The sequence below is a fragment of the Dermochelys coriacea genome, chromosome 2 (genome assembly GCF_009764565.3).
Source record: "Dermochelys coriacea isolate rDerCor1 chromosome 2, rDerCor1.pri.v4, whole genome shotgun sequence".
In the NCBI taxonomy this organism is placed as follows: Eukaryota; Metazoa; Chordata; order Testudines; family Dermochelyidae; genus Dermochelys; species Dermochelys coriacea.
The window spans coordinates 24,260,321-24,332,409 of NC_050069.1; the positions used below are offsets into that span (position 1 = coordinate 24,260,321).

Genomic DNA, 72,089 nt, shown 5'->3' on the forward strand with positions numbered 1-72,089 from the left:
ATTATAATGATTTGGGTATGGCTGGTTTCCCAAGTAGTGGGTGGAGAAGTTTTGTTGGTTTTTGATTTGCAGCATTTTAGCCCATTCAGGATCTCATTCAAGTCACCTGACATTTACCTGATCTATAGTTCTGCACTGTTTTTTTGCAATCACAAGACAAAGTTTTGCTAATTAGTGGCAAACAATGTACAAATAATGGAATTAGCACCAAGCTAGAGTAGAGAAGGGATCAAAAGCGATTTTGTCATTCGATTGTTTTTTAGGATACAAAGTAGGCTGTCAGACACCCAGCTCGTAGCACTTTCCTTTTAGGGCAGTCTATACAGTTTCAAATTAACATTCCATAACAAATGCTGGAGCCTCACCCCTGTCCTAGAAAGAAAAATTTCATGAATTAAAACATTACCTATTCATATTAATAAGTTATCAAGTGCCCTTGTCTGAGCATCTCAGTATGCTAAATATGAACAATGATAATTGATGAATGGTGGGATTTTAAAGGAGCAAAACCGCAGGCAAAGAATCACAACGTATCTATTAGGTAGGTAGTGTAAGCGTTACTGTTAGAACAGTTTTTCAAAGCTCTGTTCTAGGACTGGTTCCTGTAAATACAGGTGCCACAAGTCCTCCTTTTCTTTTTGTCAATACTTAGGCACATGAAGAACTGTGAATAGTCCTGTTGCCTTCAATGGAACTAATTCATGTGACTAAAGTTACTCACGTGTCTAAGTGTTCATAGGACTGGGCCCCTCCTTGCATTGCATTAGTTAGTTTTTCAAATGTAAGTGAACAATAAAAAATCCAGAAGGGCTCTATTTTAATGTCATATGTGCTCTGCACAGTTCTATTGTTGGGGTACTGTTTTTTCAAGAAATTGGGAGCCCAGACTTCTAGGTTCTAATCCTGCCATTGCTACTGGCTCAACACATGATTTTAGGCAACAAAATATTTAAAATAGGTATTATTAATTGTTAAATATTATTACTATCATCATCCTCTCAGAAGAATGTTCCATGGCTTAGTTAATTCATATTTATAAAGCACTGTAAGATCCTCATTTGAAAGGTATTAACTAAGTGCAAAATATCATTGAAACTTTGTGCCTCTCATTCAAATGACAAAAAAGAAAAGGAGTACTTGTGGCACCTAAGAGACTAACTAATTTATTTATGCTCAAATAAAGTTGTTAGTCTCTAAGGTGCCACAAGTACTCCTTTTCTTTTTGGCAAATACAGACTAACATGGCTGCTGCTCTGAAACCCATTCAAATGACAAAGAATCATTTTAAATAAATCCTATACTTAAAGTGCATTCTGCAGTAGCAACATCCATAAATATCCACTGGCAGGCCTGCACCTGAGAAGGCTTCTGCTTTGTAACCAAATTGTTCAAAGATCATAGATGCAAAACTTATTCTTTTCCATCCCAACATTAGTAAAAGCTGCCCCCAAATCAAACAGGCTAAAAACGGTTTCTCCTCATTGCACTTACATGAGCCTCCCCTCTGTGAAAGATGAAAAGGCAGACAGACATCTCCATTGTAGACTACAACATACATTGAAAAGCAGAGGCAATGCATGGTGAGGGGCATGTGGGGTCAAATGCCCTCCCCCCAGCAGCCAGCCTAGGGTGGGGGAGCAGAAGGGGCAAGACCAGAGCAAACATGCCAAACATGCAAAAAAAAAAAAAAAAAGGCAGAAATTGGGCTTGTTTTTGGCTTAATTGGTTTGTGAGTTGCTTTAGTTTTTGGCTTGTACCTTGTTGTAGCTTGTTGCTTCTCTTTTTTTGATTGGCTCCCGGCAAGCAGGGGCAAGGGGGGAGAGAGTCAGGGGTGCCCAGCGGGCCCACCCCTGTCCCAGACTGCATGCCAGGGGGATCTAGTCACATAGAGTGTTGAGGTTCTTAGGGATCGGTTTGTTTTGAAATGGGATTAGCTTGATGATTGGCTAATTGTGAAAGTTGGGGTACTTATTTACCACGTGAAAGTTGGCAGCTGTGGACCAGAGCCACTTGTCACGACAGCCGGCCACTGGGATGCTGCTCTGTGCAGCGCAGCAGCAGCTTGTGAGAGAGCCTGGCTGCGGAGGAGTGGTAGGCCCCCCCAGCCCCAGCTGCCAGGGCCTGGGACCGAGTGAGTTGGAACCCCCCCTCCTCCCCAGCATGCTTGGCCGCAGGGCCGGCTCTACCGTTTTTGCCGCCACGAGAGGCTGAAGAGATGAGAACTGCCGCCGAATTGCCACCGCCGCAAGCGGTTGAAGATGGGAGCTGCCGCCGATTTGCTGCTGCGGGCGGGTGAAGATAGAGGCTGCCGCAGAATTGCCACCACCACGGAAACGCTTGCCTGGCTGGGAGGCAGTGGTGCCCCTCTCCCTGTCCCGGCTGGGCTGCTGGGGACTGCCGCCTCTTGTAGATTGCCGCCCCAAGCACCTGCTTGAAAGGCTGGTACCCGGAGCCAGCCCTGCTTGGCCGCTGTCCCCAGCAGCCAAGCGGGACAAGAACCGGGCCGCCACTGCCTCCCAGCCAGGCTGTCTCACAGGCAGCTGCTGCACTGTGGCCAGTTTCAGCTGCATGAGAAGCGGCTCTGTCCCACTCCCCACCTGGGCCCAGCTGCCAGGGAGAGAGGTGTGGCCGAAGAAGGACAGAGCCTCCCGTCCCCCACCACACACACAGGTTACATGAGGCCCAGAGATCGTGGCAGCCCCAGGCTGGGACTAGGACTGGGGAGGAGACGTCGGGTGGTCACATGTCCTCCCCTTTACATAGTGCCCTCCCGTATGGGGAGGCATGAGCTGTCTATGTTGAAAAGATAAACATCTGCTTCAGTCCCCTCAGCAAAACTGACAACAGACAATGCCAGCTTTCTTCAATCCTAGGAAACTCCTGTCCTGTATGGCTACACTAGAAGCTAGGGGTGTGATTTCCAGCTCAAGGAGACACACTCATAGTACCTCAATGAGAGCTAGAGTGAGTATAAATAGTGTAGCCTCGGTAGCTTGGGCAGTGGTGGCACGGCTTAACTGTGTCGCGTACATACCCACGGGGTTCAGGCGGGTTCATGCTTGGCATGGCTAAGCCATGTCATTGCTGCCACTCCCTGTGCTACCCTGGCTACACTACTCTTTATACTTGTACTCCTCTCATCGAGTTAGCGTAACCACATATATGAAAGCTGAGAATCAAACCCCTAGTTTCTAGTATAGACATACCATAAGAATGAGAGAGCTTACAGAAAGCACCTGAATTGCTGATGCTAATTAATGATCTGCCATAGATAGCAAGACAAAAATCAAGGCATATTGAAAAATGAATCCAAGGAAAGGTGAAAATCTAAATTCTTGACTTCATGAAATATTCTGTTTATACACATTGCACACCAGGAAGCCTATGTTGGATAATGTGTATATTTGTTTAGGGACTGATAGATGGTTCATAGCTTGTTTCTCACATTTCTTATGTGATCAATTTCACTGACTCCTTTCCTTCTGATGAGCATGGCCATCTCCCATTGACTTCAACAAGAGATTCCACATGCATTTGGAGGCAAATGTTTGCATTTCTTTTTGTATATTTCCAGAGAGATACAAATAAGGAGCAAAGTGCTGATTTTAAAAACAAATCTTGGCTGCAATGAATAGATGGTGGTCCTGATCCAGTCCTTACTGGAGTTGGACAAAATATACCTAACAAGCTCTTTATCTGATTAGCTTAACCCTTTTTTTCTGTTTGCAAATTAGCCTTAATATATGTCCGTACATTTGGCTGTATCAATCACATTTTGTTTGAATGGGCCCTGCTTACCAAATGATCCAGATCACTCTATATGACTGCCTGTCCTCATCACTACTTACCACTCTACCTATCTGTTGTCAGCCAAAAATGTTATTAGCAATGATTCTTTATTTAATTCCAGAGCATTTATACAAATGTTGAATGCCTTACAAGAGTCTGCATATATTACATCTATACAGCTATCTATACTAGGAAAGTTTTGAATCTGTTAGAAGATAGAAAGTGGGAAAATCCATCAAGGGAAGTTGTGAAATCACCTTTGCTGCAGATACTCAAGACTAGACTTGATAGACATCATCTAGAGGTGACCTGAAAAACTTTGTGTAAGGTTGAAAGCTTGTATCTTTCACCAACAGAAGATGGTCCATTAAAAGTTATTACATCACCCACCTTGTCTATCATCTATCAAAAATGGTTTAAGAATAATGAAATCAATCCTGTTGCAAACTGTCTCCAACCAGACTACTTTAATGTGAACTATGTACTTTTTAGTGGCTACATGGGACACGTATAGTGAAGCATATTAGAGCACTTTACAAATTATACACAGCTCTAATGTGCTTTGCCAGGCACTGTGTAGACAAACCCCAAGGAGTGACATGGATGTCCCAGCCCAAAGGATATCATCATGATTAATCTGAGGATCTGACACTAGCCACATTTTTCTACTGTACAGTGTTTCAGTTTATTGGGAGATGTATTTTTCTATCCACTTTCCTTGTCTTGGGTTTGTTTTCTTTTTCATTGTTAATTTGTGATAATAATTCTAAAAGTTACTGCCATTTAATTTAGGTTGATATCAGTAATCCATCTTGAAAAAAAATGCTGTCATCTTTTTTTCCCTTAAAGAAAAAGAAATTGTCCAGTCTCATCAGTGAACCCACAGAAATAATAGGGAGTTTCCTTGTCATTCATACAGGTTCTGGTCACTGGGAATGACAGATTTGATTATTTGTGATCAGATTCTCCACATTTGCACTGCAATCTCAGAGGCCATGATTGTGCATGCCTCTTAGTGAGTCTGCTTACTGTAAATTGAAACTTTCAGTGAGAACAAAAGACTGCAGTGCAGTAAACTAAATATTTAGAAATTGTTATTGATGATTAAGCATACATGCAATTAAACTTTTTTGTCCAAACGTGTCAACGGCTTTACAAAGAATTAATGTCTAGCTGAGAAACAATAGTGTATGGTAAGTTCGCCCATTAAGGGCTACATCAGCTACCATTCAAGTCAATGGAAAAACTCCTATTGACTTAAATAGTGCAGAATCAAACCTTAAGAGCACTTCCAATTTACTAGGGCTGGGAAAGCAGTAACACCAAGGCCCATATCATCAAAGGAAAATTAATGGGAGTTAGACACCTAAATTCTGTTGAGGATCTTGGACCGAACCTCTATTAGTGTTCAGATGAGGGACTCCCCCATCCACTCACTAACTCCCATCATCCCCAGGCACATTGTCAGGTTGCAAACAAAACCCTGCTTTTCCCTTTTCATCTTCCAACTGCCTTCTGGGCCAAGTCCTCAGATGTGATTTACACTAGGTGAGGAATTGAGCCCTTTTTTCTGTGATTCTCCTAAACTCCAACAGCCCTCTCCAAGACTCCACAACAAATTCACCTGTTCCTGCTAAATGCACCTCGATAAAGTCATCCAACCACTCACTCTCTCCATGATCTCCAGTCAAGTTATTTGGCCCTTGCCTTCTCCATTACCCCAGAGTACTATGTTCCTGTGAGCTTCCTCAGTTTCATCCCATTCTTACCCGCTCTATTTCAGGCCCTACTTCCATTTCCAAAACCCTCTTATGGGTCTGACAGACCTGGAGGTATGTTTTGCTGGAACCATGGTCTACTGTTCTGTTTAAATGGTTTGACCCCCAATAAAGTCAAAACTGAATTTTCTCAGAAAAATCCCAAGGAAACATTCGGGGGGGGGGGGGAATCATATGATAGACTCCCATTGACAACAATGGGCTTTGGATCATCAGGGCTTTGATTTGGTTCACAACTTCATAAGTCAATCACAATTAGGGTCCCTTCCATCATTTTAGGTATAATAATAATAATTAATCATTAATCATTAATATTGATAATGATTAATGATAATTAATTATAATTAATACTTGGCTCTTAGAACTAATACCTAGGACTTTTCATCAATAGATCTGAAAGTGCTTTACAAAGGAGGTCAGTATCATAATCCCTATTTCACAGCTGGGGACACTGAGGTAGCAAGAAGATGCAACTTGCCCAAGGTCACCAACCTGGCCAGTGGCAGGACTAGAATTCAGCTCTCCTAAATTCCACTCTGGGATTCAGAGTGCTAGCCTCTAGATCTATATTGCCTTTTAGTCAAAATCTGAAAAGCTGGAATATCTTAAACAATATCTCATTGCTACTATAACTAATAATTTCTCATCAGCAAGAAGTAGGTTGAGATTTACTGTCTTTAGTGGGAAATCATGATTAATTTGAACACAAGAAACATCTTTGGGGAGCAATTTAAAAAATTTCACACCAGTACTATTGATTTATAGACTCATCAGATGGGATCATCATGATCATCTAGTCTGACCTCCTGCACATTGGAGGCCACAGAAACTCAACCACCAACTCCTGTAATAGACCCCTAACCTCTGGCAGAGTTACTGAAGTCCTTAAATCATGATTTAAAGACTTCATGTTACAGAGAATCCCCCATTTATACTAGTTTAAACCTGTAAGAGACCCATGCCTCATGCTGCAGAGGAAGGTGAAAACCCCCCAAGAGCTTTACCAATCTCACTTGAGGGAAAATTCCTTCCTGACCCCAAATATGGTGATCAGTTAGACCCTGAGTGTATGGGCGAGAATTCTCTGTAGTAATTCAGAGCCCTCCCCAGCTAGTGTCCCATCACTGGCCATTGGAGATATTTGCTGCTAGCAGTCACAGATCAGCTACATACCATTGTAGGCAGTCACATCATACCATTGCCTCCATAAACTTATCAAGCTCAGTCTTGAAGTCAGTTAGGTATTTTGCCCCCACTACTCCCCTTTAGAAGGCTGTTCCAGAACTTCACTCCTCTGATGGTTAGAAACATTCATCTAATTTCAAGCCTAAACTTGTTGATGGCCAGTTTATAACACCTGGCTTTCTCTACTGCAAATACCTCACCTGATGCATCCTAGGACTGCATTAGCCTTTTTCATAGCTTTATCATATTGGTGGGTCGTAGTCATCTTGTGATCATTACACCCAAGTCTTTCTCCTCCTCTATTACTTCCAACTGATACATCCCCAGCTCAGAGCAAAAATTCTTGTTGTTAGTCCCTAAATGCATGACCTTGCACTTTGCACTATTAAATGTCATCCCATTTCTATTACTCCTGTTTACAAAGTCGTCCAGATCATCTTGTATGTTTTTCCAGCCCTCCTCTATATTGTCAATATTTCCAAACTTTGTGTCATCTACAATTTTTTTTAGCACACTCCCACTTTTTGTACCAAGGTCACTAACAAAAATGTTAAATAAGGTTGGTCCCAAGACTGATCCCTGAGGAACTCAAGGAGTAACCTCCCTCCAGCCTGATAGTTCACCTTTCAGTATGACCCTTTGTAGGCTCCCCTTAACCAATTTCTTATCCATTTTTCAAGTCTCATATTAATCCCCATCTTCTCCACTTTAACTAATAATTTACCATGTGTAACTATATCAAATGCCTTATTGAAATCCAGGTAGATTAGATCTACCGCATTTCCTTCTGTAAAAAAATCAGTTATCTTCTCCAAAAAGGAGATCAGATTGGTCTGGCACAATTTACCTTTTGTAAAACCATGTTGCATTTAATCCCAATTACCATTCATCTCTCTGGCCTTGACTACTTTCTCTTTCAAAATTTGTTCCAAGACCTTGCATACAATTGAGGTTAAACTAACAGGCCTGTAGTTTCCTGGATCATGTTTTTCCCGTTTCTTAAAAATAGGAACTATATTATCAATTTTTCCAGTCATAAGATGAATTAATCTTTTCTCATTTACAGTCAAATGTTAACCAGATTAGAAAGATGAAGTATCTTTCTGTTTATTCATCCAGACTTGGTCTTTATTTTATAAATTAGCATCTACAGTAGCTCTTGTCTGTGAATTTTCTTTCCTGCAATGAGATTTTAACCACATTAGTAGAACACAAGTTAACCAATTAATCACTATAGTTGTTTACCCAAGACCATTTACTGATCTTCCAAAATAATCCATTTTTCATAAATGGACATAGAGTCCAATTGTGTAACCCTTACTAACATTCATGAGCACTTATTCATGTGAATAAATCCTTTGAAGCCAATGGGACTATTCCTGTGAGTTAATGCTCGCCAACACAAGTAAGGGTTGCACAATCTAGCCCATGGAAAGGAAGCATCTGCCATGGGAGAGGAATGAGGTTGGCTCTGGAAATAACCAGCTTCTAATTCCCAGACAGAGAAGTGATGTGTCTATTATCAGCATGGGAGATTTTAAGCTATAGGGATTTTTAAAAATGTAATGTACTGAATGAGGAAACCCAAAAGCCTCCAGGAGCGTGTATGGCATCTAGCATTCCAGAGTAAAGATATCTATTTATAAAGTGTAAGGATGGCAGGGGAAAATAGTGTAGCATGTTAACATTTAGTTTGCATTGGATTGATAGAATAAGATGGGAATCTTGTTAAGGCATGAGACGCTGCTGAAGCATTTTGGTAAGGACAGCCTCACTCCCAAAAAACTTAGCAATGTTTGTGAAATCTAGTTATGTGGTGAGATTGGGTATTTAATGATATCATGGCCTGGACTATAGGGCTCATGAGTACATGGCATTTATAATGAGATGGAGGGGTAGGGGGAGTCCAAATGACTTTTACTGAATGGGTTTGATTTGCTTACATTCTGGAAAAAAGAAATTTGGAAATTATTTAACAAAAGCATGTAACTCTCTGAAACCACTATTATTACTGTTTATTTGTAGTACAGTAGCATCTAAAAGGTCCATCCCAGGATGCAGGTGGGGTGACGAAGATAACAGCTTTGGATTAGTACTGTACAAAAAGCATAGTGAAAGACAAGCCCTAAAGAGTTTACAGACCTAACAGAAATGATGGACAAAAGTGGGAGAGAAAACAGCCAGGCTCCAGGCCAGAGACTTGCCAAGGGTCATGCAGCAGCATACCTGGGAACAAAACCCAGGTCTCCTGACTTCCAGGCCACTGCCCTATATAGTGCAAAATCAAATGTACTCACTTACTCTCACTTACTTACACTAGTTGGCCAGATTACAGTGTACAGGCACCTTCACAGGAAGAAAAATATCAGGTTCCAAAGGGCTCTTCAGTGCAGCAGAGAAAGGCACTACAAGAAGCAATGGCTGGAAGTTAAAACCAAACAAATTCACATTAGAAACAAGGCACAAATTTGTACTGTGAGGGTATTGGCCACTGTCGGAAGACAGGACACTGGACTAGGTGGACCTTTGGTCTGACCCAGTATGGCTGTTCTTATTGGCACAAATGACTAATGGAAAGGGTAAAGTCTCCATTTCTTGAAGTCTACAGTTCAAGACTGGATGCCTTTCTGGAAGAGATGAATAAGTCAAATGAAAGTGATTGGGCTCACTAATGGGTAACTGGATGAAATTCTGTGGCCTATTACATACAAGATGTCAAACTAGATGATTTAATGGTCCCTTCTGACCTTAAAATCTAGGGCTGATTGAATCATTGCAGCTACTACAGAAGTGTTTGCTGTCTACCCTGGCACTGCAATGGTGCAGAGGGATATGGTGATAGCTGACATAATGCTTAGGCTTGCCCATAGAAACTGTAGCCTCAGCAGTGGTGTGAATGTCTCTGCACCATTGAAAGCACTTCTCTATGTGGCAGCATGTGTTCCAGGTATTCTACTGTCATTCTGCCAACATGCCCTCATGCAGACAAGGCTACTCAGATTGAAACCGTTTAATTTGTAGACAAGGCACTAGATCAAATAAATCCAGATCGCACTGAAATCAGTGGCAATGGCATCCTGAACTCCTCACTCAGGCAAAACTCCCATTGGTTGTGTCTACACAAGACCCCTTTCTCCCCATTGCTACCTTTGATGCAGCTCCCTCCATGGCAGCAATAGGGAGAATTAAAAATTTTATTAAGATGATGTTTAAAAAAAGTGAACAGGACAGAGTTTAAGCATAGAAGTTTCTGGTTATCAGGGAATAACGTACAGATTCTCAAGGGGGTGCGAAGTTCGGTTTAAGACCGGGTGGCATAAGGAATACATTATCTGCTATATCCCCGATTGGGGGTAAAAGGTTGAAGGGTCAAAGTACAGACATTGAGTTATGAGGGTATGTTGTTCATATAATGGCTATGTTCAGGTGTGGAGTACAATGAGTGGATACGATGATGAGGATGGATTGACCCTCATTGGTGAGATTTAATGTTCAGTGAGTTTATGGTTCCAGTTCATATAGTCCAATGGACAAAGTCTCTCAGTCCCATTCTTGTAGTCGAAGCATGATGTTGTTCCAGCTCACGCCTCCTTGTACTGTCGGTGTCTGGTGATGTGTTTGATGTAGATGTCCCTGGACCATCGGACGGTGTCTGAGACCATGAGGCGCCGCAGGAGCCATGTGTAGCGTTGACTGATCCCGCAGCACACTCTTGTTGCAGGGGTCCCAGGCGCCCAGGGCTGCGACAATCAGGGTGTCCATCTGCACCCCATAGCCCGTTGCCCTCAGGGTGTCAGCGGGGGGCATATTTTTCCAGCTTACGAGCTCAGGCTTCACAAAAGGCCGGGGTCCTGTTCTCAAAGTCGACCGTGACGTCGATGAGGATGATCTTTTTCTGGGCCTTGTCAGTGACAACGACGTCAGGTCTCAGCTGGCTGTCAGTGCCGGGGATGGCACAGTTCACAGCAACCTCCCTCAGGCACAGTGCGATGGCTTTCACCAGGCAGTTCTGGATGGCATTGTGGTGCAGCTGCCAGGCTCTGGAGTGGGGTTTGCAGCTGCACAGGATGTGCAGAAGGGTCTCGGTACTAACGTAAATGAGCCACAAGTATTTTGAGCCACTGTGTTATCTAACCCTGCTCGGATCAGATCTAGAGAACATGATACTTACATCATTGGTAGCTGCTGATGCTTATCTGTGCTAGTGCTTCCCCTAATCCTACCACTGGGGGAGCTGCACTGGTGGTAGCAAGAGCATGAAATTTCAGGAAAATTTCACACTCCTCAGGGGCCTGTTCCAAAGCAATGTTGCACAGGAGATGGAGCACTGGACTGGAACTCCGGAGAGCTGGGTTCTGTTCCTAGCACTGCCATTGGCCTGCTAACTGGCCTTGGACCTGTCCCGTCACCTCTCTGTGTCTCAGTGACTCCAGCCTTAAAGAAAACATTACTCACCTCCTTTATAAAGTGCTTTGAGATCTACTGATGACAAGGGCTATGTAAGAGCTTGGTATTTTAGTATTAATTAATCTGTGAATTTAACGATATCCCTGGCAACCCATCAAGAAGCCAAAAAAAAACCCAAAAAACCCAGAAGAAGAGAAGTGTAAGCTACTTGGGGAAAATATGGCTTTCATGCTAGGCAGCTGAGCACTCTGATGAATTGCTTTGGTGAGAATAAAAAAAGGAGTACTTGTGGCACCTTAGAGACTAACAAATTTATTTGAGCATAAGCTTTCGTGAGCTACAGCTCACTTCATCGGATGCTCACGAAAGCTTATGCTCAAATAAATTTGTTAGTCTCTAAGGTACCACAAGTACTCCTTTTTTTTTTTTTTGCTAATACAGACTAACAGGGCTGCTACTCTGAAACCTTTGGTGAGAATGTGCAAATTTCTCATCCACAGCAGCTCTGATTGCTCTTCTAATGTTATCCAAACCTGAAATCTACATTGAAAGTTTATAATTAACAAGCCATCATTACCCATTGTTTTAAGTGCAGCCCTGCAAGTTAAAGCTGATGCTTTGCATCCAGTCCTGTGCCCACTGAAGCAAAGGACAAAATTATCATGGACCCTCACTGAGGGAAGGGGAGCGGGTCAGTTATTCTTAATGCCAACACTCCTGCCTTCTCCCTTAGTATCCCACACTTAACATAAATTCAACACAATTACTTTTCACACACACCCCATCCCCCAAACATATGTTCTGTTGAGTTTTTTCTACCACAGTTGTGATAGGCAGCGGTGCTCAAACTGGACCTCCCTCATTATACACAAGGTTCTCTGGGAGGGTTCCTGGGCATTAGGGTATGTCTACTGTACAAGAAAGAAAAGAAAGAAAGAAGTCTATTTTCAACTGACATTAACTTACTTGGGTTAAAATAGCAGTGAAGACATGACTTGGGTTAAAATAGCAGTGAAGACAATAGTTAGCTCAGGTTAGCTGTTTGAGTTCAAGCCTGTAGGGCAGCCATCACTTCACTGCTATTTTACCCAGCATTCACTAACCTGACTTAAGAACACACCTTTTTTTTTTTTTTTTTGCACTGTAGACATAGGACTCACTCAACACCTTTGTGCACCAGAACCTGGATGTGTTAAATTTCTGGGCAGGCTGCAAATGGCACCTTTATTCCCAGTCTTTTGGGAAGAGGCTTGGGTTTATTTTATTATCTTCATATTAGCTGACGGATACATGTGTCTAGGCAGATGACCAGACCTTTTGTGTAGGTTCTATTGTGTATTTTAATGTATGGGATGGCCCCTAGTGCAGGGGTTCTCAACCTTTTTTCTTTCTGAACCCCCCCCCCAACATACTATACAAATTCCACAGTCCACCTCTGCCATAACTGTTTTTCTCATATCTAGTAGATTAAAAGCCAGGGCTGGCACTAGGGGGTAGTAAGCAAGGCTACTGCCTGGGGCTCTACCCCACAGGGGGCCCTGGGAAGTTAAGTTGCTCAGGCTTCAGCTTTCTGACCTGGGCCCCAGGGAGCCCTGCTCTCTGATTTATTTTGGCAGAGCCCCTGAAACCTGCTCCTGGCCTCAAATCTCTGGTTGAGAACCGCTACCCTAGTGCACATAATGGGCACCTATGGGGTGTGTGGCTGTTTGTTTTATATTTATAGAAGGCTACATAAATAAATGCCCAGGAAAGAGCAAACCATGTGTAATCAAAGAATTGCCTTGTAGCTGGGTTTCCCAGCAGAGGAATTGTCATAGTCCTCAGATAATGAAACTAACTAGGAAGGATGATGATTGGTATCAGGAATCTTGGAGAAACAGGGACAATAAAAGTCTACTGGGGCAGAAAACTGCCAAATTTCAATAATTTAGGATCTGCCTATAGATTTTGTTGTTTTGGCCAGAACGCAAGACAGAAATGTTTGCCCCTTGTGGTTGTGAAGACAAACCTGCAGGTTGCGAACTGATGCCCCCTGTTACCCTACTGAGTCTGCAGCCAGACAGCCTGAAACACTAGCACCTTGAAGACATGTGAAACACTAGCACCTCGAAGACATGACACCTTCCCATCTGACTGAGAGTTAGCTCTGAAGTCCAGTTATCACCGCATATGCTAACATTGCTAATTTCACTGACCCTGCTAATTCAAACATTTATGTAATGCACTTAGGCACTATTGCTGAGTTACAGCTGTATGTGGCATGACCTTGGTGATGTTCTAATTATTTAAAAAGGACACTGCAGAGAGCAAAGTAGCATGGTTTGAATATGCAGATAGTCAAAACTTCTATAAAATATTCCTTTGACCATATAAAATATTGAGATGTTGCAACAAAGAGTTTGAAGACCTGTAGAAACAGCTGAAAACAAGGAGGAAAAGATAGAACAAAGTGACCTTCCAGCTGTCTATGGATCTCTAACAAGAGTTCCATGGACCACCAGTGTTCCATGGACCACACTTTTGGAACCATGCTGCTGGTCTATGATGGCCGTGCATTCACTTGGTAAATTTACAGTAGGATGATCAGGGAGGCTTCTATGCACCCTCTGCTCTGTGTTTAGCTGGCTTTTCATTTGAAGTTAGAACTCAAAGTAATACCCCCAAGGTGTGACCCAGGAGAATAAGGTCATAGTAAAGATTACCAACCCTGAGTGAACAGAATGGCTGACATTTGCACATCCCTGCTATGAATCTGTGAACACCTAGAGCTCAGTGAGGTCTGAGGAACCCTATTCTCCCTGAAGTATTGTTTAAAGGCAAAAAATGGCAGCAGAACCACCAGAGTTTCCAGGTGCTATTGCTAGAGAATAGGGTATTGGGAAAGTTTCCACATGTAGATAAAAGTTCTAGGTGTAGCAGCACATGTGCGCATGAATGTAGAAAGTCTAGAAGTGCCTCTCAGCCCTCTATTATGGCTACCACGTTGGTTTCTGAAATATAGGTGTCTTGTTGAAGTCCAGACGGACAGAAAGAAAAGGCCGGAGTGTAAAGTGTTCTGCAGGAAGAGGCAGCAGGATTTGGTCAGTGGCAGTCACTGGGTATTCTCCTCTTCCCAACTCTTTAGGGCCAAATTCTAACCTCATGTACGTCAATGTAAATCCAGAGCAACTCCAGTGGAACTGATACATTGGAGTTCTTCCAGATACATATCAGTTTATATGAGAGCAGGATTTAGCTTTTAGGTAAGTATACTCTTGGAAACTGTATAAAATACTGAAGAGAGTATGACATATTTTCCAGCATGAGTCTGTAAAACTACATTTTCTCTTAAAAATATTTTAACTTTTAACAGAAAAACTGTGTTGATAAAAATCCTAGAGTTAGTTTTCCTTGATCACCAGCCACAGACACAAACTACATTAAGCATCAAAGAATTGCCTAATCTTCGGCGGTAATTGCAGATCATAGTTTTGCTGGTCATTTTAGGGAATAGGGCCCACAACTTGGACATGGAGTCACAGAGACCAGCCAAATTTAAATCTGGCCAAATTCGCATCTGTTCCTTGGGCTTTATATATTTGAAATGTAACTCAGAAACTGCTTTGATATCCTGACCCTGTTCATTCATTTGGCTTTTGTGAACGGAAACCAAAAAGTATGGAGACTCAATCATATAACCTTTTATTCTGTGATTAATACCAATTTCCTCTGTTGCGGGTATTGGTGTGATACCATGTAGTCTGAGGTTATTTAGTAGACCATAGCATCTAAAGTGTCTGTAAACTGACCAATACAAAAAATGCTGAGGGATTCAAGACACCACTACAAAGTCACATGTTCCTTCTCATGTGGTTTTAGAAGGTTAAAAATTATGCAAAAACACAAAAAGAAAACAAACAGAACAAGCCCCATGCCTCTTCAAAATGACAGCATCCTATGCTTTACCAGAAGTAGAAGCTGTGATTGTAACAACGTGGGTAAATTAAAACTGATGACATTTCATGTGACTCTCTGGTTGGCTATTTCCTGGCTGTCAACATTTTAGCTTTGTTGATAACCTCTAGAACTGAACAAACATCTGATTTGGAAAAGCCAACTACATTCATTCAGATTGTCAAAATACAAGAAAAGAATGCTCATCCCACTTTTCTAGATGGGGCATGTTACATGGAATGATGAAATATCCTCTGTGCAGGACTAGTGTGGATAAAAGCCAGGTTGCTGTTCTCATAGTCATTTGTCAGCTTCCACCGGATTCTGTATAAAGCAGCTTATACAAAAACCCCTCCTGAGATACATACTAATGTTATATTTTTCCAATTTGTTACAAAGGGGCAAATTCCCTTGCGCATCATCTCCCAGTAGTTGCCCTATTTCTTTGAGGGCTTTATGCATGATCACATGTTCTTCTTGGCAACAGGAATTCATCTCACCTACGTTTTTCTGTAGTCCTTGTTCAAAATCAGCCAATATTTGATGCTTTGCATCTTTGCTGAGGGAAAAGTATTTATAACCACCTCAATCTCACTTAATAGGCATGTCAGATCCTGGTCTGTTCTATTATAATTGAAAATCTAAAAGTGTTTGAAATGAAAAGTTGTTTTGAAACGAAACATTGAATTCTTCATTTCAATTTTCACTTAAATTGGCATGTTCTTGCAGAATGCTTTGATTTCATTGAATTGGCATTTTCAAATGAAAAATGTTCTGGCAGAAAAGTTTGGACCAGCTCTAGCTAGAATCCAGCTTGTTTTGTTTTTAGTGTAGATGGGACCGTAGCCATGTTCTGATTATATTCTTGAATCAAACTTTCATCTGGAGAGAACCTCTTTCCAAAGCCTCAACAGCAGTGGTGAATGCTTCCCTCCAAATCCGTAGTGTAGACTGAGCTTCAGCGTGGACAAAGCCAGAACAGGTTACAAATATTTTTTAAAAGAGAGATTTAAATAAAAAATAGGTTTCGTCCATGCTCTTTCAGGAACTTGAATTGTTTTAAAGATGTTTCTGGGTTCAATCGCTTTATGAAGCAATGTTCCTGATGTGCCTAAAATTCTGCATTAAAACATGGAAAATGTAGAAATAAATAAAATCGTCTTTCTGTGGCTGAAAAAGGGGCCTGTTAGCTATTTGCTACCTCCCAAGTGGATTTTTTAAATCAAAGGGGGACACTGTGATTAGATTAAGGCACCAGAATGACACCAGCTCTGAATTTGCTTTGAACTTTGAAAGTCTCCCAGGCTGAAGTGCTGTTCAAAGACAATTGCCTTGCAGGAATAAATATGGGGGAGGGTTTAATTACCACCTCCTCTTCTCATCCCTCATCTTCTTTAGCCAGACACACACAGAGCTCAGATTTCAGCAATTTCTTTTCTCACTGACACTATGGGCTGGGGGGGGGGTGAGGGGGGTTGAACACTACAGAGCTGGAAAAAAGTCAGTAATGAGCTGAAGCAAAGGGGTAGGAAGAAATGTTTGCCAGTACCTTTTCACCTGTATAAACCCAGTTTGAAAAGTCTGCACTCATTCCTGAGTCTGAGGCAACTTGAGCTTCTGTTAGAAAATGGAGCAGACCATTTTAATCTTTACACAAACTAACATGTACTCATAGGTGGCGAGTTATATGGCCCTGGGGTATCCATGCTCCACCAATATTTAGGAACGTGGGCCCGGCTCCACCAATGTTTGGGCTTACCACACTTTGTGGGGGCCCCGCGCTTCAGGGGGTTCCAAGGTGGCCTGGGGGATTAGCGGGGGAGCCTGGTGCCAGCAGAAGCAGGCGACCCATCCCAAGACCACCCCGCTCCACCCCGCCGGCTCCCGGGGGAAGGGGCAAAAGCCGGAAAGAGGCAGGACGAGTGTGAGGGCTTTGGGCAAGAGGCAGAATGGGGGTGGGGAGGGGGCAGAGCAGGGGCGGGCTGGGGCCCCCCAAAGCATGGGACCCCCCAAAGTGCAGGACCTGTGGCAGTTGCCCCAGTCAGTCCTATGGATGGGATGGATCTGCCTGGACCCTGCATCCTCCTGAAGCTCGGGGCCCCCGGGTTTATTGGTCAATGGGGTTGTAACCACTGTTTCATCTAACTGCACTCAGAGCAGGTCTAGCTAGCACAAGGATGCAAATGCAAGTGCCTCTTCTGCACAAGTGCTCCTGACATTTTTAGTGTTGATAGAGTTGCACCAATGCTAGACCAGCACTGGGAGAATCCACTAATGGATTAATTGTCTTTGTATGGACAAGGCCTAAATGAATGCTGCCTCCAGACTGATGTCACATCTGATCACTCCATTTTGTTCCCTTTGATTTATAAGGTATTACTTGTTATCATTAATTTTATCAGCAATATTGAATAATTGGGAAAGCGTGAGCCTGTTTTGCCCGATTTTGAATCCATTCAAACATGGTGGGTTCAAAATTTTGCCTTTAGTTCTAAAATGATCTGGTTGGCATTCTGAAACTTTTCAAATAGGAGCAGAGATGGGAAAGAGGGTGGCGGGAGGAAAGGAAAAAAATAAGATGAAAAATAAAGCAGAGGGGAAAAAACAAATACAGAAGGAGAGCCTGAGGAAAAGCAGAGAGTGAGAGAGAAAGAGAAATCTTAATAAAAAGCAAATATTGTATGTACTCTGTATTTAGGGTGACCAGTTCCCAATTTTATAGGGACAGTCCCGATATTTGGGGCTTTGTCTTATACTATTACCTCCCACCCCCATCCTGATTTTTCCACTTGCTGTCTGGTCACCCTACCTGTGTTGGAAGCCCCCACTAGTGCTAGTCTACAATAGTTTTGATAGAGAGAGGTAGTGGGTAGAGAGCTTCTTCTATGCTCAAGCATATGGCATAGGCTTCCCTAGCTAAAAAAGGATATTTTTGTGGGGGAGGGTTAATTAGAATTACCCTTGGAAAAAATACTTAGGTTTAAATGAGAGTATAAGTTTCACAAATTCTAACTAGAGCTATTGGTGAACCTCAATTACAGTATTAAATCTGCCAGACCTCACATTGCATTAGCTTTGCAGATCCTTTAATTTCTACATGGAGGCAGTTCCTTCCCTCACCAAGAAACCCAGAATTCTCTGCATACTGTGGATCCCCGACCCGGAGAAGTGGCAGCTGCTTCCCACTACCTTTGCACTGTGTGAGAGATGCAAAGGGAGCAATGCTGGGAGCCAAGAGCTGGCTTGATTGCTTCCACCCCTCCAAAAGTCCATATACACCCCATATTGGGCACAACCATGGTCCTTGTCTTTCCCTGAGCTCAAGGATTATAACAGTCTATTAGTGATGTTGCTAAACTCACAGAGGAGGCAGGGAGCACCTGATTCTTGCCCTTCTGCACAGAGTTGACCCACCAAAAGATGGCACAGGGGCTGCATTCCCTCTGTATCCGATGCATCCGATGAAGTGAGCTGTAGCTCACGAAAGCTTATGCTCTAATAAATTTGTTAGTCTCTAAGGTGCCACAAGTACTCCTTTTCTTATTCCCTCTGTACTATGCATAGTGCTCCAGGAGCACCCATGGGTGTGATGCAGCTGTGCAAAGTCCCATACAGCTGGCTGTTCCGTAAAGGCAATGTTAAACTCTCCATAGATGAGAAACCACTGTCACCAATCACCGAAAAGCAATAGTCTCTGGCATAGAAATGCAGCAGCCAGGCAGACAAATGGCAGACAGCCCACTTTATGCCAATGGGCGTGGGGTAGGGGGTTGACAGTGGAAACTGAGGCAAATAGTTCTTCTGATGAAAGGCCATGGTCTGGAGCAGACAAGCCCACAGATTTGAAGATCTCGTTTGAACAATCACTCCAACAGTAAACTGCATGAAACTGATTTTGTTTTGTTTTGTTATTACTGGTATTTGAATGTTTTTAGTAGACTCCTTAAGTCCCTCCAAAAGACAATGTTTATTTTAGTAGGTCACATACGTTCTAGCAGTGTAGCTGTTCATGTATTGAAACATAAAGCAATTTTGATGGTTAATGTTGCTTCAATTACACCTTCCCTGACCTTGACCTCTCACCAGTCCCTTGGCTCTACCTGCTTCTTTCATAACCCCCTTGGATGTCCTGCCAACAGCTTACATGTGATGGGCCAAGTTCGGTGCTGACTTATAATCTGTGCTTCCCACGTGAAGTCAGTGGAGTTCCACCAGGTGTAAGTCAGCACAAAAAAAGTGGGCCCAAGCTGTCTAAAGAGGTTACATCTGGTCACATGGTTATAACATGGCTTGGTCATGTCAACACAGGCAAGACTAAATTGTGCTGTAACATGGATGGGGGGTTATTGTGTATCACTCTGTCCTCTGACATGATAATATTTGTAGTATGGACCAAGCCTAAGTTAGCACTGGCCTAGGTCATATCTGGGAGGTTTTCTTCACAATCTGATGTCTTAAATCATAGGGTGGGGTTTTTCAAAAGCACTCAGTTTTGGACTAACTCTGCTCTCCCTGACGTCAATGGGGACTACTGACTTTGACCAGAGCAGAGTTAGGGCAAAGCTGAGTGCTTTTGAACATCCCAACTTTTATTTTTGCTTTAATGAAAAGTTAAAATCTCTTTCAGACAGAGCCACCAGAAAAATGCTAGTATGACACATCACTGAGCACTGGCCCAGACCAGTCGCTGACTGTAATAGATTAACTTTTACCAAATAATTTACCCACAGCTGTATAGTTTGATCTTCCACCCAGCAAATGAAGGAACAAATGAGATTAGAGGAAATGAAGATCCCCAGTGGCAGACAGAAGATAAGGACACAGGACACCTCAAATAGCTTCCTTCCCTGCTGTGGCTAGTTCAAATGGCCCACACACCAACCAAGCTGCTTCAGGAAAGAAGATTGATTGACTCCTGAAAAAGAGGAGAAAATTAAGGAAGAGACATGGAGGTCAACATTTGAGCAGATCAGGTTTCAAAACTGCATCAGATGCAGCCCATATAAGATTAGTGAAAAGTAAAAGGAGAACTTGTAAAGGGAAATGTTTACTGTATCAGGAGCATTATTAATCCATTGTAAATCACTAGTACCATTAGTGGTCAGACTGTATAATCAGAGTAAGTGCATATACATGTTTCATTGCTCAATTCACATGTGGATGAGGAACTGGGAAATAACATGGATATATATTTTTTAATAATAATAATAATAATACCACCTAACCCTTATCTAGTGCTTTTCAACAGTAGATTGCAAAGTGTTTTACAAAGGAGATCAATAGCATTATCCACAGGTGGGGAAAAGAGTTCCATGATATTTCTTTCACGTATTTAAAAAAACAAAACCTCTGAAAAGTTCATTGATTTACTTATCTCTTTACATCCTGCTGGGGTTTTTTATTTAATCTCCCCGATATTATATTGGTTAAGAGAAGCTACCACTGTAACTTTGACCTTCTTGTTTAACTTTTGCTATTCAGGGCCCCTGTACACTGATAGATCTACCATTGGGCCTGGTTCTCCATTGCCATGCACCTTGTGTTATCATTCAGACCTATGCAAAATGAGTCTAAAATACTGCCATTCTGAGTCACAATCTCTTCAAGCGTAAATGAGGACACAGGGTGAAAGGTAGTGATGGATAGGGCCCATTGTCTTTACAGACCTATTTGCACTAGATACATTTGGCATGCAACCCCCCTGTTGCTGCCCCCACCAAGCCTGTAACACTCTACATATGCACACACACCAATGCTCCCAACAGTGCACAGGTAAGCCCCCACCATTTGAATTAATTGGTGAGCTGTCCTGGCTGTTTCCTGGCAGAGGTGATGGAGGCCCCAACGCTTGGCAAATTCACAGGAATATGGGGTCAGTGGGGCAAGATGGGCATAAAAGGAATTAGGATCTTGATGCTGCCCTTCACCAACAAGGGTGGAGAGGAGTAAAAGCAGGTGGTGAATTCTGACCTGGCGGAGCAGCTCTTCCATTGCAAGTTCCCTCCTCTCTTGGGTCCTGGTTCAAAGCCCCTTGAAGTCAGTTCTAAGTAACACCACACCCTCACTCCATGCAGCATCAACCCTCAGCATGCTCCTCTCAGACATCCATGTCGTAGCTATTGCCACTCCAAGCACCACCACAAACTCCTGTTCCACCTCTGCAGGCCTCTTTTTGTACAGGTGTGGGCAAAGGAGCCAAGGGAAGTGCGGTGTGTAAAGTGTTGCATTATAGGGCTGGACTCCTAAATGGGCTGTTCAGTGAGGGATGGGGAGAGAAAGAGGGTGAACTGCACCTGAGAGGAAACTCCTCCCTGAGTTCAGTGCTTCTTTTACCCTTGGATCAATGCGATTTGCGGACGGTATTGCTGCCGCCTCAAGGGAACATCAGTTAGTGCTTCCTGGGCCCTTTGGCGTCTCCCAGGGATTTTACACGACGTGGTCCCAAAAAGAGTTGGGAGGTGTTTTAAAGAGATCTTACTTCCCTTTGTCATAATGCTATTTAAACCCTTTGCAGTAGCAAGCCTGAAAAGGGGATTCAGAAAGCGTTGGGCTCTCCGGATAGGCGCATGTGCAAGATGGATTACCCGGTGACCATGCAGCCAGAGGACCCAAGAGATTTACTAGCAAGGCATGGTTCATTCCTGTGTGGCTCCAGGGGACATATTACAGCCATCGAACATACGCGACACCCACACACTGTAACTTCACACCCAGCCCTGGACTGAAAGTGTCGATGGAAACCTGGCTGCATTACAGCAGCCTGCCTCTGTCCGAGTGGGCTTGGGTTTTATCTGCGGGAAATGCAATGAGCACAGCAGAACATTCAGAAGGTGCTCACACTATTTTTGGAAAGAAAATAAATTACACATGTGAATGCTGGCTTGGGGGAGAGGAAATGGGGCACTGAGGATTGTAGAGCAGGGAACTAGGGTAGAGGGGTTGGGGGCTCCAGTGAGAGGATGGGGGATAAATGGGGATGGTCAGAGTTGGGGGGAATTAGGGGCATGGGATAGCTGAGCCACTGGGTGTGACATGGAAATGGGGGGGCAAGGTGAGTCGGGGTGACTGTCAGCTTCATCACATTCTCCTCTCCCATGTGTGTCCTGCAATATGGGGGTCCTGCCCATCTGGGGGTGTCTCAGATCTGGGGTCTCCTATCTGTGGGGTCTGAGCCCTGCCCCCTGTGCATATACCAGGATCTGGGGGGCTGTCCTTTTGGGGGTGTCTGAACCCCCTCTCCCTGGTCCCCCCATATGAACTGGCACTTGGGGAAGTCCTGCTTCTCAGGAGGGGGCTCTGAGCCCCTCTCCCTTCCCTCACCACATGTGAGCCAGCATCCAGAGAAGCCCTGCCCCTCTGAGTGAAGAGCTGAGCGCAGACATTCTGGGGGAATGCACCAAGAACACCCTGACACTGCGGGGGGAGGAGCTGAGAATGGGCATGCTTGATGCCTGTCACGGACTCTCAAGCCTGTCAATGGAGAGGCAGGAAGAGAACACCCACTGAGATGAGTGGAAGAGTTCACATGTCTCAGAGCTATTGCTTCAGGCTGCAGTCACCTCCTGGGGTGTTCTCATCCAGCTGAAAACATCACCTGAGAGGAATGGGATGCATCACACCTCGGAGTCTCCTGTGCTGCAGATGGGTGCGTAGAGCCCCTTCTGAGTCACTTCATGGCTCTATCCCTAGTGTCTGTATTTGTAGAATTAGGATAAGGATAGGAGGACTTGTGGCACCTTAGAGACTAACAAATTTATTTGAGCATAAGCTTTCATGAGCTACAGCTCACTTATGCTCAATTAAATTTGTTAGTCTCTAAGGTGCCACAAGTCCTCCTTTTCTTTTTTGCGAATACTGACTAACATGGCTGCTACTCTGAAACCGGGGATAAGGATGTTTCCATTCTTGGTAAAGTGCTTCGAGATCTGATGAAAAGCTCCATGTAAGAGCTACTCAGTATTGTCATTATCTGGCCACAGCAGCATCTCGACTGCAAACCTACACAGTAACTACAACTGCCCAAATGACCACCAACTCCCTCCAGCATTTCCTTCTATTTAAAAAAGCAGGCTGTTTACTGACACAAGGATTCTTTAACATGGAGTCAGCATCCCCGGCGTGGTATCTCGTGCCCTTTCTGAAGCAAAACTCAAACTTCTGAAGACCAGGAAATACAGAGGGAAGGCAGACGCCCAGGCAGCCCTAGCTCTGCCCTCTTTGAGCGATGCCCCCTACGCCCATACCACACTGCACAGACTGTGCCTTTGCACTGTACTGAACAGGGCTGCCTACATCTGCTGTACACTCAAACACTTAGGCCAGGTCTACACTCGGAAATCAGGTCAGTGTAACTACTTCACTCAAGGGTGTGAAAAATCCACACCGCTGAGGGACGCAGTTAAACCGACCTAACCCCCAGTGTAGACAGCACTAGGTCTCCCATTGACATAGCTACTGCCTCTCGGGGCGGTGGATTAACTGGAATCTATAAAACAAATAAATCACTTACTTTTCTCCCCAGTTTCCATCAGGAAAGCATCCTTGCAAACTGGGTCCCAAGGTGAGAGAGGACCCCATTATAGCCGTGAGCCAGGGAGTAGCAGACAGCATGTCAGAGTTTAGGGCCAGCTGCTATTGGCATAGGACACTAAGAGAAGATGGATTCTGGGTCTAAGATACCCCGCCCAGATTGTGTCATGATGTGCCTGGAAGAAAAGCAAAGAAGAAAACGGCTGTGAGCTCTGACTTCTACTTGAGCAACACTCCAGATGATGGGCAATATTTTCTGATGAAGGTTTTTATGGGTATAGTATAAACTTAGTCCACTCTAGTATAATCTTAATCCACTCCTGCTTGTACCATAGTGTAAAAAGTCTGCATTATCTTGAATGCATCCCCACCTGCAGATGTGTTCAATTTATATGGGTGAATAAAGCCTCTGATCATCAAAGGACTGTAACAATTCCATAACACAGTTATAACATGGTTTAGTCCCATCTATATAAACAAGATCAAACTGTACATTACTGCATTATAACATGATTCTCCCTTACAGTAGATAAGGGGAAAATACAGCTACAATGGTTCTGCCTGGGGTGGCTAGAGCTTTAAATGATATGGAGAAGTTTCAGATTTATATTCCTTCAGTGTTTTCCATTTCAAATGCACTCACATTAAAAATCAAAACAACATCCATGGATTTCCCAGCACTGCAGGCTCAACCAAATATCTGAAAATCCAGGTATGTATTTACTGTGTATATGTCATCATTAGAACCACAGTATTGAGCAAACCTCTCATAAAGTGTTGACACACAATCTTATTAAGGATTAACAGAGATAATACTAATCTGTGGGGAACTTTGGCAAAATCCAGAGGGGTTTTCCCTACATGTGCAAGTTTTCTATAGAGAAGATAATGAGTGTTTTCATTGTCTACATTAATTGTCCCATCAGTTCTCATATTATGAATGATAATCACACGATGAATTTTTATACAGGTTTTTTTTTTGCCAAAGTGCTTTTATAAATGGAGAAACAGGTACAGAGTGGTTAACTGACATGACCGATGTCAAAAAGTATGTGGCAGAGGGAGAGAACCTAGCTTTCCTTATTTGCAGATCTATACCCTAGCCTTTGGACCGTATTTATTTATTTTGTTACCTCTTATAGTAACTATAATAAACGTATTTAAATGAATAAACCTCACCACTCACAAATATGCTACCTTCCGTAAAGCATCCCTGACCTAAAACATTTAAGAAAACCAACAATAAAGTTATAGACAATGGGACTTTGAATTCCATCTGGAACTGGATAGGTAGTGAAAGGAGAGTGTGTTGCAAAGCTATAACATGGCCAAAATGACTCAAAGTACCAGGCAATGGTAATGGGCCCGGGAGGACATCCTGGATCACTGTTCTGGCCTGGCCTTCCTGCATCTCCATTGTCAAATTACACAAGCTGACCACTGTGCTATACAATCAATATATTCTGCCCTATTCCCACGAGTGCAGCTCAATACGTGTTTGCTTGCTGAGAGGTGTTGCAACTTTCCTTGGATTATGGTTCTGAAAAAGCATTTTTTTTAAACTAGAAAATAAATAGAGCAAGAGATTCCCCAGTCCCTCACAGAGGGATAGTCTATCACCGGTTACAGGGTGGGAATGTTTATGGAACCTTTTGTTCAAATATCACTAGTGCAGCATTGCACTGAATGGTATATTCACCTGGACAAATCATTGTGTATGACACAAAGAGTCATCCCAATATGTTGTTAAGATTATTAAAGTGAAAGCCCTGTTGAATGTCTAGGTATAGAAAAAAAAAATCAACAAACAAGCATGCACTAGACCCAATATCTGTAGCTGACACTTTTAAAAAAAGCTATCAAAACAGTAGGAAACATCTACAATATTTTAATAATCAAAGTATAACCTTTTAAATCAAATGACTATCTGATACAATAACTAGAGCATGTAACTATCTCCATATTCACAGCAAGGACCCTTGTCCTCTGCAGTGTCCTTAAATGAATAAAGTATGAGGCAAGGACAGTGGTTTTCAAACTTTTTAGGCTGCGTACCCCTTTCCAAATAATATAGTCTGCCGCCTACCCGCATCTGAGATAAGGTCATGATATACCCATGATTAGCTTGCCAAGTCTTACTAAATAAAATGCCATTACAGGCTCTCTCATGTACCCCCTGATGAGAGCTTGAGTACCCCAGTTTGAAAACCACTGGGCTAGGACAAACTCATCCAGCCATATTGGGAAAGGAACTGATCCAATCCCCATTGAAGCCAGTGGGGAAAACCCTTAAATGCCTTATCTTACTATTCCCAGATAGGGGATTCAGAAGTGAAATGATTACACGTCAGCCTTCAAATTGCAATGGAGATAGCTGGGCTTCATGTCTGACAGGTCTTACAGCTGAATTGGGGGAAGTTCTCACTTCTCTTTGTTGCATTGTTTCCAAATCTTTTTCTCCGCCGTGGATATCAGCCATCAGTGGTCAGTCAAGGGTAAAGTTCCACCAGGTCAAACCCTTGGGGCTTGTTTACAGGCAGGAAAGTCAAGACATCTTAACTAAAAGTGTGAAGTTAATGTGCATAAGTTAAAGCTCATTCAAGTTCTGTTGGACCCCCTCTCATTGAGAAGTAAAGCAGCCGTTTGGTTTAGCTTAATTTATTTCACACATTTACTAATTTGTCTTAACTCCCTGTGTAGACAAGCCCCAAGGTAGACTAGCAAAACCACTACAGATTGCAGTGAGCACCAACCACCAGTGCAGTTTAGCTCAGCTGGAAACCAGGGTAATCTGCATATTGTCTGATTGTTTATTGTCTATATATGTCTGGTGTCCCCTCTTTCATACTGATAGCATGTCTACACTGCTGTGTGTGTGTGTGTGTGTGTGTGTGTGTCGGGGGGTGAATAGCAGTACACACCAAAGTTCTGTGCTGTAACTCTCCATGTGTAAGTGGTTGGCACAAACTAAAAAGTTCCTAGTTCACACTGATGTGTATTCGTGCCCTTGGCATCCACACGGGGGGGGGGGGGGGTCAGAGTGCAGCACTTTGGTGGACACTGCCATTCACATGCCTGTAGTCTGAACTGCAATGTAGTCATGCCCTTAGATTATAAAAAGGCTCTTAGCGCACAGACTATCCTTTTATTGTGTGTTTGTACAGCACCTGGCACAATGGGGTCATGGGCTATGATTAGAGCCCCCTAGCCTGCAGGCTGAATCAATGCAAATTGTGGTCAATAGCAGCTTTGCCTGTCTACATTGGCCCACTTTTATTTTGCTCTGGCTCAGTTACTCCAATGGCTGCACTCAAGCAAATCCTCATGGTAAGCAAGGCCTCAGTCTGGCTAGAATGTGTCTGAAGTCCATCTTCACAAGCAAAATGGCAAGAAACATTTTTTCCCAAAGAAAAGATTAGACTGCGGGGAAGGGGAGTAAAACCCTGAGGATCTGTGGACTATCCTTCCCCATTAATTTGTTGTCACTGGCCTGTACATTTAATTATGTTTGCAAAAAGTGTCTGTAACAAAACCGTACAAGCCACTTTCCTAATCAAATGCTGATAATAAGAAAATCTTTCGGACTTCCTCAGGAAGGGGCTATCTTATTTGTGTGAATGCTGGGGAGGGGAGAATTAAGTTACATTCTAAATAATCATTAATAACCGTGACAATTTCTTATTTATAAAGCAGTGCCTATTCTGTTCAGGTTTGTGTACTGCACCCAACAGTCGGACTGGGGCTCTCATAAAATTTTACATGTAAATACATTAAAACAGATGATAGTTTTTAGCAAAATAGTGACCAAAGAGACCAAACAATTCAACCCACATAACACAATATAACCAGCTCGGCCAGCTAATTCAGCCACCTACCCTGTCCAGGACCCAGCCACTCAACCCTCCCCAGATGGTTGCAGTATGCCCTAGGACAAAAGATACAAGCTAGGCCAGGCCAGTGAATTAATACCAGTTGAAAGATCTCCACCAATCACAGTATTGTCCAGGAAGACGGGAAGTCACTTAGGTATGTTCTACGTACATTGTGGTCTGGAGTATATTGTACAGTGGGGTCCACAGCACACCTCTCCAGCTATGCAGTGAAATAAGAATTAGGTTTGCTCCACATTCTCAAGAATCTTTAGGGGCAAGCATAGAACTGCTTAACTCAGTGTGGGTGGGATTGGAGGAGCCATTTGCTATAGCATGCCTCATTCTATGTCCCCTGGCTTCTGTCACAGGCAAAAGATCTGTTGCTAAAATACGTAAATTCTGCTAAAAGAAAAGGAGTACTTGTGGCACCTTAGAGACTAACAAATTTATTAGAGCATAAGCTTTCGTGAGCTACAGCTCACTTCATCCGATGAAGTGAGCTGTAGCTCACGAAAGCTTATGCTCTAATAAATTTGTTAGTCTCTAAGGTGCCACAAGTACTCCTTTTCTTTTTGCGAATACAGACTAACACGGCTGCTACTCTGAAACCTGTAAATTCTGCTGTAAACATTAACCTCTGTGGCAATCAGTTGGAAGCTATATCTGGATGTTTCCAAGTGAGGTAGATTCTATCCCACTGTATTTGCCTCTACTGCAACCTTCTACCAGGCTAATTAGCAGTATGAAGGGCCAGATTCAGATTATATATATATGTTCAAAGCATACACATACAGAGAAGTCAGATAAAAACATAAATACTCCTGCTTGAAGATTGCAGCATAACAGAATTCAGAGTGGTAACACACAAGAACCCTAAAACAGAGGAAAAGAAAACAGGCTGCTCATAAGGCAGTGAGGTACAACTCACTTCACCTTGCTTTAAAATGGCTTTTACCAGACTAACTGAATCTGATTGCACATTTCCCTGCAGAGCCCCCTGGCCTCCAAGCCGGACCAGGAAACCAAGTGGGTGGAAGGGGGAGTCAGTCTTAAAGTTATAGCTTGCAATTCCAACACAGTCCTCATTACATCACAGTCTTGGACTCTGTTTTAAATAACTAAAAGATTGGCTCAAGCCCCTGCCTAAAACTTTGCCCAGGCCTTGGTTAAGGAACTTACAATTTTAACTGCCTGGCTACATTCACTGGTGTCTCTTCCCAACTCGCAAGCATTCAGGAGCCTTTGAATATGAAACCACAAATGCTTTTTATTGTGGAAAAACAGATAAACCATCTCTTTACATAATAAAATGAAATGAGCAAGACCCAAAGAGTATATAAGGGGCATGACCAAGCCCACAGACCCAGCTATTAATTGCATGGCTTGTTGGGGCCCAAAGTGCTATTCACAAAACAATTCCCCACCCACCTAAATCTTACTCACAAATCCAAATAGTCTCAGGGGTGGTCAAGTAGATGCCTTTTTCCCAGACTGCCTGCTCCTCCTGTCCTGTGAAAACCACACCATCATGCCCTGCTCTGATCTGCAGCTGTCATGTTTGGTTTCACAAAGGTAGGGCCACAACTCCTGCTAGGTCTAATTCTACAAAATCAGCTCCACATGGTGGAAAACCCAGAGCAAAGCAAGAATCCTAAAAATAGACTCTGCTCCTAGGCAGAATTCCATCCTTTTAATTTGGGCTCACTCCCCAGTCTAAGTCCCTGACCTGTACACTCAGGGTGACCTACTTTCCCCAAGGTATAGCTTTCGTGATTTCTTCCCCCTTTCATCTCTTTACATTTGCATGCACCATTGAAAGTCATTGCCAAAAACAGGACACAAAGCAACCTCGAACAAAACAACAGCAGAACACTGTGCCAAACTGCACAGAGGCAAAATGGCAATTGATATGAATTGAACTTGCGTTCTCCCTTTTTCCTTTTGGAGGAGCAGAGAGCTTCTTTTTCCCTTTAAGCCTTCTAGCCCCGGGGCTTGCATTTATTGCAAGGATCTCACACATACAATTGTAACATAGATTTCAGAGTAGCAGCCGTATTAGTCTGTATTCGCAAAAAGAAAAGGAGGACTTGTGGCACCTTAGAGACTAACAAATTTATTTGAGCATAAGCTTTCGTGAGCTACAGCTCACTTCATGGGATGCATTCAGTGGAAAATACAGTGGGGAGATTTTTATACATAGAGAACATGAAACAATGGGTGTGACCATACAGACTGTAAGGAGAGTGATCATGTAAGATGAGCTAACATAGTAACATAGTATTTGACTCCACCTCCCTCCTATCAGGATCTTTCCTGGCCATTCCTGCAGTGCATGGTGTGACCAGAAACACTGGTCTGTAACAAGTCTCTGCTGCTGCTTGGAGAGGAATTGGGTTCAGAGCAGAACCAATGGCCTGTTAAATTGCCTACAGTTCCCAGCCTCAGAGGAAGTGCGGTCTAGCAGTTAGACCCCCATACCTAGCCTTAAGGGGCCATTCAAGTACCCAAGACAGATAGTGCCAACAGGGTTGCTGTAGTGTACTCCCCGTGCAGTGCCTGTAAGCTAGGTCAGTGCCTGTGAGCAGTTTTTAATGTCTACATTACCCATGACTTTGAACTTCTGACAGGCAGAATATGGGGCGTAAAGGAACCCAGCCCTGCCCAGTTCATCCTTCTCTCCAACCCCATTCGGATGAAGCTCAGAAAGCTCATTATTATTAACATGAGCTCCCCATCCTCTGAGCAGCTCCTGGGATTCCTCTGCAGCATGGCCAAGGTTAACCTCCATGTCCCCTGGTATCCTGTCTCCCTTAAGGACTGGTCAACCCCATTACATGCAGGAGCCCCTTCCCCCTGCAGGACCCACGGCATGACAGTGAGTTTTTTCAGGCAGTCCATGGCTTCTGGGTGAAAGCAAATAACCTTGTTTTCATTTTGTACTGACGGTTATTATTACCACCACCTGGAAGAAGTAACCAAAAGTACCAAGGTTAGATGCTTAAATGCATGGAACCAAGACTTCAGTTCAAGCAGCATGGAATGATTTTATTTTAAAAAGAAGGGTGAAACCATCATTTATGGAATAAAACCATTGTAAATTAGGCTGCCGGCTACCCTCCAACAGGGCTTTATGCTGATAACACAGGCAGTGCCAGCCAAGGGACTTGGGTATATTCACATCCATAAATTGTTGGAAAGTTTCAACTTTTCAATAGTGGTTTAGTTTTAAAGATAGGTGGTTTTCTGCAAATCCTATAAAGCTTCTTCAATAAATCAATGGACATTTAAATGTCCAGAGCACTGGTAACCTCGGCAGACTCTGTATACAAGGAAAACAATCTCAGAAGATTGATATGTCTTGGCCCAAGCCTTTGTTCGTTGTGAACCCCAAACTCACAGTGATGTTTACACTAAAATCTGTCTATGGATTTCTAGTTGTCAAAAGTCATAACTCAGAGGCCTGATTCTCCTCTCATTTACACCCCTTTTACTTTCTGTAATGCTGCTGTTTTCAGTGGAGGATGTGACACACCACAATATATGCAGACATACCTGTGATGTTGATAGTTATTGACTTTAAGGCCAGAGGGGACTATTAGATACTCCAGATTGACCTCCTGTATAATTTCATAGAATAGGCCACAGAATTTGCATCTATTTAACCCCTGTCTTGAGCCCAATACAGTATATTTAAGTAAAGCATATCTCCAGAAAGGCCCTCAGTCTTGAACTGGAAACTTGAGAGAGATGGAGAACCCACTATTTCTCTTGACGTTTACTCTAATGGTTAATCATGCTCACTGCTAAAAATGCGTACCTTATTCCTCACATGAATTTGTTTGGTTTTAAGCTGCAGACATTGGTTTTTGTTATGTCTTTCTCTGAATATTAAGGAGCCCTTTAGTGCCTGGTATTTTCTCCCTCTGAAAGTATTTATGTAACATAATCAAGTCACCACTCAATCTTCTTTTAGATAAGTTAACAGATAGAGCTCTTTAAGTCTCTAACTGTAGGGCATTTTTTCAATCCCTCAAATCATTTTTGTGTCTCTTCTCTGAACCATCTCCAATTTTTCAACATTCTTTTTAAAATGTGGACACCAGAACAGAACACAGTATTCACGTATTGGTCTCAGAGTGCTGTATACAGAGGTAAAATAATCTCCCTACTCCTTCTCATTGCTCCCCTCTTCATATATCCAAGGGGCACATTCACTCCTTTTGCCACAGCATCACACTGGCAGCTTATGTTCAGTTGTCTGTCTACTAATTTCTTTTCACAGTCACTGCTTTCCAGGATACAGTCCCCCATTCTGTAGGTACGGCCTGCATTCTTTGTTCCTAGATATGACCTTACATTTGGCTATACTAAAATACAATTTGTTAGAATTGGCCCAGTTTAATTAAGTGATCCACATCACTCAGTATGTATGCCCTATTCTCTTCATTATTCACCACTCTGTCATCCACAAATTTTATCAGCAGTGATTTTATATTTTACTTCCTGATCATTGATAAAAATATTGAATAGCATCCAACCTAGAACCAATCCCTGTGGAACCCTTCTAGAAACATCCCTATTTGCTGATGATTCTCCCTTGACTACTACTTTTGGAGATCTATCAGTTAGCTAGTTCTTAATGCATTTAATATGTGCTTTATTGATATTGTAGTGCTAATTTTTTAATCAGAATGTTATTCAGCCAAGCCTTACAAAAGTATAAGGCTCAGATCCTCAAGGGCATTTAGATACCTAACTTCCACTGAAATAAAGTATATTGAACCTACATTCCGCTCTAGAATTATATTATCGGACAAACTCATTATCTCATCACCGAATGAAAACAGGCTGTGTTGATTGGCATTCATTATATTCCCATCCTTCAATTCTCTAGTAATTGAATCCCATATCAGTTCTTCCATTATTTTGCCTGGCACAACATTAGCACTGGCTGACACCAGAGTAAATGAGAGGAGAATCAGGCCCAATTAGAAAGCTTCAGTTTATTTTAAGAACCACTTATTACTGCTGGTAAGGTACACAGGACACAAGGATTTTTCCATGATTGGGCCACCTCTCTTGATGCTATAATACGTTTAGGATGCACAGAGAATACAGGTCTGGGCCCAATTTTTAGTTTAGAATTACTTATACCAATGGAGAATGTACATGTAATGCTTGCAAATGCATTAGAAGGCATTCAGTCAAGAAACATTTGATCAAATGTTTCAAATGATCAAAAATAGATTTCAACCATTTAAAATTTAAACAAGGAGAAATAGTTCAAAAGAGGACGTGTGGTAATGAAAAAAACATCACTCTCAAAACATTTAAGAATGTTACATTGTGTCTTTAAAGTCATCTGCACAGGACATGCTTGAGGGCTCAGGCAAAGGAAGGTGAAGCAAGCTAGCAGTTTTCCCTCAAAGGATATCTCAAGGCTGCAAATGCAGACATATTCAAACATGATTGTGGCCAAGCAGTGTTATAAGCTGGTCCCTTCTTGCCGCTGTATATAGAAAAGCTGATGTTAGGAAATTGTGTTTTAGGACTTACTTGCACTGATTACACACAGTTACAACACAATTAACATCTGTAGTTTTGGCAGAACCTAACTGAGCATCCTTAGCCTGTCCACACTACCAGTGTTAACCATGTTATAACCAGCTTTTCTGACTCATTCTTCTACATTAAAGTTTTTTGGGATTTAGCAATATGGGAGTGATAGGCCTGGTCTACCCGGTTATGGCAACACAAGGCAACCAACCGCTAATATAAGTGACACCCTCTCCCCTTTAAAGCCCCACACATCTTTGAAATTCCTTTTCATGGTTGCCCAGCTTGGTGAGCACATCTAGCAACTCTCCATTGTTGAGTTTAACTGGCAAGCTGCCCAGATGGCTACACGCTGCAAACACACTCCTGCCTGGAGTAGACAAGAGATGTTCGATCTCCTGGGCCTGTGGGAAGAAGAGATTGTGCAGGCTCAGCCACAGAAATGAGCAGATTGCTCAGGGCATGGGGGAGAAGGGCCACAACAGGGACCAGCAGTGTTGCCGCATGAAAAGCAAGGAGCTGCGGCAGGTGTGCCAGAAGGCCAGGGAGGCCAACAATTGATCTGGTGAGGAGCCGCAGACCTGTTGCTTTTACAAAGAACTGTGTGCCCCCCTCAGTGGAGACCCCTTCTCCCCCAAGATTCTTGTGAATACTTTGGAGTCACAGGCCCCACATGAACAGTGAAGAGGAGGAGGTGGACGAGGAAGAGGAGGAGTATGGGGGACAGATGACCGGGGAATCCAGCTGTGCAGCAAGCCAGGACATGACTCCACTGTCCAGCGTGTCCTGAAAGTCAAGCATGGGCAAGTCTGATGCAGGGGAAAGAACCTCCAGTAAGTATGTTGTTTGCTTTGAAGTTACAGGGCTGTCACCCCCATAGTATCAGGATGCATCTTTTGATTTGCTCATTTTTACTTGTTCCGTTGCCACTCCTAGCACAACCAAGAGAGGTGGAGTTACTATCAGCTTTTCATTCTCCTCTAGAGTTAGACGGCGGGAACCACATGGAGCAGTTTGTTTATGTGCACCGGGATGTCCTATAGAGATCTCGATTAAACTTTGGTACTCTGCAATCCTCTGACAAAGGTTTCTGGGAAGGGCTGCCTTATTTCTTCTTCTGCTGTAGGACACTTTCCCACACCATTCTGCAATTACTTCAAGAGGCAGCAGTGCAGTGCCAGCAGCAGCTGTGCTCTCTCTGCACCTGTTACCCTCAGGAGTGAGATATTAGCTAAAATCACCACCTCCTGTGGAAACGGTGCCAATATTCAGTTCCCTTGCCCTATACAACTAGAATCATGCAAGTGAGCTATTCCCTCCTCATGTCCCAGACCCCTGGAGGACCATATTCACTACAGCTGGTGCTGTGACTGGCACCATGCTTTATCAATCCCAAGCAGAAGTGAGAATGTAGTGCTTAAAACTTGTGTGGAACAAGGGGAGTGAGTTCAGCATCTTAAGTTTCAATTTCCATCATGAGTACATTGACAATGGCATCTCCGTGTGTTGTATCTGCAGCTGCATCTTTCAGGGTCTTCCCCTCCACACCTGTGAAACGCCTAAGCCAGATAAGGAGGAGAAAGAAGAGGACGCGGCTGACATGTCCCAGGAGATCCTGCAAGCCAGTGCTGAATCAGCGAACGAAACCAGGGCCTGAAGGGTCGCCCTTGCAGACAGCATGAACAAGGATAGAGTGGAGAGGAGAAAGACACAAGAAAAGGAGCGGGATGTGCAGCAGAAGATGCTTGTGCTTCTCAGACAGCAAACAGAGATTCTGGTGGTTCAATAATCCTGTGCTCTCTTCCCTCAGCAGCCCATAGAAAACTCTACATCAGGACCTCCCTATACCCCCTCAACATTCCATGTGGCATGAGGGTTCAGTGCATTACCCTTACCACTCCACCTGGGGGCACATTAAAGAAAATAACAGCTTTTGCATACACTGACCTGTGAAAACCACGGTTGGTGTATGTGTACCTGAAATGGAAGTGACTGTCCTTTCCCCTTCAAAAAGTACTTTCCCCTTAATTTATTAAGTTTTATTAAATTCTAAATGTTTTTAATTGCCTGGCTAATGTTACAGAATAAAATTATATTTTTGGAACATAATTCATCTTTATTAATTCACAATGTATGCTGGCTGGTGATGAGCAGGTCTGACAGCAATCAATTCCATGTCACTGTGCTGTGTCTCAGAACCCATAACATTCACAAAACAATATTAATAGGTGTATTGACAATGTTATAGTCCTACACACACAGCAATCACTACAAGATTCATTCTGGGCCACAAAAGAGAAAGATCAGGTAAAGAACACTACAGCAATACATGCTACTCTGGCTCACTATTAAAATGGTCTTTCAAAGCCTCCCTGAAGCCAGATGGCTCTGTGTTGAGCTCTTCTTATAGCTCTGGTATCTGGCTGTTCAAATTCAGCAGACAGCTGCGCCACCTCTGCCCTCCACCCTAGGGGAAACTTTTCCCCCTTGGCTTCACAGATATTATGCAGGACAGAGCAGACATCTATAACCATTGGGGTATTTTTGTCATTGAGTTCCAATCTTGAAAGTAAACAACACTAGCAACCCTTCAAATGGCCAAGGACGCATTCAACTGTCATTCTGCACCTGCTACGCCTGTAGCTGAAATTCTCCTTGGTGCTGCTGAGCCATGGGAGCAAGGAGTAAACTGGGTCGTCCAGAATTACTATTGGCATTTCAACATTCCCACCAGACTTAAAATAGTTTCCTAGCATGATTAGAGCATGCCTGGTTGTTTCTCCCCCATACTAGCAAATATGAACAGTGATAACACCTCAGTGAAGAGTCACAATCATGTTTCACAACTATGATTAAACATGACCAGGTCTGTAGACTTAAAAGAACGTCTAGCCCAGTAACTACCTTATTAAGATGAAAGAAAACAGCCTGGCATAAGATAAAAATTAAAATGATCCCTGCCCTCAAAAGTTACAGCTGTTAAATGTACACCAGTATCTGTTAGACTGTGTGTATATACACACATGTTCACCCACGTTTACCCTGTCTATTTTAACAACCTAGTGAGGGCTGGCTGCTGTGATTCTCCACTCATCATGTGCATCTTACTTCTTATTATTTCCTAAACAGTGCCACCTAGTGGTCCTTTTTAATAACTTCCAGGCTTCCCCAGGAAAAAAACGCTCTCCGGATCTGAGAAAATTTACAATGAAGTAGCAAAGGGACATAAAGATAACGATCTCCTATATCAAAGCTAATAATATTTACAGGTCACTGTGACTCTGGAAGCTGATGGAAGGGTTGCAGTTAGCCACGTGAATAGATTATTAGAGTTAACTGCAAGCTTATAATACATGTATAGACAGAGGGAGAGAGATCCGTATGAAGATTCTTGGGCAAACCTCCTATGACAATTTGAGGCTTGTCTATTTAAACAATATGGTTTATTTCCGAGTTTCTGAAAACTACATCTGCAGAAGTCAGCCATGCTAGTGGGGAGGTGCAATGTTATTTCTTAGTGCAAGTAGTTGGAGAGATAGTGAGCGTGTGAGGGAATCCTGGAAGCTTGGATAGATCAAGAAACTGAAGTTAATTCAGATCAAGAGGAGAGCAGTAATTCATACATCCACAGAAGCAGTTCACTTATAAGAAGCGTACTGTGTGAAGCATGGTCGCAGGCGGAACTTCTGCAGCCCAAGCACGCAAATGCAGCTCGAGAGATTTTAAAAGCAAGGCTCTCCTTTCCCGCCCCGCTGTACGCGACGAGGAAATCAGGTGGTGACCACGTATGTGTATTGCATTTTTCTGCAAATGTTTGCCGTCGGGCTAATTGAATTCACTCCGTTGAACTGGTTCTAGACCCAACTTAGTCCGAATGGGCAGTTCTTCCTCCTCCTTCCCTCCCCCCCCGCCCCCCCGCACAGGACCTCCCTTCCTCCTCCCTGTCCCCATCCTCCGCCCTATTAAAACAACCTCCAAGTCTCACTTGTTAAAAGACCCCATAACGTGGAGGAGGCAGAAAAGCAACGGCAGGAAAGGAAAAGGCAAGACGTCTGGAAAATATTACCCGCCCGCTGCGCCTCGCTGACCCAGGCGCTCGAGCTGCGAGGGCATCACCACCACAGAGGCTTTCGACGATTGATGCTGCCCATCTCGCAACCTTCAGAGCCCGCCGCTTCCCCGGGCCCCTGGCGCCCCGCGGGTCAAGCAGGACCGTGCGCTCGAGCGCCAGAACCAAGCCTCACGCCTGTTATTTCGAAGCCGTGTTTTTTGTTTTTTTGAAGAGAGAAACGTTTGAGCTAGAAACTGAAGCAGAGAAAGGGGAAAAAAAAAAAGGGGGGGGGAGGGGGGGGAAGGGAAAACACGTGGGAGAGAAATGAGGGCGAGTGAATAGTTTCCAATGATTATTTGTATTTCTCCTTGATGCTCAATCCTTGAGACCCGCGATTTGATCTGTTACCTCAATACTGGAAACCGTTCCGCAGGAGCTACAAAAATACAAGACCACCCAGCAAGCCGAGGAGCCTTTATGAGCAAAGGACAAGCAAGGTGGGTGATTTTATATTTATTTCCTCTCAAGAGGAACAAGCCCCTTTAAAACTTCGAATTAAAGTTGTTGCAAAAAGGAGACTCGAGATAGATTTACATGCATCTGAATGCGACGTGGGGAGTATTTACCCTCCCCTCATGCACACCCATTCTGGCAATCAACGAGAATGCAGAGTTGCCTTCATGCATTTTGTAGACTAACGTCTCGCCTAAAAACATGCTTTAGATCCTGCCGAGCTCAAGCTCTTTATCCGCTGGAAATGCGGGGCCCGGTTAGAAAGTTCTTCTTTCACCTAAGCTGCAAAGGTGCGTCGGGGCTGGAGCCTCCCCGGCCATCCTCACGCACCCTACCCAGCCTGCTGCTGGGGTTTCGGATTGCACACAGTGTAGTCATTTATACACTTGTGCAAACATGACCGTGATCCCTTTCCCTCGCCGCTGTGCGTTCAGGGGATGGGGGACGTGACAGGAGCAGAGGCAGGGATGGGGCTGCAGGGAGGCCCAGTGGTGGTGGTGGGGAGTTGTATCCTCCAACCCCACCTCAGAGGGCGCAACCGCGATCAAGAGGTCTCGCTGAAATACAAAGTGGGGAGAGGGAGACGTTTCCCGGGGGAGGGAGTCTAGAGGCGGGGGGGGGGGGGGAGAGAACCTACCACTACCAGGAAAACTTTTAGCACCTCCCCTAAGGCGCCCGGTGGCTGCACAGGCTGAGGAGGAGCGTGCAACTTGGAGCAGCCCTGCTGGGCTCCGATGCCAGCGGTCACAAGTCCCAGCCACGCCAGTGTGAATGGGTTCGCGCGTGTGTGGGGTTGGGGAGGGGGACAGACACGTGGCATGCCAGCCGGCGAGCTAGGCACGTGTTTTAAGAGCGAATCGGGGACAGGCCGATTGGCAGGCGGGCTTCCGAGCCCCACCACTGGAGCGACGCCCCTTCGTTGTGCCCGCGCCCCCAGGAGGAACCCCCCCCCGGGGGGGGGGCAGGCGGGCGGATCTGGCCCAAGCCGTGGTGCAGCCCGGGGGTGAGCGGCGGGGGTGTCGGGGCGAGCCTCTCCCACCCCCCCAGTGTCGCGTTACGCGGGGTCCAGCGGTCACGGTGCTGCGGGAGCCCATCCCACGCCCGGCAATGGCTCAGCGCCAGCGGGAGGCGTGTCTCTCCGGCGCAGGAGGCGCCCCAGCCTGGGGTACGTACCTGTGCATGGAGCACAGGCCGCCGGGCAGGGAGAGCCGCGGCCGCCGCACGGGGGTCGAGAAACGCCGGCGCCGGCTCCGCTGCTCCGGCCGGCCGCCGCCGGGGGAAGACATTTACAAGCTGCAACCCACGTGGCAGAGCGGGGAATACCTTTGAGGTCACTGCATTAGGGGCCCGCCCTCCTGTGATGCAAGAGCCCGCCTCTCCCTGATTGGCTAATGCCTGCGGCAAGGGGGTTCCCCCGGAAGTGGCGGTCTGAGCCTAGGGCTCCCCAGCTCAGTTGGGGGGGGGGGGGGAGTTGGGAGACTGATGCTTTCTAGCCCCTTGGCATATGCCACTTTAGGAAGTGGCGCTGCTCTCTGACAAAGAGCCCTGGAGCATTGTGCAACGAGCACTCAGCTTCCCTTGCTTAAAAGGTTTGCAGCCTGGGAGATACATAAGTGCCTGGGGGAGACCAGCCCAGGAGCCAGATTGTGATCTCCCTTATCCTGATTAGCCTCTATTGACTTCAACGGAGCTTCTGCATATTTGCCCCAGTGTAAGAGAGATCACAATCTACCCCATGCACACTTCAGAGCCACGCAGACAACAAAAAACAACATACTGAAGTGGATGTCATTATGGATTAATGTTCCTACATCGCGCCTGCCATGAAAGTGTTATGTTAATTTTATTTTGAATTTAATTTTATGTATTATGCAGATGCTCCATCTAAAATAGCAGCGAACCGAGTTCCAAATTTCAGTTGGTCTTCCAGTGACAAGATAGAAGAGATCAAAAGGTTTCCTTATCACACAGTAGTAGAAGCTGTACAGACTCTTAATGTTTGCTTACTTTAAAATATTAATACATATCACAGTTTTCAAAATGAAAACAAACGTTTTCACATTGAGGCATACAGCATGAGTGCCTCGGTACTTGTTCCAGGGGAACTGGTAAGTTATTGCAGTTGTGTGTGACTGCACATGCATTCTCGCATGAACATAAGAACATAAGAATGGCCATACTGGGTCAGACCAAAGGTCCATCAAGCCCAGTATCCAGTCCTCTGACAGTGGCCAATGGCAGGTGCCCCAAAGGGAATGAACAGAACAATCCTAGTTTCTGGCAAACAGAGGCTAGGGATACCATTTCATTACGTTGAATGGCACTCCTCATGCAACTCAACACGCAAAAGAGTTTGCAGGATCCCAGGATCCCGTTCTTAGTCTTTTGGGGCTTTGGGCACTTTAAAATGACCATATTAATATTAAAGTATTAGTTTCAAGCTAGCATCTCTCCTTCAAACACTATATATTTAAGTAATATTAAAAGAGTCATGGGTGAAAGCTTAGGCACAATGATGTCAATTGGTCATTGACTTCTGTGGAGCCAGGATTTTATGCCAAGCCTGTAACTCTTCTTACACGCATGCCCATATACCATGGACCAAATTCTCTGCTAGTGCACAAGGACACAGCACCACTGACTTCAATGGAATTTCACACATGTACACTAGCAGAGAATTTGGCCATATGTATTTATGGCATTGGAGCAAACAAAGTATTTTGTCTCCTCCCCTATAGTTATATACACAGGGCCAAATGATTCCTGTATTGAAGGTGATGGGACCACTCACATGAGTCAGTCCAGCAGGATATGGCCTATGATCTATGAATGAGCACTAAATAAATTATAAGATCACAAAGATATAAACACCAATCAAATTTATTTAAGATGGGTAACATGCATTACTACTATATAATTAGTTCAGGGGTTCTCAAACTTCCTTGCACTGCAACCCCCTACATGGTTCCAGAAGGGCAGACTGAAGCCTGAACCCGCCTGAGTCCCACTGCCGAGGGTGGGGGGAGCCTGAGCTCCACCACTCAGGAGCGCCAAAGCCCAAGGGCTTCAACCCCAGGCAGGGGGCCTGTAACCTGAGCCCCTTGAAGCCCTTGGTCACCCTGGGTGGTGGGGCTCAGGCTTCAGCCCCAAGCCCCAGCCAGTCTAAAGCCAGCCCTGGTGACCCCATTAAAATTGGGTCCCACTTGGGGTCCCGGCCAACAGTTTGAGAACCGCTAAAGTGTTTAACTACCTAAACTGCATGACAGCTAAACTGGAAATGATTGATAAAATAGAATTTTTTTGTACAAGCATGGCTTACCTTTGCATAACCCTATGAGTTTGTCACCATTGTTTACATCAGGGACAAAACTAACAAACAATAGAGGCCTTGCTAAGGCTCATAAGAGAATACATCTGTGTAGTTTTTTGGAGGAATAGTGAGTAGAAAGAGAAGATTCTTGGTGCAGTATTCAAAAACTTCTAAAGGCAGGCACAGTTTGTTGTCATTAATTCTGATATGCTATCCTGTTCTTTCTATTTAACCTAAAACCAGGCTTAACTTTAGTCTTATGTGAACCCTTTTGAGAAGATAAATGGTATGTAAAATCTGGAAGTGACAAATAACTCTAAACAGCAGCTATGGTAACTCTGTTGATATAAAGACATACAGATGTAATATAGCTTTTGTTTCCTCTCTGCCAGCTGTTAACTGGAAGAGGGAATGTGGACAGTTATTTTATGCTTATAATTCATATTTTATGGAATCATTTGTACTTCAAAGTTGAAGTATTTATTTTGCTGTCAAAATACATCTACATTTCTTTAAGTTGGATGCCAATTCATAATAATCAGATACCATTTACACTATATGTGTATATACAGTGTTTGTGTATATATACACATTACAGCATATATCAATCTGTGTATATACTCTCTTAGACACACCCACATACACACTGGCCAGACCTAATTGTTTTACTGAAGCCAAAACCAAGTAGTCACACAGGTAAGGAAATCAAGTTTTGGCTTATAAAGGGCTAACTAAATTCTTCCCTTGTCTGTATGCATACAACTCCCGCTGACATCAGTGGGAGATCTGTTTATATATTGATATGTGTAAGAGACATTAAAACCTTTTGTGATCTTATCTCATTGATATCAACGAGAATATTAGCCTGAGTGAGGACTATAGGACTTGCTTTACTCATCTGAATAATTACATTCAAACCAATTGAATTACTCATGTGGGTAAGGTGAGCAAGGTTTGGACTGATATATGGAAGGGAAAGAGAGAAAGAGAGAGATTAAATTACAAGAAAACTGGTGAATTCTGAATGACACTGAGAAGAGATACAAATCAAATCCTTAGCTCTTATATAGAACTGTTCATCAATAGATCTCAAAGCACTTTAGTGCTTTACTAGGAAGGTCAGTATCACTATCCTTGTACATATGGGAAATTAAATTGTGTAGTTAATCTGTTGTGTCCCTTACATTTCCAGGAAATATTATTCAGTATAATATAGTTGTAAAGGTTAAAAAGTATCATACAACTTGGATACATTTTTACTAGGGCAAAACTGGAAATGACTCTGCTTTATAAAGAGTGTTTAATTTTAAGCTATGTCCCTAGATCAGGGCCATTTTGTACTACAGAGGTTTAACTATTTCAGTGGTATTCATCAGAAAAAGCAATGGAATATTATGGCCTGCAGTATTTGTAATCTCATTTGATGTTCAGATCCACATTTTGACCAAACTTTAAATTCCAAAGCATCCTAACTCCCCCCACCCCCCATGAGTATTCTGTTTCAAAACCCAATTACAAACATTCCTAAATAGTATCATTATCATACTGTAAAGTTAATCCTCCTTTTTTAAAGTTTATCCCAGAAAATTTGAAATGGCTAAGAAGTTATTAAAAAACAAACTAACAAAACCCCCCACAAACTTTCCTTTGTATTTGTGACCTTATATCTCAGCCTTCTTGTTTTCAATCTTTTGGGAAAAAAAAGTGGCTCAGGGTTTCCTCTGAAAAGCTGTGTGTGCATTGCACATTAGGGACCTCTCTTAAACAGCTGATGTAGTGAGCTACATCCCATGTGTCGCAAACAAGTCTGACTTTAATTTGACCTCTGTTAGATACCAGTTCCAAATCTTATATTAGCAGATGGAGAGGACCACCTGTAGGTTTTCACTACTTGAGAAAACAGCTACATAAATGTTTAAGGGGTCTATGGTAGTGAATGCTGAAGTGTTCTTATATCAATATGTGTTATTTTTGTGGTATTTTGTTCCCCAGTTCTATTTATTATTCTCTTATCTATTTATTAGATTGAACTCTCATTTCTAGGGCCCTACCAAATTCTCAGCCATGAAAAACAGTCACAGACTGTGAAATCTGGTCTCCCCCCATGAAATCTGGTCTTTTGTGTGTTTTTAATCCATACTATACAGATTTCACAGGGGACACCAGCGTTTCTCAAATTGAGGGGCCTGACCCAAAAGGGAGTTGGTTGGAGGGAAAAGGGGGTGTTGCAAAGTTATTTTAGGGGGGTCACAGTATTGCCACCTTTACTTCTGCATCTCCTTCAGAACTGGGCAGCTGGAGAGCAACAGCTGTTAGCCAGGCACCCTGCTCTGAAGGGAGTACCCTGCCAGCAGCACCGCAGAAGTAAGAGTGGCAATACCATATCATGCCACCATTACTTCTGCACTGCTGTCTTCAGAGCTGGGCAGCTGGATAGTGGCGGCTCCTTACTGAGGGCCCAAGTCTGCAGGCAGCAGAACAAAAGTAAAGATGACAATACCGTGACATCCTTACTTCTGTGCTGCTGCTGGGGGTGGCTCTGCCTTCAGAGCTGGGCTCCCGGCCAGCAGCTGCTGCTTTCTGTCTGCCCAGGTATGAAGGCAACGCTGCTGCTAGCAGCAGCACAGAAGTAGGGGTAGCAGTACTGCAATCACCCCTACAATAACCCTGCAACCCCCCATATAGTCAGGACCCCGAAAAATTATAACACTGTGCAATTTCAGATTTAAATAGCTGAAATCATGAAATGTATGCTTTCTAAAATCTTATGACTGTGAAATTGACCAAAGTGAACCCTGAATATGGTAGGCCCTACTCATTTCTGGCCTTTTCATTTTTCAAATGCACCGATCATGTGCAGCTCCTATTGGTCTCTGAGAGGAATACCCCCCTCTGCATCTATGGAAACTGATTTACACTCTCAGGGCCAGACTGTGCCAACCTCACTCAAGAGAAACAGTACTTTATGCCACAATTAGTCCCATTGATTCCATGGGATAACTTGGTGTGTAAGGCCTTGATTCAGGAAAGTATCCCTAGCCAGGAAAGCACTTAAGGACACCCTTAACTTTAAGCAAATGCCTAACTCTCATTCAGAGTTAAGTGTTCTCCTGGATATGGGTGAACTTAAATACATATTGAAGTGTTTTTTCCTGATTCAGAACCTAACATACTATATGACATGAGTAAAAATGGCACAACCTGGACCTTAATTATAAATTAGATGCCACATTTTCTATAGTCATTCACACATTCTTATCCAGAAGCTTTTATAAAAAGCCCTGTAGAATTTCAGGTTTCAGTTACACTGCCAGGTAAGGCTAGTGTAGAGTAAGATTTTTTTAATCTCAGCAGTGGTGAGAAACACTACATTTCATGCACTTGCACCATCATGCTAACGTAAACAGACATTATGCTTGATATTTGCAGAGTAGTTGTAGCCGTGTTGGGCCCATGATATTAGAGTGACAAGGTGGGGGAAGTAATATTTTGTATTGGACCAACTTCTGTTGGTGAGTGAGGCTCACTATCCTGCCATGTGGAGCTCTTCCTCAGGTTTGGGAAAGGAACTCAGAGTCACAACTAAATACAAGCCCGCCTGCTCCTTAGGCTTCATAGCCCCAGCCCCAAGCCCAAGTTGCAACTTCAAAGTGCTGCCTACAGACCTATTTTTAGAGTATTAGTGCAAACCCTGCTAGCCCAAATCTGCTGAGCCGGGCTGGAAGGCTCGCCTCTGCAGGCTGTGTAGATATATCCCTGGATTTTAATGGTGCATGATTAGGCACTTGGGCTCAGTTCCTTACATATATTTAGGCTCCTACCTTCCATTGCCTATATACCTTGAGGATCTGGGCCATGATCCCATGATATGGGCAACAAGATTTCACTCAGAGAGCCTGATCCAAAACCCACTTAAGTCAAAGATTCTCTCTGACTTCAACAGGCTCTGAATGAAGCCCTTAATGAGCATAGTAATTTATACATGTATTTATAGATTTGATCTTGTTCTCTTTGAAGTCAATGGCAAAGCCCCAAGTGACTTCAACAGGAGCTGGATCAGGGCTGGAATTTCTGTTTTATTCAAAACAAAGGGCCAAATCTGGACACCTTTGAACAGTCTTATTTAGGCAGAACTCCTGTTGAAGTTAATGGTGGTCTGCAGGATTTAGGCCTAAGGCCATAATTTAGAAAGGGGTATTAAAGAAGTCACTGAAAAAAAATGATCTGAAAAGTTAAATCTGGCACTTAACCTTCACTATATTCTTGCTATCTCAGGCCTGATTCAGGATTACATCAGTTACGTAAAATTGGAATAACACATTCCTGAGTTAGGTCTTTGGTTTCTCTGATAGTTTTGGAGTTGTGCTCAAATGTAAAATTCAGTAAAATCATGTTCAAAGTGTGATTAAAGATGTGGCTAAGAGTTATGCAGGAGGCCAGACTATGTTCATAATAGTTCCCATTGGCCTTAAAAGTCTCTGACAGAGCAATCGCCTACTCTGAATGGTGCTGTTTGACTCAGCACTCCTTTTTGGCCCCAGACATGTAAAAATGTGAATTTCCTGTAAGATCCTTGGCAAAATGTTTAAAGCAGGGTGGAGGCTTTTTGGCTCCTCTTTCTTTGTGTATATTCAAACCGATAAAGATCAGGTCTACTGGGCAAAACATCAACAGTCCACATGCTAAAGCTTGAGAACGTTCCTTGAACAGCTTTTTCCAGACTCTCCCAGACAGTCAGTCAAAAGTCTAATTGTCAAACCCTAGTTTATATGTATAAAAGGGGAAAGAGAGTTCACTAAAGCCACAAATTTAGGTCAAAGTATGCATTAGTTTTGTAGCCAGAGATTATATTTAGTTAGTTATTATATAATATGCATATATATTTAGTTTAGATTGTTTTCGATGGAAAAAGAATTGCTGTTTTATCAGGTCCAGAAACCCACTTCTTGATCTTGTGAAAATATTTTGAGGGGAAGTTATGCTAGAAACACAACCACAGAGAACTCAAACATTTTTGTGCAGATATATTTCATAGGAAGAGAGAATTAATATGATAACATGACCAGTACTGTAGCAACAGTACTGTAGCAAGTTACTTATGTATAACTGAATTCGATTCTAATGTATCATAGACTCATAGAATATCAGTGTTGGAAGAGACTTCAAGAGGTCATCTAGTCCAACCCCCTGCTCAAACCAGGACCAATCCCCAACTAAATCATCCCAGCCAGGGCTTTGTCAAGCCTGACCTTAAAAACCTCAAAGGAAGGAGATTCCACCATCTCCCTAGGTAACGCATTCCAGTGCTTCACCACCCTTCTAATGAAAAAGTTTTTCCTAATATCCAACCTAAACTCCCCCATTGCAACTTGAGACCATTACTCCTTGTTCTGTCATCTGCTACCATTAAGAACAGTCTAGATCCATCCTCTTTGGAACCCTCTTTCAGTTAGTTGAAAGCAGCTATCAAATCCCCCCTCATTCTTCTCTTCTTCAGACTAAACAATCCCACTTCCCTCAGCCTCTCCTCATAAGCCATGTGTTCCAGTCCCCTAATCATTTTTGTTGTCCTCCGCTGGACGCTTTCCAATTTTTCCACATCCTTCTTGTATTGTGGGGCCGAAAACTGGACACAGTACTCCAGATGAGGCCTCACCAATGTCTAATTGAGGGGAATGATCATGTTCCTTGATCTGCTGGCAATGCCCCTACTTATACAGCTCAAAATGCAATTAGCCTTCTTGGCAACAAGGGCACACTATTGACTCATATCCAGCTTCTCGTCCACTGTAACCCCTAGGTCCTTTTCTGCAGGACCGCTGCCTAGCCATTCGGTCCCTAGTTTGTAGTGGTGCATGGGATTCTTCCGTCCTAATTGCAGGACTCTGCATTTGTTCTTGTTGAACCTAATCAGATTTCTTTTGGCCCAATCCTCTAGTTTGTCTAGGTCCCTCTGTATCCTATCCCTACCTTCCAGCATATCTACCTCTCCTCCCAGTTTAGTGTCATCTACAAACTTGCTGAGGGTACAGTCCACGCCATCCTCCAGATCATTAATGAAGATATTGAACAAAACCGGCCCCAGGACAGACCCTTGGGGCACTCTGCTTGATACCGTCTGCCAACTAGACATGGAGCCATTAATCACTACCTGTGAAGCCCGATGATCTAGCCAGCTTTCTATCCACCTTATAGTCCATTCATCCAGCCCATACTTCTTTAACTTGCTGGCAAGAATACTGTGGGAGACTGTATCAAAAGCTTTGCTAAAGTCAAGGAATAACACATCCACTGCTTTCCCCTCATCCACAGAGCCAGTTATCTCATCATAGAAGGCAATTAGATTAGTCAGGTATGACTTGCCCTTGGTGAATCCATGCTGACTGTTCCTGATCACTTTCCTCTCCTCTAAGTGCTTCAGAATTGGCCCCTGCTCCCTAACAGGAATATTCTGGATTGGGCCAGAGAACAGATGGATGTAAAATGAGTAAACATGCTATAAAACAGTCATTACTGAGACAAATTCAGCCCACATAGACCATATATTCTGATCTTAGGATCATCTAATCTAGATGAGATTATTTAATTTATTTATTCGTTTATTTCTAATGCACCTATCATTTGGCATTCATGGTCATGTTCTGTAATGCTTCTCTAAGGCCTGATCTACACTGGGTGGGGGGGAGGGAAATCAATCTAAGTTACGCAACTTCAGCTACATGAATAATGTAGCTGAAGTCAACGTACTTAGATCGACTTACCGTGGTGTCTTCACTGTGGTGAGTTGACTGCTGCTGCTCCCCCGTCAACGCTGCCTATGCCTCTCGTTGAGCTAGAGTACTGGAGTCAACGGGAGATCGCTCGGGGGGTGGGTGGAAGGTTGATTTATCGCATGTAAACTAGATGCAATAAATCGAGCCCTGCTGGATTGATTTCTGCCCACCGATCCAGCGGGTAGTGAAGACACACCCTAAGACTCCTGTCATGGAAAGCTTTTGGAGTGATCTTCTCTGCAAAATTTCAGACAGGTCAGAATAGGGACTGTCAATTTACAGTCAATAAACTTACTGCTGGCCATACATTTGCTGATGTGTACCTATGGCACCTGCCAGAATTCGGCTTTAGGTATTCAAGCAAGTTTTAGTTATAGAGTCCAGGTTATGCTACTTACTTTACTATTGTCTCCAAATGTAAATTTCAGAACCTTCCTCCCATATTGAAATATATCACTTTAAAATAACAAAGGAAGAAGTGCATTTTTTCTCAGCCTAAAATTCTGTGGTTTATTTTTTGTTGAAAGATTTTTTTTCCCCATGGCTATAACTTTGCAGACTGAAATGTAAACAGCTGAATACAGCTGCATTGCTACAGTTTAGTAGCGATTTCCCCCTGTATTTCAGGGGATGGTCTGCAGGCATATATGATGTAAAAGGGTGGTGTTCCAAATTCAACTGTGGCCAACAGATGGTGTGATGAATATTATCAACATATATGCCAGCTGATAACAGTAGGGAAAATGTGAATAATGGACAAGGAAAGAGCCCAAAATACAAAGAGAGGCACTGATTCAGCAAAGCACTCATTTCTTTAAATCCCATGAAATTCAAAGCATGCAGTTAAAGTTAAGAATGAGAATCAGGACTTTGAAGACGTTACATGTTTTATGTGAGTTTTAAGAAATCTGTTGCATAAAATGGTTAGTTTTGACTGTGATTGAAAGAAAGCCAGGAATATACCATACTGCTAATCTGCCTGCCTGCCTGCCTGCATACTTTTTTACATACCATTTATCACCAGGCTGTATATCTTAGCACCGTACATACTTGTTATATCTTGCATACCTTGGAGTTCAGTAAAGGGGATACAGAGACAGCTAAGCTAAGAATGTAGAAAGTTGTCAGAATCAACTGAAGTTTTGCAGAATTGCAAAGACTGGGTGAAATCCCAGCTATATTGCAGTTGATGGGTATTTTGCCATGGACTTCAACAGGTAAATCTTGATCCCATTGAAGTCGATGGCAAAAATTCCCATAGATATATATATCTATATATATCTATATATATATATATACACACTAGCCAGACATCTATTTTTTAAAAGTCTCTTCAATACTATTATACTTAAGGTCTCATCCAGCAAGCCCAGGTTTCTAGGATCAGATTCTTATATAGATAGCACCTTTTGTCTGAGGATCTTAGAGGACCTTATACATGTTCACAAATTTTTAATACTCCAGTGAGATAAGGAAGTATTGGCATCCAATTTTGCAAGTTGGGAATAGTGCAACACAGAGATGATGCAACTTGGCCAAGATGATGCAGAAACAGATCCTGTATCTCCTGATTCTCCATCTTGTGTTCTAGCCATTAGACCACCCAGATTACACTCTGTAGCAGGAAACAGCAATCACATTAATTATTTTTCTGGTTTTGTTGCAGATGCATTGTGAGAGATTTATATGTATCCTGAGAATACTTGGAACCACGCTCTTTGGGGTCTCCCTCCTGCTTGGAATCACAGCTGCTTACATTGTTGGCTACCAGTTTATCCAAACAGATAATTACTATTTCTCTTTTGGACTCTATGGTGCTATTTTGGCATCACATCTCATTATCCAAAGCCTATTTGCCTATTTAGAACACCGGAAAATGAAGAGATCACTTGAGACTCCAATAAAGTTGAACAAAACAGTTGCCCTTTGTATTGCTGCCTATCAAGAGGATCCTGACTACTTAAGAAAATGTTTACTTTCAGTGAAAAGATTGACCTACCCTGGAATTAAAGTTATCATGGTCATTGATGGGAACTCAGAAGATGACATTTACATGATGGACATTTTTAGTGAAATCATGGGCAGGGACAAATCTGTCACTTATATATGGAGGAATAACTTTCACGAGAAGGGTCCAGGTGAGACAGACGAGTCACATAAAGAGAGTATGCAACACGTAACTCAACTAGTCCTATCCAACAAAAGTATTTGCATCATGCAGAAATGGGGTGGAAAAAGAGAAGTAATGTACACAGCATTCAAAGCGCTGGGGAGAAGTGTGGATTATGTACAGGTAGGTATTAAAGCACTAGGCCAATGCCAATTCAAACATACCTTGACATAAAGCAGCTTTTGTATATTTCATACAGCATGCTTTAGCCCATCTAGTCCCTTATGAACACAGTGCTCCTTTCAGTCTATTTGAAAACAGCATGACCATTGAAAGCATATTTTGTAACCTTTTAAAATGGTTAGACTTTCTGTGAGTATGCTAAATCTGTGCACTGTTATTTGAGAAGTCTGAGGCATTTCCTGATACTTAACAGTACTACTCCCTTATCAAAATGATTACATTTTTTAAAAAATGATCTACTTTGGAAGATCACTGCTTTGCCAATGTAAATTGAGATCAGAGGTAATTTTTCATTCTGGGAGAAGCTGAAATGGATGCCCTGGATACAATCATGCAATAACCTATTAGGGCAGCAACCTTCGGCACACGGCCTATCAGGGTAATCCACTGGCGGGCCATGGACGTTTTGTTTACATTGACCCTCTGCAGGCACGGCCCCCCCCCGCAGCTCCCAGTGGCCGCAGTTCGCCGTTCCCGGCCAATGGGAGCTGCGAAAAGCAGCGCGGGCCGCAGGGACGTGCTGGCTGCTGCTTCCCGCAGCTCCCAGTGGCCAGGAATGGTGAACTGCGGCCACTGGCAGCTGCGGGGGGGTCGTGCCTGTGGAGGGTCAATGTAAACAAAACGTCTCATTGCCCGCCAGTGGATTACCCTGATGGGCCGCGTGCCGAATGTTGCCGACCCCTGTATTAGGGAATATTCTCAGGAATATCTCAAAGCATTGACAGAGGCTGTAAAAAGGAGACATTTTTAAGCCTTCAAAGCCAGCTAGGACTATTCAGTAAAAGGGAAGAGAGAGGGAATGGAGTTCTTACAAACACAGATGAGAAATTCTTTAGCTAAGGCCAGAAGTAGCATTTGCTTCATCTTTTACAGCTGCATTACCTCACTCACCACAACTTGACCTTTAAAGCCTTAATGACACTACACTGTTCACTTTAAAATGAATTAGGCAGAGTCCTATCCCCATTTCCAAAGCTGCAAAGACAGATTGGTCTCAAGCTGTCCTGGATTCTGTACAAGTTTTCCTATGCTTTGGGCCTGATTCTGTGATCCACATGCACAGAAGTACTCCTCACTCCTGGAAATGGTCCTATTGCCTTCAGTGAATAAAAACTACTCTGGTGAGTAAGGTTTGCAGGATCAGGCCATTTTTTGACACTGAACACCACTAGCAATGGATAAACCTTGCAAGGTTCAGGGTTTGGTTTTGACTAAGCCCTGAGAAGTTGTGTTGATTGTCTAAGCAATTCAGGCTTTTTAGAGGCTCTCCCCTTCCTCCCTGTAGAACTGAAAGTCAGTTGCCCTGGGCTTCACTTTTAAAAATCCTCTTTTGATGGTCAACCAGTTATGGAGCCTCTCTGCTGGGCTCTGGAAAGGGTCAGTGTTCTAGTTGCTCACACTCTGGGGCTAATCCAGAATGCATTGCATGACAAAGTGTGCAAGATTTGAACATCATGCCATCTGAGGCCTTGCAAAGGAGCTACCAGAGTATCTGGATCAACACCATGGGGTCTTCAACGGCCAGAAAAGGTGGAGGGGTACAGGAAGGAGTTTCTTAGCAGGATTTTATAGGTACATGAACAGTTCATGGAAAGAGCGGAGAATAAATAAATAAAAATGTAAATGACCACCTTTCCCCAACCTACCTCAGAAAAATTAAACTGGTTTGTTCCCTAAATGTGATGGGCCTGATCCTCCATAGTCTCAAATCTTGTGTAGTCCAATCAGGGTGCAAAGTGCTATTCTAATTTGAAAGCATTTTGCATGCATGTAAATGGCTGCACAAGGAGCACAGTGGAGAATCAGGCCTGTCATATCTCCTATTTTGCTGATTCAGGATCTTTCATATCATCTGTCCAGGAAAACTGTAGTAAAGTGTTTCTGCTAAAGAAACAATGGCCAAAAAGTATTAATAGCTATAAGTATCTACATGGGAAACAAATATTTAATAATGGGCTCTTCAGTCTATCAGAATAACATGATCCAGTGGCTGGAAGTTGAAGCTAGACCAATTCAGACTGGAAAGAATGTGTACATTTTTAACAGTGAGAGTAATTAACCACTGGAACAATTTCCCAAGGGTTGAGATGGATTCTCCATCACTGACAATTTTTTAAGTCAAGATTGGATGTTTTACTAGAAAATCTGCTTTAGGAATTCTTTAGGGGAAGTTCTATGGCCTGTGTTATACAGGAGATTGCATTAGATTATCACAGTAGTTCCTTTTGGCCTTGAAATCTATGAATCTATGAAAAATGGGAAAAAGGAAGATCCTCCCCGCAGAGATGCTGCCAGCACTTGCTAGGTCTATTTAGCATCTGTCCATAGGGGGCACATGACTGACTCATGACATTGACTCAAAAAGCCTGATGAGCATCTTAGAAACTTCAACGCTAGGGTAAGCCAACCACCGAGTCATGTTAAAGAATGAAGTCAACTAAATTCACATCTACACTACAAATACAACTGTCTTGTTACAACAGTTGTATACCACAACACAGTGAAAGCATGGCTGTTTTGCAAATGAAGGCAAGATTTTCAAAAGTGGCTAGTAATTCTGGGTGCCTCATTTTTAGGGTGACCAACTTAAGACACTTTAAACAGGTCTGATTTTCAGACATAGAATCATAGAACATTAGGGTTGGAAGAGACCTCAGGAGGTTATCTAGTCCAATTCCCTACTAAAAGACAGCACTGAGCATCCAACCTCTGAAAATTAGGCCCCTTTTAGGTGTCTTTAAGTTGGGTGCCAAAAAAAAGAGGGCCATCCTGAGTGTGTCATCCATTTCTGTACCAATATCTCTATGTATTAGTGACCTGCTGCTTTTAGCCTTTCCTTTTTTTTTTATAAAACTACTGAAGAAAATACCAAATAGTTTTCATATCAAATGTCAAATCTCTATATTATTTGTAACGTTCCATGCAACTAAACTGAAAAGTGAATTTGTCCTGAAATCCACAATACATACTTTCACATGAATTGCTAAACCCTTTTCTTAGTGAAAGTGCTATTGGGGTTCTTCCTAGACTCCTAGCTAATCTACATAAGCATCTGTAGGTTAACTCCTCATTGATCTCCCTTATGAGAATAGGAAACATTTGAACAGGGTGCAAACACATCCAGTTTCCCTGTGCCAAAGCTCAGCCAGGAAACTGCAGACCATCCATAAAAGTTTTGTTTTGATTCATATGGGTCTTAGCACCTTCTCTCAAATAATATCTCTCTTGTTCAGATTAGCTGATCCAATGTGCCAATAAACAAATACAGATAATATGGAAAATAGAAGATTCTTTGTGACTATACTACAGTCAAGTGCTCTGTTTCATTCAACGATAAATCTTGTTGTCTGATATCAAATGCCTTTAGCAGAAGTAACAATACAAATTCCAGAGATTTTATTAATATGTACACTGAAACACTATATTTCCTCTTATTTTTAATTTTCTTCTCTAGTGCATTCCCTAACTCCATTTTTTCTTTTTTTCTTTGTGTTACTTATAGGTTTGTGATTCAGATACAATGCTTGATCCAGCCTCGTCGGTGGAGATGGTAAAGGTTTTAGAGGAAGATCCAATGGTTGGCGGAGTTGGCGGTGATGTGCAGGTGGATATAGTGAACTTCAGATTAACTGAGCAGCATTAGTAGCAAATATTTCTAAAACAAAATTATCCCCAGACTTGAATTAACACAAGGAATTGGGAATTTTGTAGCAATATTTTAGAGTCCTGTTTATTTTAAGAGATTTTCTTTCTCTGGTGGTACTCATCACTACCATAGTATCTAAGGACCTTGTAATCTTTATAATATATTTAGCCTCACAACACCCCTGTGAGGTAGGCCCAGATCCTCATAGATATTTAGCTAACTGATTTCAATGGGAGTTAAGTGCTTTTGAGGATCTGGGCCTAAGTGATTTGCCCAAAGTTACACAGGAAGTCTGTGGTAAAATAGGGAACTGAACCTGGCTCTCCTGACTGTTACATTAGCACCCTAGCCAACAGGCCACCCTTCCTCTCCATTAATTATTTTACTATTTCCAGCTTCGATTATTAAAACTGAAAGTATTTTTGAAATCCCATAAACTATTCACTCTGTATGCTGTTTTACTTTTGTATTTCTCTGAGCTAGGACAATGAAAATCACCGAAGTCAGTTCCACTTTTGTTTCCAGTCACATTCTCTGATATTTTCATTAGAATATAGGAATAGCCATACTGGCTCAGACAAACGGTCCAGCTAGCCCAGTATCTTGTCTTCCAATAGCGGCCAGTGCCAGATGCTACGGAGGAAGTGAACAAAACAGGGCAATATATCCAGTGATCCATCCCCTGTCATCCAGTCCCAGCTTCTGGCAGTCAGAAGTTTAGGGACACCCAGAGTGTGGGGTTGCTTCTCTGACCATGTGGACTATAGCCATTGACAGAACTATATTCCAGGAACTTATTTAATTCTTTTTTGAACCCTGTTATACTTTTGACCTTCATATCATCCCCTGGCAATGAGTTCCACAGATTCTGTGTGTTGTGTGAAGAAGTACTTCCTCATGTTTGTTTTAACCCTGCTGCCTATTAATTTCATTAATTTCATTGGGTGACCCCTTGTTCTTGTGTTTTGAGGAGTAAATAACACCTCCCTTTTCACTTTCTCCACACCATTCATGATTTTGTAGACCTCTATCATATCCCCTCTTAGCCATCTCTTTTCTAAACTGAACAGTCCCAAGCTTTTTAATCTCACTAACGTGGAAGCTGTTCCACACCCCTAATCATTTTTGTTGTCGTTCTCTGTACTTTTTCCAATTCTAATTTATCTTTTTTGAGATGAGGTGAACAGAACTGCACACATTATTCAAGGTGTGGAAATATCATGGATTTATATAGTGGCACTTTGATATTTTCTGTCTTATCTATCCTTTTCCTAATGATTCCCAACATTCTGTTTGCTTTCTTGACTGCTGCTGCACATTGAGCAGCTGTTTTCAGAGAACTATGCATGACTCCATGATCTCTTTCTTGAGTGGCAACAGCTAATTTAGACCCCATCATTTTGCATGTATAGTTAGGATTATGTTTTCCAATGTGCATTACTTTGCATTTATCAACATTGAATTTCATCTGCTATTTTGTTGCCCAGGCACCCAGTTTTGTGACATCCCTTCTAATTCTTCACTTAGCTTTGGACTTAACGATCTTGAATAATTTTATATTGTCTGCAAACTTTGCAACCTCACTTTTTACCTCTTTCCCCAAATCATTTATGAGTATATTGAACAGTGCTCATTCAAGTACAGATCCTTGGGTGAACCCCACTTTTTACCCCTCTCTACTATGAAGACTGACCATTTATTTCTGCCCTTTGTTTCTTATCTTTTAACCAGTTACTGATCCATGAGAGGACCTTCCATCTTTTACCATAACTGCCTATTTTGCTTAAGAGCCTTTTGTGAGGGACCTTATCAAACGCTTTCTGAAAGATCAAATACGCTATATCCATTGGATTAACTTTATTCACATGTTTGTTGACCCCTCAAAGAATTGTAATAGATTGGTGAGGCGTGATTTCCCTTTACAAAAGCCATGTTGACTCTTCCCCAATATATCATCATTCTGTTCTTTTCTATAGTTTCAATCAATTTGCCTTGTACTGAAGTTAGTCTTACTGGCCTGTAATTGCCAGGATTCCCTCTGGAGCCTGTTTTAAAAAAATGATGTTACATTAGCTTTCCTCCAGGCATCTGAAACAGAGGTTGTTTTAAGCAATATGTTACATCCCACAGTTAGTAGTTTCATATTTGAGTTTCTTCAAAACTCTTGGGTGATTACCCTCTGGTCCTGGTGACGTTTTAATTTATCAATTTGTTCCAAAACCTCCTCTATTGACACCTCAATGTGGGACAGTTCCTCAGATCAGTCACCTAAAAAGAATGGCTCAGGTGTGGCAAATCTTCCCTCACATCCTCTGCTGTGAAGACCGAAGCAAAGAATTCATTTAGCTTCTCCCCAACAGTCCTGTCTTCCTTGAGTGCTCCTTTAGCACTTCAGTCATCCAGTGGTTCCAATGATAGTTTGGCAGACTTCCTGCTGCTAATGTACTTAAAAAAAATTGATGTTAGTTTTTGTGTCTTCTACTAGTAGCTCTTCAAATTATTTTTGGACAATCTAATATACTTTTACACTTGATTTACCATAGTTTTTGTTTCTTTCTATTCTCCTCAACAGGATTTCACTTCCAATTTCTAAAGCATGCTTCTATCTGCCACTTTTACACTGTTGTTAGCCATTGTGACATTTTTGGTCCTCTTACTGTATTTTTTTATTTGGGGTATACATACATGAGTGTCTTTTTTATATTTTTAAATAGTTTCTATGCAGCTTGCAGGCATTTCACTCTTGTGACTGTTCCTTTTAATTTTTGTTTACTAGCCACCTTATTTTTGTGTAGTTGCATTTTTTGAACTTAAATACTACTGTAATGGGTTTCTTTGGTATTTTCCTCCCTACAAAAATGTTAAATTTGATTATGTTATGGTCACTATTACCAAGCAGTTCAGCTACATTCATCTCTTGGATTAGATCCTGTGTGTCATTTAGGACTAAATCAAGAACTCCTTCACCTTGTGTGTTCCTTGACTAGCTTCTCCAAGAAGCAGTCAATAATGGTATCTAGAAATTTTATCTTTGCATCTCATCCTGAGGTATCATGTTCCCAGTCAATATGGAGATAGTTGAAATCCCCCATTATTATCGAGTTTTCTGTTTTTGTAACATCTCTAAACTCCCTTAGCTTTTCACAGTCACCATCACCATCCTAGTCAGGTGGTCAGTAGTATAAATTCCTATTGCTATATTCTTATTATTCAAGCATAGAATTCCTATGCATAGAGATTCTATAGCACAGTTTGATTCATTTAAGATTGTTACTATGTTTGATTATGCTTTCTTTAACAGATAGTGCCACTCCCCTACCAGCACAACCTACTCTATCATTCCTATATATTTTGCACTCTGGTATTACCATGTCCCCTTGATTATCATCATCTTGTGATACCTGTTATATCCATATCAATTTAACACCAGGCACTCAAGTTCACCCATTTTAGTGCATTTTCAGTGCTGCAATGTTTGGGTTTGAAATGCAGCAGGGGATGTTTATTTCTTTCAAAACAATTGCTTCTGGTGGGATTTATTTAAAAAAATGCATAACACGTTCCACTGGTCTTAGGTTTTTATAAAAAAAACTAATTTCCCTCTCCCCCAGTAGACTTTAACATGGGATGAAGGAGAAACATCTTTACTCTGCAGCCAGCTATGTGGTCAGATGGCCAGACGGCTAATAGCTGAGGCCCAGGGCCTGGGAGTAGGCACCTAAATACCTTTTGAGGGTCCGGGCCTGAGTCCCTGTCTGAGCTTGCTGCCCACCTTCCCTGCTGCTGCACCCTGCTCAGAACAAATCAGGCATTACACTCTACCCAATGAGCATGAGAGTTAAGGAGGTGGTGAGACAGTGTGAGCTCAGAGAGGGAGGTGAATGGTCCCTATGCAGCACTTCTGCTCTGTGGCACACAGCAGAAACGGAGCACAACAGGGGGTGTGTCCCCAGGAGTCTTTTGGAGTCTGTTAAGCGGGAATGGGCAGAACGGCACAGAGGAAGAGTCAGTACATGGGGCTGGAAAGGAAGATCAATGAGTCAGGAGGGTGATTCTTTGTGGAAGTGAGGGGAAGTTTCATGTTTTGGACAGAAGGGAGAGAGTTTTGGTGGGACAGGTACTATTTAATGTTTATTTTGACCTCCCTAGCAATGCCCTTTGATAGACATGTCTGGGACTCTGAACAGTCACTGTAAGTGAGGAAGCATGGCTTCTGGAAGAGCCAATTCAGCTTGGTAGGAATTGATAGTCTAACCCTTAGTTTAAAGTGCGGCATTTTAACGGTAACTCTTGATGTTTATCCTGTATTGTCAAGGTGGACAGCTCTTCCCACAATCATTGTCCCATATTTTGGTTAGTGCATTCACTTCATGAGTGTTAGTTCTGATCCAGAAATATTTCCATTTTTTAAGAGCTAATTTTTGAAATTTCCTTTTACTTGCAGATTTGAACAAGTATGATTCCTGATCTCCTTTCTAGCAGCGTGAGATATTGGATGGCATTTAACATAGAACGAGCCTGTCAGTCCTATTTTGGCTGCGTACAGTGCATCAGTGGACCTTTGGGAATGTACAGGAACTCCTTACTGCATGAATTTGTGGAAGATTGGTACAATCAAGATTTATGGGCTCCCAGTGTAGTTTTGGAGATGACAGACATCTGACTAACGAGTGCTGAGTCTGGGTTATGCCACAAAGTACAAGCTAGATCAAAGTGCCTTACTGAAACACCTATAGAATACCTAAGGTGTTGAAACCAGCAGACCCGTTGGAGTAAATCATACTTTAGAGAGTGGCTGTATAATGCAATGTGGTTCCACAAGCATCATTTGTGGATGACTTACGAAGCTGTAATCACTGGATTCTTCCTTTCTTCCTCATTGCCACAGTATTCAGCTTTTCTACCGGGGGAAAATCTGGAACATCCTCCTTTTCTTGTTGACAGTTCAGTTAGTGGGCCTTGTAAAGTCTTCCTTTGCCAGCTGCCTTAGGGGGAACATTGTCATGGTGTTCATGCACTCTACTCAGTGTTGTACATGTCAAGTTTACTTCCAGCGAAGATGTTTGCAATAGCCACAATAAACAAAGCAGGGTGGGGCACATCAGGAAGAAAAACCATTGTCGTCAATTTCATAGGACTTATTCCAGTATCTGTTTGGTTTACAATCCTTCTAGGCGGTGTGATTTTCACTATATGGAAGGAATCAAAAAAGTCATTTTCCGATTCAAAACAGACTGTCTCATCATTGGTACAGTACTCTATGCATGCTACTGGGTTATGCTTTTGACTTTGTATTTGGTTCTTATCACCAAATGTGCAGGCGGAAGAAAGGGCAACAGTACGATATGGTGCTTGATGTATGATGTTTCTGCAGACGTTTACACAGAAAATTTTAAAGCAACCCAACAACTTGATAGTATTTGTGGCATCGAATTAATGTCACCATGAGAAATGGATCACTGCTGCTGGGACTTAAACATTCATGTTTCTATGGGTTCATTTTCATCCTGCCAAAGTAAAAACCACCACCATTGTTTTTCTGAAGGGGGAAAAAAAAAACCACACAGATTCAACCTGTTTCACAGGAAAATGGGAGGACTTCTTTGTTTATGCACTTTTTTTTATTGTGCATATGCCTGACAGTGTTACGTTCTATAATACCTCACTAGTCATGCTTATGTGGGTGGACAGGAAGGGAAGGAAAGGATTTTGGTGAATCAAGCAAAGGATCTTGCAACCTAATTTATGAACTTTTTAAATAGTTTGTTTTATAGGAAAGGTCTTTTTGTGTTAGGCTGACAAATGTAATGCCAAAGGTAAATTTAAGAGGCCATTGGCTGAGCTGTATTTTTATATTATTGTCTTATTTGTGTGTGTGTGTATTTTACACCACTTTTTGAAAAAATTTGCATATTTTATATTTTACTTATCTGCCAAAAGAACACCTCCCCAACATTTTGCTCTCTATCTATCCTTCTAAATATGTTTTGAAAGAATTTCACACTCCCTCTTAACCCCATAAAGCTGCCCACAATGTGAAAAACGTGTTGATTTGAGATTGTTCACAACAAAAATAATAAAATGTCTCTCTACATTTTTAAATTGCTGAATGGTTATTTCTGTGAAAAGTATTTAAATGTTCTCTTGAACTTTTTGATTTAATTGTATCGAAAAAGCCACATTGTTGTCAGGTTTGAATAGAAACATATTTGTAGGCACGAAAAGGCCAAAGGGGTACATATGTGCATTTTATTGGAGGACATTGTAAGAGGGAACCCTGATTCTTTAAAGAGAAACACTATAGTCTCGGCATATTGCCATGGGTATACAATGGCCTGTTCTTGATGCCACTGAAGTTAATGACAAAACTCCCATTGGTTTTGATGGGAGAAGGATTTGGACCTACAGGCTCTGATAATAAGGCTTCTAAACTGACATCCATATATCTTTTTTTTTTTAAGACCAGAAGAAACCATCAGATCATCTAGTCTGACTTCCCGTATAACACAATCCATACAATTTCACTGTACCCTGTACAGAGCCCAATGACTTGTGTCTGACTAAAGCATTCTTTCAGAAAGACATCTGGTCTTCATTTCAAGAGAGGAGAATCTACTACTTCCCTGGCCTAAATATAATTTAGGACACCTGGGTTTGAAGCTTTGGAAAAGTCACTTTAGGACTAAATTCTGCAGTCCTTAACCAGGATGTTAGCCAAAGGAATGCAGCATTGAGCCTTAAAATACGAAAGCTTATGCTCAAATAAATTTGTTAGTCTCTAAGGTGCCACAAGTACTCTTTTTCTTCTTGTGGATACAGACTAACACGGCTGCTACTCTGAAACCTATATAAAGAATGATAGAACATTGGCTGCATACAAATATATGCCCTTTTGGATTCTGGCATAAAAAGGACTGTTGCAAAGCAGAAACCAGCATATGATATTTTTAACAACCCTAGAAGCATGCTCACCTTCCTTTATATGCAGACGTGAATATTTCCTGCTGTAAATGAATGGGACACACACTACCTTCTTGTCTGATTATGTTAAGGTACATGGTTGCTTGAATGTCATACTAATATGTTCATGATTGAAGAGTTGATCTTTGTTGGTTACAAAATAGACAAGCAGTATTAACAACAAGCAAAAAAAACATTTTAAAAAAACTTGAGTTTGCTTTTAACTATTTATGTTGTAAGTTAAGCTTGAGTAACATTCAAATGTCAATAAATCCTCTCATTCTATAAGATATTGAATTAATGCCTGTATTTATTCTAGCAATTATTCATGTACTTCCAGTATAGGTGGTATTAGTATATTGTTACTTTCATAATAAAATATTTTTGATAAGATCATGACTAATTCATGTTGTTTTTCTGTAGTGCTTTTGCAGTTATTACAGCACACTTTAATAGTAGCAAATTTACAGCCACCATGCCTGATTTCCAGATTGCAATTCAATAACATGTCAATGAACAGTTCATTTCAATTTGGCATATTTCAGACCTAGAAGAGAGCAAAGATGGTCTTGTGGCTTTTTGGCTCTTGTGGTGAGGAAATGGAAAGGAAACAACTGGCATGGATTCGATCTAGCATTACTACTTGTATTAGGTTAACATTTAAGGTCCATGATTCTTGATTGGGAGTCCCATGTGCTGGTACAATGGTAGGTGGGGTGGGGAGCGTAGTAGAACACTGAACTGGAATTAGGAAAATAGGTTCCATTCCGAGTTCTATCATTGGCCTTATGGCTTGGGAAAATCACATGGCCTCTCGCTGCCTCAGTTTCCCCAAATACAAAACAGGGATAATGATACTTTCCTCCTTTGTAAGGTGAATTGAGATCTATGGATGAGCCAGAACTAGAATAGCTAGTTATTATTAGGCACTGTACAAACAAGTACTAAAGAAGATAGCATCCCTATCCTAGAGAGCTATCTTACACTGGCACCCACCTAAGTAATTAATATTCTATTCGCAAATCTACCACAAACTTCTTGTGTGACCTTGGGCATTTGTACTTTTCTGAAGCCAATGGGAGCTGCTGGAGCTTAGCACCTCTACAAATCAAGGCACTAACCTCTCTGTGCCTCCATTTCCCCATCTATAGTAGCAGGAAAGTTGCAAGGCTTCATTTAACATTTGAGGTAGAACTGGTCAAAAAATTCTTTAAAAATCTTTCTATTGAAAGTAAAAATATTCATGGAAATTTTTCTGATATTTGGACCAAAAATGAAATGTTTTCTGTAAAAGTGATTGGGTATCAGCGAAATTCAGTTGTCCTGAAACCCATAATTCTTTTTACCAAAAATAGTTTTGAAAACCAAAAACATTCTGCTTTCAGTTTTTCATGCAAAACCCAAAACTTTATGGGAAATTTCAATTAAAACAAGTTTTGGTTTTAAATTTCCTGTGAAAAATTGGCATTTTTGACCAGCTGTTGTAAGATATCTAGATTCTATGGTGATGAATTCCATTAAAAACAAAACACAAAACCCCTATTCATAATACGACACTTAAATCCTCATTAAAAAAAATCCCATGAACTGGCTATACAGATATAAATGTATACGTATACACACAGAGACACTATATCACGGTATCTATATCATAGCTACAATCCATTCCCAGAGCTGAACCAATTTAACTCTAGAACAAGCGTCTGCATTCATCAGGTGTAGAGCATGACCTAGGAGACCTCAGTGGTAATCTGGAGGAAGAAGCCTTCCTATTATGATTGCTGGTGGGCTTTGTTTTGGCCACAAATCAGGATTCTTTCAAAAGAGTATCTATTTAGCACAACTTTTTAATAGGAAAAAAATTGTCATGCATTTTCTGCTAAGAGTTCCAGTGCTTGAACTATTGAGAGTCAGCATATTGTAATATCTAACTTTTAGGCTCATCAGTAGAAGGAGCAGGATGGGAAGTTCTCTAGTGGAAAAAACCTCTAACTGGCCCTGATCCTGCCAGGTGCGTCATGCATATGGAACCTTGTATGCCCAGGAAGACCAATTAACTTCAAAGCTGCTATGCATGAATTCAGGGGGCAGCCCACTTGCAGCTTTCTGTAGGATCATGGCCTGTATTGCTTTCCATAACTTCACTGTGTTTGAGATGGAGCTGCAGACTGCATTTGCAATACAGGACCCAGCTCTCCCTTCCTTTTAATGGGTGCAACACACACAGATTTCCCTTAGACTTATATGAAGGCAGAATTGGGACCATAGGACTTGACTCTGCTCTCACTGAAATCAATGAGAGTTTTTTCACACATTTCCACAGGAGCTGACTTGGGCCCACAGTTTGTTTTTACACTGGAACCTGATCCTGCAAGGTACCAAGTACCTTCACAAAGTGCTAATGCCTTCAATCTCCATTAACATCACTGGAACACTGAGGTTGCTCAGCAACCTGTAAGATTGGGCCTCAAATTACAATAGACTATAGGGCCCCATCCAGCTCCTGTGCGAGTCAATGGAGGCTTGTAGTAGTGTGATCCATGTGATCACCAGAGCCCAGTGGCAAAAAAGAGGAACCATGGTGGCAAAAGATACTGAAGTAGAAATAACACGGGAAGGGTAGGAGTCATAATTCTTAAATAGTATTTCCCATTTGAAATAAAGGATTGAAAATCACCTGTTCAGGTGACACAAAATTCTAGGATGACAATTCATTGTGAGAGACAAAAAGCTGGGTGTGGAACTATATACAAAATGAATGGAAGAATGAGAAAATCCAGGAAATCAAGACATAAGGCCCAGTAGAAACAGCTAAAGGAAATTATATTAGTGCACTCCTTGCACAGATCTTGAAACACAGAGACCCAGCATCAGTTTAACTAAGATGGTTCTAAATCATGCTTCTTCATTATTATAGGGTGATTGCAGTGTGTACCAAATCTACGGGTTTGTCTAACAAGATTAACTTCAGTTTATCTTAAATTGATTAGGAACGGGTAAAGCTAAACCAAAATAAGGCCTGATCTATATTACAAAGTCCTGTCAACAGAAGTCACCCTTTTGGCAAACACAGGCATGTGTCATACCTAAATCTGACGTAAGCCGACCCAACCCAGTCTGTCCAACTAAAACATTTCCCAAATTACACTAGTCCACAACCCAATCAGAAAGTTCAGTCAAAACTGGAGAGAGTTCTCTGAATGTCCAGGAAGTCCCTACTTTAGCTGCTTCTAGCCCTCTGGCTTGAGTCTCTCCCGACTCGTCTCTGCGTTTTTCTCCAAGGCTCATGACTGTATGAGGGGAGACCACTATTGGATCTTAGTTTCCCCAGAGTAGAGGGGTCCCACTACTGTTCCCTCTCAAGCTGTGCGCATGTGCGCGCAACACAGATCCTAAACCCTGCACACATGGTGAACACACCGCTTGCACAAAAATGTGCAAGAATCACAACAATTTGCCCAGAAGACATTTTTTGAGCACATGGCCTGTCAAAAATTAGAGAGAATATTGCGTCTCCCCCTCATCCCCCCTGCCCCAGTCCTGCATCCAGAGAGGTGCTGGGGTGAGGGTTGCCTCATCTGGGCCCTATTTTACCATCTCACCCCCCAATGCAGCAGTCCATGCTTTGGCTGCTTCTCCAGCGCTCCTAAGTTAGTTGGTCAGCCCTGTTCCAGGACTAAAACCCACACCACTACCATTCACCTGGTCTCTTTATGGTGTTATAAGTGAAAAGGACCACACAGTGAAGAGCTGTGGAGAATGAAACTTTCCTTCACTCCTTTAAGTGGGGTGCCAGGTCAGGGTTGAGGTGGATTTATTGATAGCAAGGGGGGAATCCTGCACAGCTGTCGTTTTTCCTGTGTCCCCTGAGTAAACTTTGTTGCCTACAGCGCCAAATCAGCAACTCTCTCTGTCTTTTTCTCATCAAAATTATGTTATTGATTTAATTAAAGCAATAGTACAGCTCTCGCCATGCTAACTAATGACTAGAAACTACTATTCATATTTCTCCAGCAGCTTTGAAGGCTGTCGTATCACGCTAGCACTGTCGAATCTAAGAAGCAATGGGGAGCTATATAAATATATCGATTGAACATGTGGATTTCAAAGTTATAGGGAAATATGGCTGTTGTCTTCCAGCAGTGATTCTTTCTGTAATTGTTGTGGAAGAATCTGTCAGCAAAAATACTCTTTCAAGAAATACATTGCTGCAGTGTGTTTGTAAAAGTTGTCGAAAGCACTAGTCTGTGAGTGCATGTTATGTACCAGTGATTAATCAAACCCCTGTCCACGCACTCCCAAATATCTTTCCTTTGGCTTGTGAAAGAATTCACTGATGACAGGGACCATTTTAGACCATATTTTTTGTCAGCTTCAATGACTGAGAATTGTGTCTAATTTTCTCAATCCTATGTCAAGGCAGAACAAAAATAATGATCACTGCAATTTTTACTGCCTGTGCCTTTTGTTTGACTCACATGTCAGTATGTGCCATCAGGCACTGCCCTGGGCCAGTAGGCAGATTCAGTCAACAGTGGATGGGACACCTGCATCCCTTTGTTCTCCACCCACCTTCTTGAACCTATTTCGTTACATCTGTTTCAATCAGCCCAGCCAGTCAGGTGTAAAACTACTGTCTTAAGCACTTGTAATAATTAAACACCCATATTGTGTAAGAATAGGCAGGATGTCCTATATAAATTCCAGTGTCAGTAATTACATTCTGCCTACCAGATTTGCCCCTACTGTTTACTTGAACTGGTAATCTTCATTCTCTGCTCTAAATTCTTTTCTATTCCAGTACTTCTGAGCAATGGTAAATAGCTGTGTTCCACCCAGAGACGTCTCCATTTCAGCAGCTGGTGAAGTGATGCCTCTTTTTGTAAGTCTGTGAAATGCACCTGATGGATCTATTATGATACTGGTATTAAATCATCTTCCTCCAGAGCTACCACTAATCTCTTCGATGTTGATAGCAAAAGGGGGCTGGAAATGATCATGTCAGATACTTTAGCATCCTAAACTAACAGTAGAGGATCCTCTACTGTCCACTATATTTCAGCTAGAGGTGGGATTAGAAAAGTCTAATAAACACCTGCCAATTTGCTGAGAATTAATGACTATTAAATCTTTCACCTACGGCAAAAGATGGCTGGGCCTGAATAGTCTGCCAAGCATGGTGCCTGAGATACCACCATGAACTCTGCTGGGAGTCAGTCAGTGCAGCCCACAAAGTGGGTAGGGACATGCCATTTGGGAGACCTTTGCTAGTGAGGCATCTAAAGAACCCCAACTGTAGTTTAAAGCTGTCTCCCTTGGCAGAGGGCGGTGGCAGCTCTGTCTGCCCCTCTCATCAGGGGTGAATTAAATCTTTCTGTCTAGTTCTAAGAAATGCACACTTCATCACAAGCTATGGGACAAGTCAACAGAATGCAATGGAAAGTTGTGTGTGTGTGTGTGTAAGGAAGTGAGAGTGGCCCACAAGGGTCAGTCTTTTGATCCATTTACACTGCAAAATATATGGTATTGGGATCCTATGGGTGGACCATAAAACATCATGGCTGTGGAAATACTGTATTATACAAGATTGGTGTGTAGATGAACTCTTCCACATGTAGGGTCCTATCTAGTTGATATGGCATTTCCCCGCTTGCCACCAAATCTCTGAGAGAAAGGAGTTTAAAACTTCATCTACCCAGGAAAATTTATTCAATATAAGCTAAGGTGTGAATTTAAACTGATGAAATTATACCAGTAAACCCCAATGGGGTGACAGTCATTCTCATATAAGTGAGGCCTTTCCTCCTCCCCCCTGTTTTTGGTTTAGCCATATGTTGTATAGGAAAGGGTTTAAGCTAAACCAGAAGAAGCTACTCTTCTGCTGGAATAAGTGTGTCCACTCAGAGGGTTATAAGCAGTATAACTGTATGGTGTAACCGGTAAATCTTTCCCATGTAGACAAGCCCTAGGTCATGTCTACACAAGACAATCACTCCTCTTCACAAGCCTGCCTGACATAGCTATGCCATCAGAAGGCTGTAGCCCAGACTTGACCTCAGTCATTTCAAACTAGAGTGTGCCAACAAACATGCTCTTGTAAGGGGGAGGGATAGAATGATCTAGTCTTTTCCATCTCAGATGGCTTTGATTCTATGACTGAGCTTCTTGTCCGTAAATTCTAAAACATTTGTGTTCTCTACAGATTACAATTGTCTCTCTGGAAAGCGTTTTGCCAACACCAAGGATGCTGTCTAAAAATAAAAGGCAGTGTCGTTAGCAGCTCACACTGTGAATCATCAAGGTGACAGCCGCAGTGAATAAAACAATCAGTGGCTAAGGTTTTTCACCTTTTTTTTTAAACCACCACTGAATTTTTTTAAAACACCACTGGGGTACTTGAATTTTAGGGTCACATCAATTAACAACAGATAGCTGAATAATGGCTTTTGTAACCATTCAACTAGGGTTGCTAGTCAGACCAACATAATCCATTTAAATTGGTAGTATACTCAAACAGGTTTTGAGAAAATGCTATCAGTTTTTTAGGGAGTTTTTATTAAAGAAAGATTTTGATGTATTGCCAAATGCACCAGATCAAAATGATCTAATCTGTATGCTTAACACACAGTCAATCAGAATGTTACTTTTGAGCATTTTCATTTGAAGAAACTGAAGATTTTCAGCAATCCTTTGAGTACATATTCTATATAGGCAAATGTCAAATGATACCTGCTTCTCCTCCAAAGTGATCCCTGGGCTGCAGGAACTTTCCATCAAACAGGGTGAAAGGTTTTGAAAGTATCTACTGTGAAAAATATCCATCTAAGGACATTACCACAGATTTTGAGTCCGGCATTACCATCATGTAACTGAGTTTGATCCATAGTCTGTAGTCACCATTTAGCTGACCCCGAAATGGTCAGCTAGCAAATTACCATCACACAATGACATTTGATGTCAAAACACTGTGGTATTAGACAGTGATAGTGAATTGCTGATCTTGAATTTGTCCTGCAGAGCAAACTGGAGAGTTGCCTCCTCCAAATCGTCTTGCCCATTAATATGCTGAAGAGCTGGACAGGACTCTTATGGCATATGGCAAAAAGCTTTGCTGACTCAGAGTTAAGGTTTGTAAATATATTCAATTGCCAAGGGCAGAGTGGAGAACATTCAAGAATACTGTAGCTTTCGCAGAAAGCAGAGACATTAGAAAACCTGGAAATTCAAAGTTACCTCTTTCTGGCAACCCAGGCATTGCTTCTTTTGTCTCTGTTTGCATAGTAATCTACTTGATGGTTTAGCAAGGATGCTTTTTTTCTTTTCTTGTGCTAAGCCTTTACCTCAGCTTCCTTTTAATCTTTATCCTGGTAGATTCCTCCAGGCCTTCCATTGATTCTTTGTGGATTACTAGTGAATCTAGCAAATCTTTCATTACTTTGAGTTCTCCAAAAACATTCTGGAATGCATCCGATGAAGTGAGCTGTAGCTCACGAAAGCTTATGCTTAAATAAATTTGTTTGTCTCTAAGGTTCCACAAGTACTCCTATTCTGGAAATGGTGTACACTCCTAGGAACCAGTGTCTACCAAGGAGGAATCTGTATACAGTAGCTGTCAAGATTGTCTAAGGAGGTGAGGAGTGGCTACTCATGCAAAACTTATCCTCTATTTTGGAAAATGGGATTCTGAACCAGAGAGAATAAACTTGGCCTCTACCTTTTAGTAGCAAGTTCTGCTTCGATGTTAAGCTCTTTGGAGCAGGGACCATCTTTTTGTTCTGTGTTTGTACAGCGCCTAGCATAATGGTGTCCTGGTCCATGAGTGGGGGCATACTGGGAACTATGACAGTACAAAATAATGTACAATAATAATTTACTTTTAAATATTTGTTTATTCCTTCTGGCCATGTTTTCTATTTGATGTTGAGTGAAAGATCAAAAACCATATTCCCAAAATGTAGATTGTTTGTGGTAAACCTGTGGAACTTGTTTTCGACACACACAGCCTGTCACTCTAAACCAGATTATCTCTATAGGCAATGGGTGTAGCTGTGCTCTCCTCCATAGCTCTGCTGACCATGGCACTGTTTCCTTCCCCTTTAGGTTGACTAGTGCTCAGGGAGCAGTCCACCTAAGGGTTTATGTACATGGAGACACTCAAGAAAGTTATTCAGAATTAACTTTTAAAGTGGATTAGTTAAATTGCATTAAACGCCTGTGTGGTCACTCTTAAAGAGGTCTTGAATTAAAATAAACTGAATGAAGACATTTTAATTCTGGATGAGAGTTTCCACACAGGGTTTAATGCAGTTTAATTAACACACTTTTATTCAAACCTTTAGTTATTTCAGATTAATGTTCCTGAGTATCCCTGTGTAGACAAGTATAATTCACTTTAAAAGTTAATTTGAATTCATTTTCCTGAGTAGTTACATGTAGACAAGCCCTCACTCAGGAGAGCACAGGAACTATAATTGTGCCAGACCCATTGGGTGGGGGGACTAAGAGGGAAGATGATCTTACTGCCTCCTCCCTTTGTTCTTCTCTGCAGCAGCTGGCTCCAATCTGGCCCTCTGCCTCTATCGTGAGACTGAGGCTATCTGAACCTTTAATTTCAGCTCTTTGCTCAGAAATGTTTTCATTATTTCTTCCAACATTTGATCTATTAGGACTTGAGTGAAAGGTCAAAAATTAAAAGAAAAGAAAAAAAAAAAGCATTTACCAAAAGGCAGTTTGACATAGCTTGGAGGGGCCTTTCCCCTCCATCCAGCTGCATCAGGCAGCAACTCCAACTGGAAATTAGGACTGTATTGTCATTAAACCTTGTTTACATTGAATCAGTGTTTTGTTTATCTGGAAACTAGAACGGATTGTTTTATATTCATTTTACAGTTTCATCATTTACATAACAGGACATTATAGCATTAGATGCACATGAGCTAGGCATAGGGACACAGATAACAAGAAATACTCTAGTATCAGAGGGGTAGCCATGTTAGTCTGGATTTGTAAAGGCGGCAAAGAGTCCTGTGGCACCTTATAGATTAATAGACGTATTGGACGACGTAGTGGGTATTCACCCACGAAAGCTTATGCTCCAATATGTCTGTAAGTCTATAAGAAATACTTGGACACACTCCCCTTATCTCGTCCCTCCCCAACTCATATGTCAAAATTAAATTAAAAGCAAACCATATTTTAATAACAGTTGGTTAGATGTTTCAATTAGTAGTGCATGTGTAGCATTGATTGCATGATGTAATTATCTGGAAAAAAAATTCCAAGTTTCAGGACCGGCTCTGCATTCCAAAGGGCCCACACAAACTAGCAAATCCCCTGAATGTCTGCTGGATTGGCTTCAATGGGAGTTTGCCCAAGTAAGAAATGAAGAAACTGGCCCTTTGCTTTGTTAGTTTTGTTTGAATAAACTTATATTGGAATTCAAATCATTTGTCTAATGTGGCTTTTGTTGTAATATGCAGATGTATGTAGAATGTACTGCTTTTTATGTTTGTATCTTATCTATATACTGTTTCTAGTAACTAGCACACCATGAGCTGAAAAGTAGAAATCTACAAGACTTTTTGCCAAGATATACATGATATCTGTAGGGACTTTGTGTCAAATCTGTATGATTTCTGCAGTCATTTTTCTCCTAGTTGACCCTGCCCTTATAATTTAAATCCAGATATTGCTGTCAGACACAAGGAAAGTCATGATAACTCTGTTTAAATTATTAAGATTTGCTGTTGCTACTGTTGTGGAGCCAGATTTCACAGAAACACAAAAATCTTACCTGCTGATCTGCATTCCAGAGTCCTACATATTTTAGTAAATGACCCTATGTACATTATTTACCATGAGAGTAAAAAGTACCTGAATTGGATTCTATGAGATTTAAATATTCCTTTAGCAGTTTTTGATCTAATTTTGTATTTTGGAAAGTTGTTGGATTGACATTTTCATAGATCAAAGGCCTGTATGTTTAGGGTTGGTACAGCATAAGCAGTGGCAGTACAATTGTCCTCAGACAGACCCATCAATGCTCCTCAACACTGACCCCACATCTAGCAGGGACACAATAGTTCCGCTTCCATGCTCATCTTTCTCTCCAGTTAGAACAGGGTAGTTTTGTGATGTGAACACTTGTCTGTTAGGAAATGGATTGAACCCATCAACTCATTTCTAATATGCCACTGAATTTCACTTAATAGTCTATCTGCATATTCAAAACTTGGAAATGTTGCCCCCTGGAATGCCATTTACAGGATTCACTTTAGGCTGGATTGTACCAGGTCAGTGAGACTTTTGGGGGGGGGCGGGAGAATGGAATTGTCATTTTGTTCTCCAGAACCTCAGTTTTCTTAAAAAAAAAAAAAGTCTCAAGCTGTTATAGGGTGACCCGACATTCTGATATTATTGGGACTGTCCCAACATAGGGGCTTTGTTTTATATACGCAACTATACCCTACCCCCGCTCCCCCCAAAAAATGTTCCAGTTTTTCACACTTGCTATCTGGTCATCCTACTCCTGTCCCCAGAATGCTCATGCAGAGTGGGGCGGAATATAGCCCTCCATTTGGACAGTGGAAAAAGGATAAATAATTAGGGAGAAAACATTTCATATAAATGCAGTGTAGTCTGCATAAAGAACGAGAAGTACTTGTGGCACCTTAGAGACTAACACATTTATTAGGGCATAAGCTTTCATGGGATAAAACCCACTTCATTGGATGCATACAGTGGAAAATACAGTAAGAAGATAGGTTTCAGAGTAGCAGCTGTGTTAGTCTGTATTCGCAAAAAGAAAAGGAGTACTTGTGGCACCTTAGAGACTAACAAATTTATTTGAGCATAAGCTTTCGTGAGCTACAGCTCACTTCAGCTCATGAAAGCTTATGCTCAAATAAATTTGTTAGTCTTTAAGGTGCCACAAGTACTCCTTTTCTTAGTAGGAAGATAGATACACACACACACACACACACACACACAGAGAACATGAAAAAATGGGTATTACCATACCATTTTTTCATGTTCTCTGTATTTTTTCGTGTTTCTACTGTATTTTCCACTGCATGCATCCGATGAAGTGGGTTTTAGCCCACGAAAGCTTAAGCCCTAATAAATGTGTTAGTTTCTAAGGTGCCACAAGTACTCCTCATTCTTTTCGTTGATACAGACTAACACGGCTACCACTCTGAAACCTGTAGTCTGCATGTCATTTACATGGCAATTATTCATTTCAGGTTATATTGTTTTATTTATGTGTTTGTTTGTTCAGGCAAAAAGTGCTGTATAAGAGCTAGGGATTATTAATATTAGGCTCTGGGTGCCCTTTGACAGATATTTGAAATACAGTCCCCATTAATAACTAATCCATCAGTTATGTCTCAACTTCCTCATAGCTACAAAATTACCAACTAAAAAAAAAAGAAAA

The 72,089-nt window shown here is 42.2% G+C and overlaps 1 protein-coding gene and 1 long non-coding RNA gene across 3 annotated transcripts; one reads left to right on the forward strand and one right to left on the reverse strand.

The window, feature by feature from the left end:
- Positions 1 to 18,867: 18,867 nt before the first annotated feature.
- LOC122458603 lies at positions 18,868 to 38,905 on the reverse strand. The gene is made up of 3 exons (XR_006278669.1): positions 38,787 to 38,905; positions 23,602 to 23,797; positions 18,868 to 20,007 (listed from the first exon to the last, which is right to left on the reverse strand). It is a non-coding gene; the product is annotated as an uncharacterized LOC122458603 (long non-coding RNA).
- Positions 37,033 to 59,201, forward strand: HAS2 (hyaluronan synthase 2). Of its 2 annotated transcripts, XM_043507392.1 has the most exons (4): positions 37,033 to 37,597; positions 49,363 to 49,989; positions 53,552 to 53,653; positions 58,140 to 59,201. In XM_043507392.1, the coding sequence occupies exons 2-4, from the start codon at positions 49,363 to 49,365 to the stop codon at positions 58,143 to 58,145; spliced, it is 735 nt and encodes a 244-aa protein (XP_043363327.1). In that variant the 5' UTR covers positions 37,033 to 37,597; the 3' UTR covers positions 58,146 to 59,201. The 2 variants fall into 2 exon arrangements, with proteins under 2 accessions (XP_043363327.1, XP_038244222.2); XM_038388294.2 differs by lacking the exon at positions 58,140 to 59,201 and having other exon boundaries at positions 53,552 to 53,961.
- Positions 59,202 to 72,089: the final 12,888 nt, after the last annotated feature.

Excerpts from the sequence above, each read along its gene's own strand:
- HAS2 (XM_038388294.2), top strand. The coding sequence starts at position 49,363 with ATGCATTGTGAGAGATTTATATGTATCCTGAGAATACTTGGAACCACG. Across the intron at positions 49,990-53,551 it reads GAAGTGTGGATTATGTACAG|GTTTGTGATTCAGATACAAT; the intron begins GTAGGTATTAAA and ends TGTTACTTATAG.